Genomic DNA, 55,188 nt, shown 5'->3' with positions numbered 1-55,188 from the left:
AATTAGCTCCTCTCCAGGAAGCCCTGAGTGGTAGCAGAGGCCCAGTGTTGGCCAGGAGTGCACATCCCACTTGATCCACATAAGAACTGGTGTAGCAGGACAACCCTGCTGTTGGGCCACCAGGGAAAGAGAGTCCTCGGAAAGGCAGATCTTTTTAAGGTTCTGAGTTCATACAGACATTTTCAGTTTAGCTGTCCTCACTAAATCCTTTCTCATTTCATTCTAGTAATTTTTTTTTCTGTAACATTACCTACTTAAAATTTAATCACTTATTTACCAGATAGACAAAATGTGGAATATCCATACAATGGAATACTCTTCAGCAATAAAAAGGAATGAACTACTGCTACATACTGTATGGATTAACCTCAAAAACATGCTTAGTGAAAGCCAGGCCCAGAAGACGTCATGCTGTGTGAGCCCATTTATATGAAATGTCCAGAAAAGGTAACTGTAGCAGATCAGTGATCACCTGGACTACGGGAGGAGTAGGCAACTTTTTGGGATGATAGAAATGGATTGTGGCCAGGACTTGCACAACTCCATAAACTTAATAAAAAATCATTGAATGTATATATTTAAAATAAGTGAATTTGATAGGTATGTAAATTATATCAATACAATTGTTAAAAAATTAAACCCTTCTTCCAACTTCTATTTGTACCTTAATTGGATACATTGACCCAAGATGTTCCATTATATTGACTTTTTTAACTAAAAAAGAAAAAACTAAACCTATTTTCCATACCTTGTAGTTTTTATATCCCTCCTGGTCACAAATCTGCATGATTCTTTTTAATACCCATATCCTCATTTGGATCCCAAGTATAGCCAGACCAAGATAAATTATTGCTCATCTGTTTATTCCTACCATTTCCACACGGGCGCTTCATGTTTATGAAATATTTTGATCACTTTTCCCCTGGTGATTGAAGAAGAGATCAGCAGTTGCTATGATTGTGACTTCCTGCAGAGCTGTTATGAGGAGTGTGAAGCGTTGCTCGCTAGCTATTCCCAAAATATATAAATATCAATCCAGACCACTTCTGACCTTTGGGGGTGGAAGTCCACAAATGACACATTTTATTTCAAAATATTAGATTTAATAGAAAATATCACATTGTAAACAAGTCCATTGATTCATTAGCTTAAAACAGAATGACAGCACAATCGTGTATAAAAGCTAAAGACACAACACTGGTACCAAACAGCACTTAAAGAGAGGCCTGAGCCAGGCTCCAAAAGATCTTTCCCAGAAACAGAGGCAGCAGCAGCTTCCAACAGGCACAAAAATAGGGGGGAGGAGGCAGCATCCACTCCATGAAGGCTCAGGAGGGTAAAAGGCAGAGCAACAGACTCATCTCGTGAACAAGGGGTGAAGGATGAAGGGGCAAAAGGGCCGTATTTCCTGATGTTCTGGGAACATCAGAGCACGCCATGTGAACCTGAGAGGGTTAGAAGGCAGGGCACTTTAAGTGGGGAAGGGCATGAGGCAACTTCAGAAGCATTTGGTATGTTGTCTTGGCACTTAACTTGTCAGGCAGCAGGAGAACACATCTCTTGTGTGTTGTGACTAAACTCATAACTGAGCTGCCTGCCCTGGCCCCCATCACCTTGGCTGAACACAACACTGAAATCGTGGCAGTTGCCCCAGTGGGTCCTACTTGAGTATGTGCAACAGAGGAGCCACAGTGAGACCCTGCAACAAAAACACAGGGCTCTGGTGGGAAAAGGGTTTCCGCCTTCCTCCCAGTGCCAGAGGATCCCTGAGGGAGAGGAGTTTGATGTGGCAGGGCCCCAGAGGGGCTCAGCAAAAGCCTTCTCTCTAGCTCCACCCGCCCAAATCTTCCCCCAGGGAGTCCCGAGTTCATGGAAAGGTCAACTAGGAGCAGAAAAAACAACTGGAAAAAGAAAGTAAGGGACAGTTTTCTTTCCATGGCACTTGTTACTGACCAGAGGCACTGCTTCCCTTACATTGATTTTAGACATTGAGAGAGCTGGTTCCTTATTAGGAAAAGTGATTCTCAAATAAGGGGCAGGCCTGCTCAAGGTGGGGTTCTCAAGCCTCCAAAAAGGTTTTGTCCAAGGGCCACCAGGTGGCGCAGCAGTTAAGTTCTTGCGCTCTGCTTCAGCGGCCCAGGGTTCACCAGTTCAGATCCAGGTGCAGACCTATGCACCACTCATCAAGCCATGCTGTGGCAGGCGTCCCACATACAAAGTAGAGGAAGGTGGGCACGGATGTTCGCTCAGGGCCAGTCTTAGCAAAAAGAGGAGGGTTGATGGCAGATTTAGCTCAAGGCTAATCTTCCTCAAAAAAAAGGTTTGTCCAATATACACAAGCCCTTAACTCCTTCCCAATTGAGAATCAGTGCATGTAATGATAGAAATTCCTGATGGGAGTGTGTTGTACATGTGAACAGTGTCAGAGGCAGAACAAAAAGCTAAAAACCCCTAATCTCTGTGGGGCAGACATCCAAATTATGGAATGATTTTTGTTTTTTGTTTTTCTGATTAAGAGTAAGCCATTCTTCCTGTAGCTAAACTCTGTGACTAGGCTGCACGCTGCATAGCCAAGAACAGTAAGTACACCAGTTTATCTGGAGTAACCATACTGGATTAAAGAAATACAACTCTCTCCTCCTAAAGGCAATTTCCAGAAAGACACACCTGTCCCAATGAGGTACCTGACACTAGGATTAGCACAGGCTAATCACTGTATAGTTTCTTAGAAGACTGGCTTTTCTCTGTTTCTTTCTCTTTGATACTGTACAAGGGATCCACCAACTTGTTATGAACAAGCATTAAACCTACAAAAAATTAAAAAGTAGTTAATGCAGGTAGAGGCAGAGTTCCATGATTATCAACAGTAACATTCAGGAGCTCTCAGATTTTGTCCTAGAGCTGATACTCATCATCTTTTCTCTGTGGCCCCAAATGATAAACACCCTAAGTATAGAAAAAGAATTTGTTATTCCCAAGGAATGCTAGAATCCATGAGACTTTTGTAAAGTCAGTCTCTAGGAGAGTTGGCCATTACAAGGTTAATCTTTTCAGCAAAGAATAAATTCCAAATTTGCCTGCTCAGTAAGTGAGGATTTTCACGTAAGTTCACTTAAAGCAGTGTGTCCTTTTTAAGTAGAAGAAAAAAGATCCTCATGATGGTTCAGTGCCTTGCCCAGAGAGGAAAGGCCTGCCCGAGACCTGGAAAGAAAAAGTCTGGGGCTCAGGATCACTGTAAGATCACCACACAGCCACTGGACCACAACTCCTCACTTCATTTTCTCTCCTCTTCCTGAGAACAAACAGGTTTCTAGAAATGGAACCTTGCAGTCATGGATGGAAGAGAAATGACTGTGTGTTCCGAGACAGTAGGGTTTGATTTTATTAAAATGGCCAGAGCATGAAAGCTAGATCCACTCCTCACTAAGGCACACCCTGAACTCTGCCACCCACTCCCATTCCCACCCCTCCCTCACCTTTGAAATACTTGACAGTCTTCACTTTCAGCTCCAGGGTGGCATCCTCGTCACACACAAACACTGTGCGGGGATGCTGCTGGAAAGCAGACACGGTCCACATATGGTTCACTCCCTCCTCGATGGCCTTGTACAGAGCAAATGCCTTGTGAGCGCCTGTGATGAGGATCATCACCTGGGGATCAGAAACAAGCCCGTGATGGAGGGGAATGAGGGGCAGAACTGAGGGTGCAGACACTTGAATTCCAGTCTGGCCACCCCAAGACTGTAAGGACTATTGTTTTCATAAGCATTCTAAGTCATTAGCATGTGACACACTGTGCTCCGTGCTCCCTGTGCTTTCTCACACAAATAGCCTGAGGCAGTGAGCATGATTATCCCCATGTTCTATGATAAGGAAATGAGTGGTGTGGTGGGGTGGGGGTGGGGGTAGGGGGTGGTTAAGTAACTTGCTCCAGATTGTTTCTGACCCAAAGTCCATGCTCTTGACCACCACGTGATAGTGCCTCCCCGCACTTTTGATGATGACCGTGAAAGTGCCCTGTGAACAGACATGCCATATAAAGGCCCACACCTCTTATCCCAACAGTTCTGACACTGGGTCCCAGAGGGTCCTAGGCTGGGTGGGTTTTCACAATCACAATCTGAAAAAGAAGGGTCCCAATCTGCACCACCTACAAGGGGGCCTTGGAAGCAATGGTGAGAGTTAGCTGAGTGACCCCTAAGGTCAACCCCAACAAGGCTGCCCCATAATCTGGTCATTTGCAGTTCAGAATATTAAACCTACTAATATGACTTGGGGTAACACTTTTTTGTTTAAATAAAACAAAGGCACACCCTCCATTCAACAATTAAAATTATCAATAACATAATGTTGGAAAGTGATCATGAAGAACTCAGCTCTCAAGTTTTCCTTTCACTGTAATTCACTTGTACCATGGAGCTGTGAACAGGATTTACTGTTCTTTTCTTAAAAGATGAGAAAACAGGCATAGAGAGAATGTGACTCTTTGTTCAGGACCCCAGAACTCATTCTAGTAAAGAGAATTTCCTGATTTCGAGCCCAGGTCCTTTCCCAAATCATGACACCCTCATACGACTGGGAGGGCCCTCGAACCCTAGTGTTCCCAAGCTGCAAGGCCAGCGACAGCAGAGCAGCCTCCCTGGTCCTGATCCGAGGTTACCCAACAGAAAGCTGGTGCCGTCGCTCAGTTCACAAAGGTCACTGTAGAAGGGGAAGCTTTTTCACTGATTTAGACATTTGTTTACAGACCTGGGCAAAGAAACTTGAAGCTAAAATGTCTGTAGCTGCTTCCCATTAAATATACCCCAGAAAGGAAGAGGAAATGCTTCTAATGAAAGTAAGGAAATTGGAACCACAAAAAATTCTTATGATACCCAACTTTCTAGGGAAAACCTCACTAAATTCAGTCAAGAGACTTCTATTTAATTACACTTCTCCACATAGGTGTGTCCCTGAGCACAGGGCTAGAACCACAAGCATCCTGGGGCTGCAGGGGGAGCTTCCTTTCAAGCAGTGACCTCTACCAACTACAGGGCACCAGAGGGTCTCTCTCAGTACCTGGGCAGGTGCAAATTCACGTTCCAGCATTAGTGGTACTGGGCTCCTCTCTGCCTATGAGAAGCTCGAAAGCAGTACGTAAGCAGAGGCCAGGGAGCCCGTGGCCTCCTGGGCAGTCGGGGCTCAAAGGATTCATCTCACACTGGGGACAATGGTTACCTCAAAAGAGGAAGGAGGAATAGTGACGGGTCAGTTGGGATTTTAGCCTTATTTATAGTGTTTTCATTTTTAATAAAAATGTATTCAGGTGGTACCTGTATAGTTAAAATTAACAACAAAAAGAAAAGTCCAAGCTCCCACCAAAGGCGTTTGGACCCCTTGTGCCCTTACCTCTCTAGCATCCATGACAGTGCCCACACCCACCGTCAGGGCCATGGTGGGCACCTTGGCGAGATCTCCATTGAAGAACCTGGCATTGGCCAGGATGGTGTCCATGGCCAGCGTCTTCACACGGGTCCTGGACACCAGACTGGAGCCCGGCTCGTTGAAGGCAATGTGTCCGTCAGGGCCGATGCCTGCCCAGGAAAGCCAGCCAGGACAGCCCTGTCAGTCCCAGGGGTCCAAGACTTCAAGAATGGACAATCTCTCCTTCCCCACCTGGATCTGAAGAATCCTTGAAAACTGTGCCTCTTTTCTCACTCACCCCTGGGTGGGTACACTTTGAGCATATGATCTTCCCATCTCTCCCGCACCTGCCCATTTCTATGTGAGGCACACAGACCCATTGCTAACTTGCTGCCACCCTGCAAAAGCTAAGTAAGGAGTCCACCAAATAGCTTCTGCCTTCCCAGGTCATCTAAGTCTAACTTCTCTCTCTCCTGCCTGGATCCGGGTCCTGCTGCTGCGATAGAGTTGCAGCAAGGAACACACACACACACGGCCTGGACGGGTCTACTAAGTTCCTAAAACCTCAGACCACGAGCGCTCTGAGCTGCCGCCTCTCCACCTTGAAGTAGGAAGAGTTAAATCTAGAGCAGTAAAAGGGAGTCCAACCTCACCTCCTCTGAGTGACTCCAGAGGGGGTGACAGATGGAAACATAAGAGGGCAGACCAGGTAGGAATAAGAGCACAAATCCAAGAGGGGACACCTAAGTCCCTGCCCTCTCTCCACTGCTCCAGCCTGCTGACCTTAGGCAAGTCGCAAAACTTCTCTGGGGTCCAACTGGCTATCTACAGTGTGCAGGGGGTGAGTGTGGAATCTTCTGGAACTATGTGAGTCTGTGATTTTAAGTTCCACAATGATCCCTGAAACCTTAAGACTGGGGAACAGAGAGAACCTCGGAGTCCAAATCCCGTCCTCTCAATTTATAGACAAGACATCAAAGTGCAGGAAGAGAAGATGTGCAAGGCCACGCAGTTACTGAGCAACAGAGGCAGAGCGGGGAGCTAGGGTTCTCACTTTCTGCCTTTCCAGGGTAATAAATGGCCACCACAGTCATAGCACAGAGAGAGGAAGTGGTTTGAAGACAGACATGGGTCTCGTCCTGCTTCCCATGTGTTCTGACCACCCCAGGTCTGGCCTGGACACGAGCTGCAGTGTCAAGCTCACCTCCAACAAACAGCTCAATCCCGCCTGCAGCCTTGATCTTCTCTTCAAAGGCGTCACACTCAGCCTGCAGGTCAGCTGCATTCCCATCCAGAATGTGGGTGTTTTCTGGATGAATGTCAATGTGCTTGAAGAAGTTGTTCCACATGAAGGAGTGGTAACTCTCCGGGTGGTCTCGAGGAAGGCCTGTGGGCCATGGCCACACTCAGTCGTGCCCAGGCTGAGCCGGGGTCTTCCTTCCAACAGGATGCCAGGATAGCCACAGACCCCCAGAGACATTCTCAGGAGAATGCTCATCAGGGAGGCTTGGGCACCAGCCCTCTGACTCCCAGCCACTCAGGACAGGCTAAGCTGATGTCCCTAAGTATCTATCCACCACCAATACCTATGACCATGGGACTGGGGCAGAGAGCTTCAAACCAGGGGCCCGAGGAATCCCCTCATTCTGATCTCCTTTTCACAAGGGAATAACCCATAAGCTGGAGGCCGAGGTCACTCTAGGCCTCCACAGGTGGCCTAGCCACCTGAGGGTGGGGCTGGGCCCATCTGGGGAAGGGAGCAAGCATACCCCTCACCCTGTGCCTCTCACTCCACCATTCACCTCCAGTTATACCCCCGCTCAGCCTGAACCCAAACTTGAACACCAGGTGGTTGGAGAGAATTATCTCAGGGCTTCCCAAAATGGATCTTTTTCAGCCAAGAAGAAAAAGAATGTTTAAAGTGAATGTTTAATGTTAAACGTTAAGAATGTTTAATGTCAGCCTTAAAAAGGAAGGAAATTCTGACACATGCTACAACATGGATGAATCTTGAGGACATTCTGTTAAGTGAAATAAGCCAGTCACAAGAAGACAAATACTGTATGATTCTACTCATATGAGGCATCCAAAAGTATCAAATTCATAAAAACAGAAAGTAAAATAGTGGTTTCCGGGGGTGGGGGGCTGGTGTTAATGCGTAGAGAATTTCAGTTTTGCAAGATGAATTCTAGAGACTGGTCACACAAGAATGTGAGGGTATTTAAAACTGCTGAACTGTACACGTAAAAAGGGTTAAGATGGTAAATTTTATGTGTATTTTACCACAATTTTTTTACAAAAAGAAAGTTTAAAGTGAAGCCATTACCAAATGACGGTGGGAGGGGGGAGGTGACAAGAAGACCCAGGTGTCGATTTTCAGCAGTGGAAAGGACACCAGCCTCAGCACCCCTCCCAGTGCACCTGGCAGAAAGGGGCACTGGAGGATGAGCACTGGAGAGAAAGTCCAGACATGGACTGTGGGGGAGACACCCTAGCCATGATCCCATTTGCAATGGTTTGTTCCAGAAACTGCATGGAGCTGTGGGGGAGGCAGAGAAGGAGATACTCTAGTATTTATTAACCACTTGCTCTGCAGGAGAGGCTTCCACATCTGTTACATCAGGTAATGCTTACAACCTGTGAGGTCAGCTTCAGCAGCCCCAAGGCCTGGAAGAGACAGGCAATGCTAACTGCATATCACCAAGCATCCTGAGACATCCCCATGCCTCTCCAGGGCCGAGCCTATGAGGTGAGGAGTAGGACTTTTCTGGAATCACTCAAGGACCTTGAAAGAGAAAGACTCACCTACATACTCGTCCATGTTGAAGGTCTTCACGTATTTGAAGGACAGGTCTCCATTCTTATAGTACTCAATCAACTTCTTGTAGCAGCCAAGTGGGGTGCTCCCTGCAAGAGAGGCCACAGCCATGAATGCCCATCAGCCCCCAGCTCCTGGAAGCCCAGAGGGTGCCCAGGAATGAGGCAGGGCTGCTCCACAAGAAGAACCTGTCAGATCTGAGAGAAACACATCAGATCTGAAGTCCTACCCCAAAGCTGCAATCCTAACCACCAGCATTGCTTGTTTAAGCCTCTTTCCCCACCGACTGTAAGCTCCAGGAAGGCAGGCTGTTTGTCTCACTCACCGCTGAATGCCCAGCGCCAGCACACTGACAACTGAAAGGCCTGTGACTAGGACCTGAGTGACCGTCAGACTTAATTACTGACGTGATACTCCCTGACTAACTACTAGGTGGGAGGCACAGGGCCACGGGGTGTGGACACAGAGAAGAGGCAGAGCAGCCATCCTGGAAGAGCTCCCTGTCTAGGAGTGGCGACACGAAGCAGTAATGCTGACTGTGACCGGGGTAAGCTCAGGGTTCAGGGAAGACCCCACCACCACCGCAGGGCAGCACTCTCGAGCTGAGTGTCATTAAAAAGTCAACGTCATAACACAAAAAAGGCAGGAGGACCACTGGAGACTAAATGACTAAAGATGCATCAGGCCTGACAGGACACTGGATTAATTTTCTTTAAAAAGCTGTAAGAGAGAAATGTGGACAATTAGGGAAACATTTTTAATATAGCCTGTATATTAGATGATATTGTGGAATGAGTTTCAATTTTCTTAGGTGTGATAAGGGTATTGTGGTTATGTAAGAGAATGTCCTCACTCTGAGGAAATATGCACTGAAGGATTTAGTGTCAGGGCGTCTGGAACTCACTTTCAGGTGGTTCAGAAAAAAAAATGTTTGTGTGTGTGTGAGTGTATAGACAGAGAGAACATGAGCCAGAAGAGATGAAGACGAATGGTGCAAACTGTTACCAACTGGTGAATCTAGGTAAATGGCACTGTACCATTCTTTCAGCTTTTCTGAATATTTGAAATTTTTCAAAATAAAAACTTGGAAAGAAAAAAGACTCAATCAGATCAGATCACTCTTTTCACAACCCACCAATGGCTTCTCGTTTCACTCTGAGTAACAACCAGTCCTAACAAAGGCTCTGCATAACCTGGCCCCTGGCTTCCTCTCTCCCCTTTACTCATCCTGCTCCACGCAATTCGACCTCGGGGCTTTTGCACATACTGTTACCTTTGCCAGCAATGTTCTTACTTCAGGTATCTGCCTGGCTAACTCTCGCCTCTTTAGGCCTTTACTCAAAGGTCACTTCCTCAGAGAAACCTTCCCTGCCACGACATTCAACACTGCAACCCTCACCCCTGCCCAGACACTCCCTATCCCCCTTTAGTGCTTCATTTTCCTCCTCTCTTAGCACCCTCTAATATACTCCATATTTTGCTAGTTAATTATCTGTCTCTCCCACTACAATTAAATCTTCAGGAAGGTGAGAATTTGTGTCCTTTTTGTACATTGTTGCATCCCCAGCTCCTAGAAAAGCTTGGCACACAGCAGGCATTCAATAAATATCTGCTGAATGAATGACAGTGGCAGCACCCCCAAATAATCAGCTTGTCCCTGTGACTTGGCCTTCGCCATTCCCTGCCCCCTTGAGCTTCATCTTGTCCATCTTCCAAACTTCTAGCCTTCCCATCAATTCTGTGAGCGCCCGAGTATCTAGCCAATAGATTCCTTTTCTGCTTAAGTTAGGTGGAGTTGGTTTCTGTGGTTTCCACAGCAGACATGACTGGTGCTTCATCTCACAGAAGGAGTGTCCCAGGGAACCCAGATGGAAATGCTACGCCGGTTGAAATATGAGTCAGGAAGGGGCCAGCCTTAGAGGGCCCTGGATGCCACGCTGAGGAGCTTGGATCTGATTTTGCAGATGATGGGGAACGAGGGAGGGGTTTCAGCGGAAGCCCAGACTCTGACCCGGGGCTGCTCCACAGTTAGAAAGCAGGATGTGAGTACAGCCCCCATGCGGCCTGAGACAGTGGTGGTGGTGGTTTCACAGGTACGTGCAGATGCTGCCCCAGCAAACCTCTAGTGCACAGGCCCCAACCTCCACCTCACTGGCCACATGATCCTGTGGCCTGTGTTTGGACAGCTCATGAGTTAAGAACAGTTTTTATATTTCTTAAGTTTTTAAAAATCAAAAGACCATCATTTTGTCACATGTGCGAATTATACAAATTTAGACTTGTGTCCATAAATAAAGTTTACTGGCAGATGGCCATGCTCATTCATGTATGCACTGTCTGTGGCTGCTTTTGAGTTACAAGGGTGGCGTTAAATAGTTGCAACAGAGGCTGTATGGCCAGTGAAACGTAAAATATTGACTATTTGGCCATTTACAGAAAAGGTTTGAAGACCCCTGCTCTAGTGGACAGGCCATTGGGACAAATCCACCCACTTCTGAAAGAAATAATCAGGACATTTGCCTTGAGGAGCTGGGGTCAAAATATCCTCCTTCTAGGCAACATTCTGATTTTTCCCCAAAGAAACCGGGCCTGTTTTTCACTTCGGCCTGTGTTTAATTAAGCCTTACAGAAAATGCTTTGAGTAAGGACCTTTTCAATTCTCCCAAGGATGCTGCTTAGTGAAGAGCGCTCAAACGCACAGAAGAGAAATTCATTACATAAAATGTACCCTGTAAGGCATCAGGACTTCATTTTGTTACGGAACCCGGGCTGATAGGGCAGACTTAGGATGTAGCCTAAAAAGCAAGGTCTTCCTGCCTAACCAAGATCCCCTCTGCTCTAGGACTCCGCAGGAGCAGGCAGCAGCTAAACCAACCCATAACAAAGCCGGGTCCTCTGTTTTGTATGTCCTGGGGCAGAAGAGTTGTCCACACACAGTGCCCGTACCTCAGAGGCCTCCTTAAAGTCCCTTGGCTGAGTGGGCCCATCTAACAGACCCCTTAGACTAATGCCCACTCTCTCCCCCACCCATGGCACCCTCTCCATCCCAGAACGCACCAGTAGGGAGCCCCAAGGTGAAGTACTTGTCTGGCCCCGGGTTAAATTGGATGATGCGGTTCCGGATGTATTTGGCTGCCCACTCACTGGCCTGAGAATAGTGGTCCAGGATGATGAGCTTCATCTTGTCCTGCAGGGGGCCGGTGACAAAAGGAATCAGTGGTAAGGGCAGGGAGAAAGGGATGAAGATGGTTGGGAGAGAGGGAAGAAGCCCTTCTCACCCAGCAACACCCTCTCCCCTGGCTGGCTGAGCCCGGAAGCCGAAGACGAAAGCCCTAACTCAGCTCAGAGAGGAATTAACAGGCTGGGCCAGGCGTCTCCACCACCCACCAGGAGGCGCTGCTGGGGGACGAACGTGGCTTCTCATTTCGGTTCCTCCATTTACCAACTGCAGGACCTCGGCCGAAGGACCCAGGTTCTCTAGCCTGTTTTCTCCTTCGTGAAAAAGGGGGCAATAGTACCTACCTGACAAGCTTCACAATGGTGAATATTAAATGAGGGCATGCATGTAAACCACACAGTATTCAATATGTTGGCTATTATCTTGTAGCTCGACCCAGCCCTACCCGCCCCCCTATTCCCCACCCATGGACTCTTCCTCAGTAGAGGATCCTCAATGTGTGTGTGATCATCTTGGTCCACTAAAGCAGGTGGGGGCCATGGGCTTTGCCTGGAGAGGTGTGTGCTCTTTCAGTACTGCAGCGGGGTGCTCCCACAGGCCGGCCTTGCTTTGTGAATCCTCAGTTTCCCCAAAGCACAAGGGGTCACAGTATTCGCTCCAGAAGGAGGACGTTTGCTCCCCCCGCCCTCGCCAGTCAGAGTGGGAAGGCCCGAGGCGGAGGGGGCCAGATCGGCCGGCCGTGGGCTACAGCAGCGTTTCCCCCACGCCGATGGCGACCATCCCATCGCCCCGCCGGCCCCGCCTGGGGAGGGCGTTCGAGCGGCTCGCTGGGGTCCCGGCCCCAGGGAGCCGGAGGGGGGCGCAGACACCGGACCCCTGCCTGCGCCCGCCCGCAAGGAGGAACCCCTCCAGCCCCGCTCGACCCCCACTTACGCGGACACCTCCCGCGGCGGCTGCGGCGAAGGCGCTGGCGGCCCCGCCCCGCGCGCGTCACGTGGCCGCGGGTCACGCGGCGCCGCTCACCTCCCGCTGGGCCCCCTCCCCTGCCTGGGGCCACCTGCCGCTCATCTCTGCCGCGGGACGTGCCGGCTGGGAACAGCCCGTGGGAGGCGGGCTCGGGGGGCCCCGGGGCGCCCCGGGAACGCAGCCCGCAGGACCGGGCGCCGGGGGCGGGGAAGGAGGAGCAGAAAGGCTTCCTGAGTCGCCCAGGATTGGGCCTGGCCCTGCCTGCTTAGATGTCATTTATTTGCCTAGATATTACAACGTTTTGTTTTAAATATAATTGGATTTTTTATGCCTTTTTTAAAAGAAAGGTCAACCTTTCCAGCAGTATGTACTAGAGAAAAAGGTAGGTCCCTGGTCTCCCCAACTCCCTACCCCAAGATAACCATTGCTGACAGTTTAGATTACATTCTAAATTGTTCTTCCGTGCATGCACTTAGGTTATATTTTACAGCAATGGGAACACGCCACACCTGCCGTCCACAATCAGCTGGGCGGCTGCATTCTGCGGTTCCCGTGACTGGCTCACCTGTCCCCTTGGCCCACCTGTTGGCTAGAGGTGGGCTTAGTCTGGTGAGACCCTGATGAGGCAGACGACGGTGGTGGAGCTGATGCCTTCACAGTTGAGGGACTTGTTCTTTGGCCTCAGCATTGGTGTATTTTTTAAAAATTCAGTCAGAAATCTCACCTCAGCATGGGGATTGCAGGTGTTTCACGATAAAGTTAACAACCACAATCTCCAAACACATCAGGTGCTGTGGGCCTGGTCTGCAGCAGCTGCATTCGGATCTTTCCAGGAAGAGTGACTTCATTGACATTAATCGGGCCTGTTTCCCTCGCCAAGTTAACCATCCTGCGGGGAACCAGTGCAGGGCCTCCCTTAGGCCGGGGGCTCTGGAGTCAGGCAGGCAGCCTGGGGACTAATGAGACAGACCTGGGTCGACTTCTGGTCTAGCCAATCCTGGGTTCTCGAGTGAGTGACTCAAGCTAATGACTCAACTTCTCCGGCTCTCCATTTTCTTACCAGGAACATGGGAATGGACCAGAAAGTCAGTAATACTGACCTCCTGTGGCTGTTGCGAGTATTAGATGAACTGTTAGGCCAGCGTGATTACCCCTTTCCTCCGCCCTCCTTACAGCCCGCTCTATAAGCTGAAATGCTCTCTCCCCTAACCTCCTGCCCCCTCCTGCTCCTCCCGCTGCATCCTGGGTTTGAACTGGTACCACACCCATCCTCCCATCCTCTTGTTTTGGAAGTAAAATTGGCTAATTAAAAGAATTGTGGATTCATCCCGTGCAGTGCAGCTCTGGTGTGGACCCATGTTTTTGTACTCTTTAATATGCCCTTGCTTTGGGCAAACACCCTCTCCCCAAGCCCAAAAAATCCTGCTCAGTCCACGGGGTTCCTGTGGGTTTGGTGGAGCTGGCCCTACCCTTTGACCTCGGATCTAACCAATCAGAGACCTCCATGCCCCTGCCTATGATTGGTTCAGGGCTGGGCAGACATGGAAGATACTAACCCGACAGCCATTCACAGCCTCCCCTTTCCCTTGCTGCTTCCCATTGTGGCTGCTGGAAAGTCAACTACTCTCCCAGTTTCTCTGAGCTAGGGTGTGACCAGGTAGCCTAGTTCTGGCCAGTACAGCCTGACCTAACATCCCTGTCCATCTTCCTCTATTTTGTATGTGGGATGCCCGCCACAGCATGGCTTCCCAAGCGGTGCCATGTCCGCACCCGGGATCCAAACTGGCGAACCCTGGGCCACCGAAAGTGGAACGTGTGCACTTAACCACTGTGCCACCGGGCTGGCCCCTTAAAAATTTTTTAATTGTGGTAAAAAGCATGTAACATAAAGTTTACCATCTTAACCATTTTTAAGTGTACGGTTCAGAATTAAGTACATTCACATTGTTGTGCAGCCACTCCCCAGAACTTTTTCATCTTGCAAAACTGAAACTCTATACCCGTTAAACAAGAACCCCCATTTCCCCCTCCCCCCAGTCCCCAGCAACCACCATTCCACTTTCTGTCTCTGTGAATCTGATTCTCTAGATATCTCATATACATGGAATCATACAGTATCTGTCTTTTTGTGACTGGTGTATTTCACTTAGCATAATATGTCCTTGAAGTCCATCCATGTTGTGGCGTGTCAGGATTTCCTTCCTTTTAAAGGCTGAAAATTCTTCCCTTGTATATATACCACATTCTGTTTATCCACTCATCTGTCCATGGCCACTTGGGTTGCTTCTACCTCTTGGCTATTGCAGAATTCCTTTTAAAGGGGGAAACAACAGGGCTGGTCTGGCGGCAGAGTGGTTGGGTTCACATGTTCTGCTTCAGCTGCCTGGGATTCACTGGTTCCAATCCGGGGTGTGGACCTATACAGCGCTCATCAAGCCATGCTGTGGCAGGCATCCTACATACAAAAAATGGAGGAAGATTGGCACAGATGTTAGCTCAGGGCCAATCTTCCTCACCAAAGAAAAGGCGGGGAGGGGGGGATGAGAACAAATTTAGTAATTTTAGGCTCCTTCACAAGGGAAAAAATATAATAAACTGCATGATTGTGTGGTTCAAACAGTAAATGGGAAAGCAGATGAGAGCCCTGAGAGAGCCATGCAGAGTGGAGCTGGATGGACGTGGGCGGCATATCCAGAAACCGACGCCAGAACCACACTGTCTGGCTTTGAATCCCAGCTCTACCACTTACTGATCGGCTAACTTCTGGTAAGTCACTGCATTTCTTTGTGCCCTAATTGCTTAATCCATAAAATAGGAAAAATAATATTTTCCTTATAGTATGTACTATTATTACCAAGAATAGTTACCTCAGGGAGGAATAAATGATTTAATATACATGTCAGGCACTTACAACAGTGCCTGGCACACAGTTAGCCGTCACTAAAAGATTGTTATTGTTACTAGGGTTTTGAGATGGGCTTCGAAAGAGAATTAGGATTTGGTCATTGAAGAGAAGGAGGGAGGCATTACAGACAGGGATGATCAAGACATGGAGGCACAGAGGCCAGAGGAATAGAATTTCCAGATTTAAGAAATAAAAACACAGGACACCTAGTTAAATGAATTATTTCTAATAGCCTATGCATTTGTACTTTGAGATAAAAGAAAAATATTGCATGAGACATACTCTAAAAACATTTGTTGTTTATCTGAAATAAATTATAAATATCTAAATTAAAGACCTCTTTCATTATATTTCCCTGGTGATATTTCCTTTGGCTTTCCTTAATAGTTCCCTGTTTTGCAGAATTTGCTTATAAATTCCTTGAAGTTATATAGCCTATGTTCTATGTTCCATTTACATTTTGACATGATTTCTGCAGTGGTCATATCCAACTTATTTTGTTCTTGGCCATTGAACATTCATTAATGAGAAACTGTGCTCAGCATTAGCATTCTGAGCCAGTATATGGAACATGTACTGGCATAAAGTTCACAGCTCTGAGAACTGCTCTTTAGTTTGATCGGTTGAAGCACATAATGCCACCGTTCATAGCATCACTTCCTTTCCCAGTCTTCAGGATTACATTGCATCTCTTGATCAACAACTTTTTAAAATGTCCACTAGCAAAAAGGAGCATTGTTATCCATTTTTATTCCTTTTTTTCTACAATGCTACACATGATGAATTCCACTTGTTCCCATCCTGAAAGAGTATTTAGTAACATTCATGTAAAAGAATCGAATTTTTCAATGGATGAAATCCATTTCAAAAGATGGTCACAGCAAGTGCTGCAATAATTATCCAGTTTGGGACAAAATTTATTTTCCTGTTCGTTCATAATGTTGTCCCTTTTAAGAACAGCTTTGGTAATAAAGGGGATAAATTTTTCATCAATTCTTCTTTAACACATTTAACAAGTTCCTTTAAGCCACAGAGTACTTCAATAATTGTTTGCTCTTCTTTCAACTTGCATAATCCTATTGCTAAGTTGATACTGAAAATTATGAACAAAAAATAAGTGACTTCATTCAATGCATTATTTTAAAAGTCAACAAGAATTTTGGGGTCCTTTTCTTCAGAACTGAGGTATAATGTCAGTGCTTCAAATAAATGGGGGATGTTCTTAGTGGCATTTGTTAAAGAGAGCCAGTGGGTTTTATGAGAGAAAAGAAGACTACTGAATGCCAACAAAATCACCAAAAAAATCCTTAAATCACTCGGAACAGCATAAATGCTGAAGTAGGAGAACAATTTCACGACAGTTACTTCAATCTCAACAGAAAAGACAGCAGATACGACAGAGCAGCATCATGCAGAGTACGGGCAGGATAACCTACACCTTCCACAGACCTGCCCAGGCTTTGCTTCAACTTTGAAGAAACACCGTTGGTGCTTTTATGCAAACGTCTACCAAAAGTTGTATTTGTATTATCTCCAACAAAAGTAGCAAAAAATGTCTTATTAACTCTCTGTATATAAACAGTTATATATACACATTTAATCTGTACCATTTGGAGAGTTTGGATATATGCATACACCTATGAACCATCACCACAGTCAAGGTAATAGACACACCCATCACCTCCAAAAGTTTCCTGTGTCCCTTTGTTTTTGGTGTTTGTGTGTGTATATCATTAGCTCCACTCAGTCTCTGCAAAAATTTGTTACTGTTTCTACAGTTTCATCCGGAAGGGATTCCACCTGCAAGAGCCTTATAAGCAAAGCTTTTTTCACAGGAAAAATATTGCACAAAGAAAAAGTTTCCACGCTGTGATTGCTTGCATTCTGGCTATGCCATAAAAAGGTGAGACATTTAGATCTTTGATAATAAATGGAGCTATTACATTTTTATTATGGCAGATTTCATCTTGGAATTTCAAAATTTGCTTGCAATTTGGAAACCAGAAAGCACTTCTAGTAGTAGTACATTCAAACAGTTATTTGAGCTGAATGAATGATGATGATGTACAATGTGGATGGCCAGTACATTTCTGCTGCGATTATATCATCTTCTTCATTGGAATTTTGTTGTTGTTTTTTCGTGAGGAACATTGGCCCTCAGCTAACATCTATTGCCAATCCTCCTCTTTTTTTCTCCCCAAAGCCCCACTACACAATTGTGTGTCACTCTAGCTCTTCTGTGTGGCATGCGGCCACAGCATTGCTTGATGAGCAGCGTGTGGGTCCTCACCCAGGATCCAAACCAGCGAACCCTGGGCCCTGGAAGTGGAGCACGCAAACTTAACCACTTTGCCACAGGGCCGACCCCTTAATTTTTCTTAATCAAAAAAATTTGTTAGTTTATCACTTACCCTAGTGCTAGTTGAAGAAATCATACATCTCTTATGCTTAGCTGTTAATATATGTTGGTTTATGTCTGACATTCCACCATTTTCTATATTAAATGAAAAACTGCATACTGCAGAAAACTTCGAAAGGAATTTTTCCTCGTTTAATAAATATCCACTGCTCCAAAAGTTCAGCACAAAATTTATGCTTGCTTTTGGGTACTTGGCGTTTCAAACATACACAAATTTTAAAAAGACAAACTACTGCAAGAGTCAAAGAGATTGAATTTGATAGTTTCACAGCTGTGACTGTGCGTGTCACTCACAAGTCCAACTGACCACAAACAGAGGTCCAACTGTGAAAAGGGCTGCAAATTTTCGGACTAACGTTAAATCAAACTTGACATTTGATGCGATAAAAGGTGAATTTCCTGTTTGCCTGGAATTGAGAACTGTGCTTTCGAGGCAAAGTCTCTCAACAAAGCCAGAACGGCTTTTCCGGAAGGTTTCGGGGAGCCTGGCGCAGGGTCTGCCTGACCGTGCGAAGAGGAAGCTTTTAGGGATGGAACACGTCCGCCCGCGTTAGCGGCTCCCCGGAACAAGGCTGCCTCTGACTGGCTGACTTTCTGGCCGGTCGCTGGAGTGAGGGGCCTGCTGATTGGCTGTTGTCTAGGAGCCGGGGGCTGCCGCTGATTGGCGGACTTTCCGAAGCCTGGGGCTGTCAGAGTTTAGCTCGCTTTCAGAAGCATGGTTCCTGGGGTGAGAGGATTGCTGATTGGCTGATTTTCAGAACAAAATAGTAAGTTATCTCTTATTTACAGTGCTTACTGTTCATGACTAGGGACTTCCCTGAATATGAAAATAAGTGCTTTTAATTATCAATCTCGCCTTTAATGCGTCCCTCAGTCAAACCTGCAGGAGACCATAAGGAATTGTCCGGATCTTTATTTGTGGAGATATGCTTTTCAGTTAGTGTTGCCATTTAAGTGATTTAAGCACCAGTGATTGTGTAGGAAAAAGAGCTCTGAGGCGTTTTTGTAATTTATTGAAAAAAAGTTGAATACAACATTCAGGGTGTTCTGACAGCCAATACAGCACGCAGGACATAATACAGGACATGTCTTGTATATGCAGGCAACTCTTTGGGGAAAGTGCGAGGGGAAGAGGAGGAAACCCAACCCCCAACAGAAAGAAATCTAATTCTCATTTCGTTGTAGAAGGGCATTCATTGCAGCCCTGCTTGTTAAAGGAAAATATTGGAAACAACCTATATGTCCATCGGTCAGGACCTGGTTGGGTAAAGTTTTGAGCACCTATAAAATGGAACACAATGCAGCCATTAAAAAGGAGACACAGTTCTGTGAACTAACATGAAGACCACCACAATAGAGAGTTAAGTTTTAAAAAAGCAAGATGCAGAACTCCATGTATGGTATCATTTGTGCTAAAGTGTGCATGGGGGTCGTGGAAATAGGAATAAATATATGTCCCTATATGCATAGACTATCTCTCGAATGATGTTCAAGAAACAGTTGTGATGATGTCCTCAGGGGAGGGGAACTGAAAGGCTGAGAGGCTGAAGGGCAGAGAGCAGAAAGAGTCTTCCTTTTCATGGCATGTCCTTTTGGTACTCTGTGATTTCTTTAGCCTTTGTGAATGCATTACCTTTAGTAAACAATTTTAATTACTTTTAAAACAATGATTTTTAAAACATCCAATGTATGACCTGGGCATAAACAAGAGGCACAGGTTTCACATGTTTGGGATGGGGCAGGATGTTTTCTGAGCCTGGTGACCCTTCTGCACCAGGGTGGACTTCTGAGGCTGGCTGACCAGCTGTGTGGGATGTTTCCCATGTCTGCAAGTCTCCCCACATCACAGAGCACAGGAAATAGCCTGGGGCTGGGAGGGAAGTGATGTCATTCCACATAGTAAATGACAGAGAAACAGAGGTCACAGTAAATGCACTAAATTGCACAGGTGGCCAAAGGGAACAGGAACCCTCTAATCATTCTGTGTAGAGTTCATTTCCTGGGAGCTCTCTGCTGCTGATGGAAATAAAAACCAAGCAAGGTCCTTGGAATTTCATCGCTGGCTGGCTTCTCGTTTGGGAGTCAGTCTGCCTTGAGGATAATAGCTGCTTTCCTGGCAAAACCAGATCTCTGCCGCACAAAATGTATGACAGATAGTATGACGAAAACTTTTTCTTTTTGGTGAGGAAGATTGGCCCTGAGCTAACATCTGTTGCCAATCTTCCTCTGTTTTGTATGTGGGATGCTGCAACAGCACAGCTTGGTGAGTGGTGTGTGGGTCTGCACCCAGGATCCAAACCTGCAAACTCCAGGCTGCCAAAGTGGAGTGCACGAACTTAACCACTACGCCACTAGGCCAGCCTGAAAACATTTGAAAATAGAGGGATTGGGAGAAATGGAACCTACTGTGGCAGATAATCACCATCATCATTTCAGCTAATATTTACTGAGCATTTGTTATGTCCTAGGGACTGTTTTGTATGCATTATAATCTTGTGTAGTCCTTCGAACAACCCTATGAGGTAGGCACAATTATTCCAGTTTTACTGATGAGAAAACTATACAGAGGTTTAGAAATTGACCCAAGGTCACATAAGTGGCTGATCTGATTTGAATCCAGGCCGTCTGTACTCCTAGCCATTCGATCATACTGCCTCCAAAAGAGGGCTTCTTCAGCACAGCCAAAACACCAATTAAAAGCATCAAGCATTCGTTGAGTGCCTACTGTATGCCTGGGGCTGAGAAAGGTGCCATGGGAAACATTTGGTGTTCCTGAGTACCAGCATAGCTCCTGGAACGTGATTTTTTAAATTGAGGTGAAATTCACATAACATAAAATTAACCATCTTAAAGTGAACAATTCAGTGGCATTTAGTACACTCACAATGATGTATAACCATCACTTCTATTTAGCTCCAATACTTTCATCACCCCGAAAAGAAACCCCCTACCCATTCAGCAGTGTCTCTCCATTTTCCCCTCCCCTCACCCCTGATAACCACCAAATCTGTATTCCACCTCTGTGGATTTACCTATTCTGGATATTTCATATAAAAGGAATCATTTCCATTTTGTGTCTGGCTTCTTTCACTTAACATAATGTTTTTGAGGTTTACCCATGCTGTAACATGTATCAGTACTTCATTCCTTTTTTTTTTTTTTTGAGGAAGATTGGCGCTGAGTTAACATCTGTGCCCATCTTCCTCTATTTTATATGTGGGACGCCTGCCGTGGCATGGCGTGACAAGCGGTAGGTAGGTCTGTACCCAGAATCTGAACCAGCGAACCCCAGGCCACCAAAGCAAAGCGCTAATGTAAATGCTACACCCGGCACCTGCCGGTCCCTTCATTCCTTTTTCTGGTTAATAATGTTCCATTTTATGCATATACCACAATTTGTTTATCCATTCATTCAGTGATGGAGCTGTGGGCTGTTTCTGCCTTTTGGCCGTTGCAGATAGTGCTGCTGTGAACATGTGTGTACTTGTGTACACGTTTGAGTACCTGTTTTCAGGTCTGCCTGTCTTCAGTATACCTAGGAGTGAAATTTCTGGGTCATATGATAATTCTGTGTTTAACTTTTTAAGGAACCGCCAAATCAGAATGTGATATTTTGATATTAGAGTCTTTCCTCGGTACCTTGACTTTCTCCTATCCAAGAAAAGCAGAGAGCTCCTTTCTAGGGTGAATAAGAGAAACAGCATGGTGTGGTGGAGAGAAGATGCAGCCTGACCTGGTTTTGAATCTCTGCTCTGTCATTTGTTGATAGCATGTGTTATAAGCCTCGTTAAAGTTCAGTTTCCTTATCTGTAGACATGGAGATGATCACACCATCCATCCATTCATTCAATGAATCTGTTGAGGGCTTGTGGGCCAGGCACTGGGGATAGAAGGAGCCACCATGGAGTTTACAGAAGGAGGAATAAGGAGAGAAAAGGAAGACCTAGGAGCAAATTATTTTTACAAGGGGAAGAATCTTCTTGTCATGAGAATAATCATTCCCTAATCACGAGTAGGCCGTGAATTCATCCAGGTGGGCCTGCATCTTATTCCTGTCCATCCCCAGCAGCCAACATGGACCTACAGAAAGAGATATGTCCTTGTGGGTTCCGGGATGGCAAGCAGCAGAAACTGAGCGGCTTGGTTTAACAAGGATTACTGGAAGAAGATTGAGAGAGCACCCAGAATGGATGAAAGAAAAACTGACAGCCAGTCCTCTGGGAGGCCAGGAAGAGGCCAGGCAGCGACATGCATCTCAGCACCAGCGGCTTGTGGCTCTGGCTCCCCTGGGGCTCTGCCTTCCATGACCCTGCTCCCACCTGAGAGCTCCCTGCTGAGCTCCCAAGGCCTCACTGCCCCAGCTCAGGGCGTGTGTGGCACGGTGCTGCTTGTAACTGAAGGTTGGGCTTTGCACAGCTCCAAAGGGTTCCTTCACGTCACAGTCATCAGAGGTTTGAATTCTCATTGTGACCATTTTCTAGCAAATAACAGTCAGGTGTTTTGAGGAAGAGTGTCTTTGTACAAAGTCACAGTTGGGGCTAAAAGAGCAAAACCTCGTTTGGGACTGAGTAAAAATCAGCTTAGACTGAAAAAGAAATAGCCGGCTGGGAGGACAGAGAAGATAAAGCCAGCTGCAAAGCCAACAGGAAAAAATGCTGCTCCCAGAGTCATGCAGCAGCTGTGAGGTGGCTAAAGGACTCCTCTTTGGGTCCCCTCCGGTTTCTGACCTACGATAAAAGGCAAAAGCAAGGCCTGCTTTGCTATTCTCATCTATTTCTGGGAATGCTCAACCGCTCAGCCACCCTGCCCCATGACCGCATTCCGTCCCTAGTTAATCTCTGCTTCTCTCAGTCCTGAGTCCGAAGAGCAACCAGTCAGAACTGATTCCTGCTTCCCTTTCACCCTCCTTGGAATCCTTGAGCTGAACCCAAAACTTACAAAGGGGCTGCCCTCCTTTCATGGGTCCTCTCGAATGCCACACCTCACTGCATCCACCTGCAGGCTCCTTCCTGGTGGCCTTGGGCTAATTAGGCTTTCAGGGGACTGTCAGGGGCTGGATTAGACAACTGTTATTGGCAGCCCCGCCAGGACCATGGGATGGAGGGGAGAAGGTCCCCCAAAGGAAAATGGAATGCTGTCATCACGAAAAGGTGAAAGTCTTGGCTATCCGGACCCAAGAGGTGGCTCCAGGAGTAGGTGCTCAATTAATGCTAATTATTATTAATGAGGTCATGTTTTTAGAGACACTGCAGCAAATATTTTATAAAATTATAGATGATAATAATACCTGGGGCTGACCCTAGTGTCACAGCAGTTAAGTTTGCACGTTCCAGTTCGGTGGCCCAGGGTTCGCCAGTTGTATCCAGGGTGCAGACATACGCACGACTTGTCAAGCCATGCTGTGGCAGGCATCCCACATATAAAAATAGAGGAAGATGGGCACGGATGTTAGCTCAGGGCCAATCTTCCTCAGCAAAAAAGAGGAGGATTGGTGGCAGATGTTAGCTCAGGGCTAATCTTCCTAAATAAAAAAAAAAAAAAAAGCCCAATAATGATTGTATATTTGCTGTGTGGCAGGCACTGTCTGTCTACAATCTCATTATTCTTTTTTGAATTACTCTGTTTCTTTTTTTTCAATTTTTCATTTATTCTTAAAGCGATATTTTATAGGTCTCTGCAGTTTCTAGGACATGCTCTCTGTGCAGAGAGAGTCATCTAGCGTAAATGCTGGACGCAGGTCGCTTCCAGCTCTGGGTGCTCCCTCAGCAATTACGCTGGCCTGGCAGCACCCCTGGATCCCTATGGATCTTCCTGGGGATGTGCAAAGTCAGAGGTGGCTACAGACTCAATTGGCCCTACTTCAGGACAGAGGGCTCACTCTACTCTGGCAGCAACGATAAGGAAAACGACCATGAAGGACACTCGTAAGCTGCTTTACTACGTGCCAGGGCCTATGCTAAGAGCTTTGCATGTTATTATCTCACTTACTCAGATCAGTCCTGTGAGGGACGTGCTTCCTCATTTGACAGATGAGGAAACTAAGGCCTGGAGACGTTTCTTACTAGGGTCACACAGCTGATGAACGACAGAGCAGGACTTGAACCTGAGGCTGTCTAGAGCTCCTGTGCTAAACCACAAGGCTACATGGCTTGACAGACCTGTGACCATCTGTAAATGCGGCCTCTGTTTATATTTTTGTCCTTGTTTATTTATGCGCTTGTTCCTATGTGAATATGCTTTTAATGAATTAATGAATAAAGCACAGGGCCTGGCTGATGAGACTCATGCGTCATTATTATTACAGTTACAAATGGATGTTTTCTTGACAAGTATATGAACCGAATCCTATTCTCTTTATAGGTTTGGCTTATGATTCTCATTTTGTCTTTATTGCTCAGTGGTGTTTGGTTTGCCGTGGCTCTTAAATGCTCTCCATCTCTCCCCTGAATGCCATCTGCCAAACTTTTCCCTCACACTCTTAATGTGGCAAACAAACACTTACGGGCAAGCGCCTAAAAAATAAAAGTGTCCCTTAGGAAATTCTTTTGGGAAGGGAAGAATCCTGTTCTCATGGAATAAATGAGTCATCACCCCCTAATTGTTCTGCTCATAATCTCAGGAGTCCCCGCCAGGACTGGGGGAAGGAAAGGGGAACAGAGACTGTGATGGCTGTACTGCAGACGGGGGAAAGCGCAGAGGAGTCTCTGCCGCTGAGAGTAGCCAGAGGGGCTGAAAGTGTGGGCTCCAGCCATTGACATCGTGTGGTGGGCAGCTGGGTGAAAATGCAGGTTCTGACCCCCACCCCAGGCCCGCCAAGGCCCTACCTCTGGATATGGTGCCCATGAGCCTGCATTTAGCATGTTTCCTGGTGAAGAGCTACAGTCTTACTTTAATATCAAGGGGAAAGAGGCTGGGGAAGGCTGGGGTCCCAGTCAGGGGAGCAAGTATGTTTAAATAGTGCCTCATGGATGGCTGCCTTTTTAGGAGTCTCCTGATTTTGCTCTCACATGTCTTCACAGCAGTTTTCATCATGCAGCGCTTGCCTTATGAACATCAACTTATTACACTGCTGTTCTAAGACTCCACGTCTGGAGAATGTGATGGGGGAGCAATCACTCTTCCTGCTTCTCTCCCCAGACACGTTTCTGCTCCTAGAAGGCTGCTTGCACAGACCCTAACACCTTTCCAGGTCCTCCCCTCTTTTTCGTATTTCTTCTGGTCTTTGCTATTGCTCTTCCATTGTTGGTGCTCCTAGAATGTGTGAAGACCCTATTCCCTTTGTGAAGTTCAGAGATGAAATTCATGTGAATCACTTCATGTTTGCAGTTGAGGCACAGACGGTTTGTACCTAATTTAGCATGGACTGGATTGAGAGAATTGGAGCTTGTGTGTTTATCCTCTTGCCTGGCCTTCCCCTCCCTCCTTTCTGCATTTGTTTCTCTCTTGTCTCTAGCTCCCATTGCAGATTTCATTTATCAGTCTGGTCTGCCTTGGTGATGCCGACATAGGAGGCAGGGCTGAGTCTGTGCCTGGCAGGCGGATTAAGAGGAGGCTTTAGGGGCGTTGTGGGAAGAAAGGAATAAATGCATGTAAAATACCTTGCTACAACTCAACAACAACAAAAACAAACAACTCAAATTTGAAAATGGGCAAAGGACTTGGATACACATTTCTCCAAGGAAGATATACAAAAGGCCAATAAGCACATGAAAAGATGCTCAACATTGCTAACCAGTAGGGAAATGCAAATCAAAACCACAAGGAGATCTCACTTTGCACATTAGGATGGCTATTATCAAAAACCAGAAAATAAGTGTTGGCAAGGATGTGGAGAAATGGGAACACTTGAGCACTACAGGTAGGAATGTAAAATGGTACATTGCTATGGGAAACAATATGGCATTTGCTCAAAAAATTAAAAATGGATTTATCATATGAACCTACAATTCCACTTCTAAGTATATACCCAAAAGAATTAAAAGCAGGGACTCAAAAAGATATTTGTATATGCATGTTCATAGCAGCATTGTTCACGATGGTCAAAAGGTAGAAACGACCCAAGTGTCCATTGACAGATGAATGCATACACAAATATGGTCTATACATATGATGGAATATTATTCAGCCTTTAAAAGCAAGGAAATTCTGACACATGCTGCAATATGGATGAACCTTGAGGACATTATGCCAAGTGAAATAAGCCAGTCACAAAAGGATAAATACTGTAAGATTCCATTTATCTTAGGTAGTTAGAGTAGTCAAATTCATAGAGACAGAAAATAGAATGGTGATTGCCAGGGGTTGGAGGAAGGGAAAAATGGAAAGTTGTTTTTAATGGATACCAAGTTTCAGTTTGGGAAGATGGAAAAAGTTCTGGAGATGGGCGGTTGTGATGGTTGCACAGCAATGTGAGGGTACTTACTGCCACTGACCTGTATACTTAAAAACAGTTAAAATACTTTAAAATGTGGTAAAATGTATATTTTACCACAATTTTAAAAAATGGAGGCCATAGAGTACCTACCTTAAGCGTTGTAAATAACAGCCAGTATTTACTGAGCCTTTACTGTGTGCTGGGCTCTGCTCTAAGAACTTTAACACGTATGTTTCATGTAATCCTCACACAAACTTTGAAGACAAATTTTTTCTTTTCTTCTTCTTCTTTTTTTTTTTTTCCATTTCATAGATGTAGAGACTGAGGCCCAGAGGGGCTAATGGCCAATCACCTAGTGAAAGGCAGACACAGGTTTGAAACCCAAACCTGGTCCAAGTGAAGCCTCAGGCGTGACTCCTTAGAGTAGGGACTTATCTTGGCACTGCTGTTTCCCAGTGCCTAGAACAGCACCTGGCACGTAGTAGGCTTTTAATAAAACATGCTGACTGAGTGAGTAACTCCGGAGCCTGTGCTCTCAACCTCTCTGCCAAATGAGATCATGCATGGAGAGCACCCAGCATCGTGCCTGGCACACAGTACATTGTCAATAAATAGCAACACTTCTCATTACCATTACGGCCCATCAATATGGTGGGGAGCTCTGAGGAGGGATATCAAATGCATCCCCCAAGGCTGTCCTGTGAGCCAGGGTGGGCCATCAGAGTGGCTTGTTCCTTCCGCAGCCCACCCCTAGCCTCCCCTCCCTCTTGGCTTCCTTTTGCCATTTTAGTGCTTTTGTTCCTCTGTTCCCGGTTGGACTAAGCTTCATTAAGAACAAGGAGGTGACGTTTTTGTGTCCCCGTCTACACCGGCCACACACCGGGCTCTGGGCTTAAAGGGCACTGGAGAAATAGTGGGGAAACTCCGTGTGCTTTCTGAACTCGGGGGCTTCTCTTCCCAGACGGCACAGTGGGCCCCAAGGAACTCACGCCCAGGCAAAGCCCTTACTTCCTGCTTCGTCTGCAAGACCCTGATGGTTAGCTGTGGTATCCGAAGGTAATTCTATGCAAGTTGGGAAGCATTCTGGTCAGAAACAGGAAAAAAGAAAAGAAAGGACTTGTGGAATATTGATAGGAAAGACAAATTCCCCAAATGATCTACTAATACACTTAAGAAAGAGGGCGGCCACTCAAAGTTAGGGTGCTGCTCCACATCTTTATTTGTTCCTCCAATGCAGTGTTCATGGGTGTGCACTTCCCCATGGCTTTCCTCTCTGTCCGTCCTTCAGCCTGTCAGATGGCCCCGCCTGTGCTCAGTCCTGTAGGCAGTCGTTTTGTCTTTGGCCTCACAAACAGGAAGTGCCCACATGGGGAGGTCTGCCAACCCGGGAAGTGCATGGCTCTGGGGTGTCCCCTGGGTGAGGAGTGGGGGCCTTTTCCCTTTGCCCCAGGAGAGCAAAGAAGAGTCTCTATTGTGACTACAATAGAAGCTCCTTTGGAGAGAACTGTACCGTTCGTTTTCTCTAAGGTCTTGGTTTTTTCAGCAAATAGATAATTTTTTTCCAACCAGCCAGTTTCTGATGCCTCTTGGAGAGATTCTAAACAAATTGCTGATCTTCTTTTTTTCCTATTTCACCCACGTGGATCAGTCCCTGGAGTACCTCCGCCTTCCCCACTCCAAAAAGCCTAGGTCTGCAGGATCATTTCACGGAGGGAGGGTGGTGTATAAACTACTGTTTTCTAACATTTAAAAATTTGCATACCACTGCATGATTTTTTGGTTGCTGTATCTATGTACCCTCTGTATTACTTACTTAATATTTTTCTTTACAGTCAGCTTTTAAACTTTGGCATTACCCTAATCAGTTATTATCTATGAAGTCATGGATTTTATGTTTCATTGTATACATACACATATTTACACACACACACTTTTAAATAAATAAACAGTAAAAAAAAATTACTGGTATACCACTAAAATCATCAGTTATATGTGCCTTACCTTGGGAGCCCCGGCCTAAACTACGGTACTAAAAGTAGATGTGGGAGGTGGGTCCTCTCAGGCTTGAAGGGAACAAGGATCAGCTGTGGCCAGGGGGGGATCTTCCTGGCCAGTGGGTTAGGATCTCACCTGCTTCTCTCCTGCATGAGACCCAGAGCATTCTCTTCAACTCTGGGGGCAAACAATTAGAAGGTGCTGTGTAGAAACACTCCTGGTAGCATTAAGGCATTCTCCCCAAGTTCCTGTTCTTCCTTCTTTTAATGGAGCTGCTTTCACCCTGCTCCACCACACCCTGGGTCCAGCCGCTGTTGGGCAGGCAAATCAGCTGACTTGAGGCCCTGCCTTGGAACTCTGAACAGTATCCTCCGTCCCAGAGGGGGCTGGTTAGCCACAGCTTTTCTTTGCTTGATGTGTCTCCTAACCCTCTTTTTTTAAAGGCTTATTTTTAAATTATTTATGTATTTTATTGAGGTATAACTTTTTAATCTTAAACAGCTTGATGAATTTTTATATAAGGATACAGCCATGAAGCCCCCACTTGGATGGAGATATAGTCTTGTGCTTTCAATGCTGTAGCTAGCAGCCACTGCGGCCGTGGGGCAGTTGAAGTGTGGCCAGTGGGAACTGAGATGTGCCACTTTTGACAACTTAGTACAAAAAAAGGGAACATATATCATTGAGAACTTTTACATAGTGATGAAATGTCCAAAGGACAATATTTTGTATAAAAATATATCATTAAAATTAATTTCACCTGTTTATTTTTAGCTTTTTTAATATGGCTAGTAGAAAATTTTAACTTACATATACAGCTTGCGTTATATTTTTTATGGACAGCACTGATATGGAACATTCCCAGCACCCTAGAAGGCTCCCTCATGTTCCCTTCCCATCAAGACCATCCTAAAGGTGACCCCTATTCTGATCTCTGTCATCATAGATTTGTTTGGCCTGTTCTTGACCTTTATGTCAATGGAATAATATGGTATGTACTTTTTAGTACCGGGCTTTTTTCACTCAACATTAAATCTGTGAAATTCATCCATGTTGTGTGTTAAAGTAGTATGTTCTTTTCACTGTTCTGTCGTGTTCTGTGGTAGAGTTGGCAGCAATTTATTTTACCCATTCTATTGCTGATGCACGTTGGTGGTGTCCCAGTACTGGGCTATTGTGTGTGGTTTTTTTTTTTAAGATTTTATTTTTCCTTTTTCTCCCCAAAGCCCCCTGGTACATAGTTGTATATTTTTAGTTGTGGGTCCTTCTAGTTGTGGCATGTGGGACACCGCCTCAGCATGGCTTGATGAGCGGTGCCACGTCCGCACCCAGGATCAGAACCTGCGAAACCCTGGGCCACCGAAGCAGAGCGCGTGAACTTAACCACTTGGCCACGGGCTATTGTTAATAAACGGGCTGGCCCTGGGCTATTGTTAATAAAGCTATAATGAATGATTCTGTACATGCACTTTGGTGTACATAAACACTCATTGCTATTGGTGTATAGCCAGGAAAGGAACTGGGCCATGGGGTAGATGTATATTTTGCTTTAGTAATACTCCCAAACAGTTTTCCAAAGTGTTTGTGACTATTTACATTCCCATCAGCCGTGGAGGAGAGTCCCAGTTGCTCCACATCCTCACCAATGCTTGGTAATGTCAGTCCTTTTGTTTTTAGCCAGTGTGGTAGAGAGGCAGTCGAGTTTTGATGTGAAAATAATTCTTACCATTTTATTCTCTTTGCAAGGTAATAACACCCACCTAGACAATGTGTAAAACATACACATAGGCAAAATGAAGACGATAAAAATACCCATCTTCTCAAATCAGCTACTGTTAACATTTGATATGTATCCATCCATACATTTATCAGTCTATATACTGATAAAAATGGCATCCTGCTACAATAATATTTTTTCTAACAATTTATCATGACCATCTGTCCATGTCTAAGAGTATTCATCTAGAGCAGTTTTCAAAAGCTAAATAATGTTCCATTTTATGGATGTGCTATGATTTAATCAACTCCCTTCTTGAGCATTTAGGCTATTGACAATTTTTCACTATTTAAACAATGTTATAATGAGCACTCTAGCCGTTAAATCTTTGCTTAGATCCTTACGATTTTTCTAGTGGTGGAGTTGCTAGTTAAAAGGATGATACGCATGATTTGAGGCTGCCAAGCTCTCCTGCTGAGCGGTTCCCTTCCCACCTTTGACAACAAAAACCTCTCTCTTATCAATGAATGCCGATTGGAAGCCAAGAGCGAAAGAGAGTTCTCTCTAGAACACAGAGTTGCTCCTTCCTAGATCTAAAGTGCAGGAGACACTAGCTCCATGAGAATGCTAGGTCATCTATAATCCAAAAGCACAGGCAGGTCATGTTCCTCTGGGGCAGAGGGGGAGCTGTTGGGTTTCCCAAGGAGATATTTAGAACAAGAAAGGGAAAAGTGTATCTGTGAGAGGGCAAGTGCTAACTGGATGAGCCAGAGAGACCAGAGGGGGCCTCAGGTGGGGTCTATAAAAAGGGATGGGGGAAGAGCAGAGCATTGTGACTTGGCTGGTATTAGTGCTGATAATCCATATCCCCAACAGCCCCACTGGTCTCCATCCATTGATGTGGGATATTTACTCTGTGAGAGGGTGAAGCAAGGACTGGAAGTAGACAGAAGGACTTGTGCCCCCTTCCCCTTCTTTGAACTGGACTTGAGCACTTTACAGAGAGGGGGGCTTATAGCAAGACGCTGATGGAACTATTCAAAATGGACTTCCCAAGATTCAGGGCAAATCAGAGCTGCCTGAGGGCCCAGGTGACCTGATATAGCTCAGAAGCAGCTATTCCACCCCCAGGAAACACTCTGCTCTGGGGCTAGGAAGAGCTACCGACCCCTCATGATGGTTCGCACAGAGACGATGCTCCTGCAAGGGGGTTCAGGGGTCAGACGCCTGAAGAAGTGGGGTCAAAGATTAAAAAGAAAGGTACTTTACTCACTAGAAGTTATGAAGGCCACTGGACACTCAAGGGGAGGGAAATCGAACTCCAACTTTTGAAGGGAAAAGTATCATGGATTTGCACATGTATTTGAAAACAACAAGCAAGTATACATCCTCCCAGTCGGGACCTCTATAAAACATTACTGGGAGTAAAGAGAATTAATAGTTAATAAGTGTTATTGATGTGTAAGTGATAACCGATTAACCATTTGGGAGAAAGACAGCAACAAAAACTTGGATCCCTACCTGACATTTTACACCACATTAAATAAATTCCAGATAGTTTAAATATTTAAGTGTACAAAAGTATTGGAAGAAAATTCAGATAAAGAAAATTGAAGTCAAGAAGGATATTGAGGGGCCGGCCCCCTGCCCAAGTGGTTAAGTTCGTATACTTCGCTTTGGCGGCCCAGGCTTTCACCAATTTGGATCCCGGGTGTGGACATGGCACCACTCATCAAGCAATGCTGAGGCGGCATCCCACATGCCATGACTAGAAGGACCCACAACTAAAAATATACAATGGTGTACCGGGGGGCTTTGGGGAGAGAAAGAAAAAATAAAATCTTTAAAAAAAAAAAAAAAGAAGGATATTGAATTATGACACCAAAGCTTAGGCAACACAAAAGAAATGATTGGGGCTGGCTCCATGGCTGGGTGGTTAAGTTTGTGCGCTCTGCTTTGGCGGCCCAGTGTTTCACTGGTTCGAATCCTGGGCGAGGACATGGCATCACTCGTTAGGCCATGCTGAGGTGGCGTCCCACATGCCACAACTAGAAAGACCCACAACTAAAAATACACAACTGTGTACCAGGGGGCTTTGGGAGAAAAAGGAAAATTAAAAAAAAAAAATCTTAAAAAGAAAAAGAAATGATTGATAGATATGATCACATATGAATATTGAATACTTCAGAAGAGGAAAACAAGTTAAAAGACAAATGAAAGCTAGAGAGAAATATTTTCAACTTGTAAGACAGACAAGAACTAAACTCTTATTATAAAGAGTTCTTACAAATGCATGCACACACACACACACACACACACATGCAAAATATGTCCCAGAAACGTGTCTCCTCTCCTGAGTGACTGGATTGTAAATGTTCAAGGTGAGGATTGTCCGAATCGTCTTTGTACTGCCCACAGAACATTATACATCGTCAGTGCTCAGATCACGTCTGTTGATTTCAGCTCTTTATTGCAGTTCCAAGAATGTCTGCACCTCTTTCTGTTCCTCACCCTCAAGTGCTCTTCTCTCTCACGCAGAGGAATCTCATTAAGATGCTTCCTGTGCAGTGTGTGACTCAGAGCTAGATTATGGCACAAGCACTGCTGATTTCAGCAAGAAATAGTCCCCAAGGCGTAGACTGCGTTCCTGCAGTGCCCGAAGAGTGAATTAAAACTAGAAAGTCCTTGCATCCGTTCAGCACCTCCTTCTTATGCCCTTAGTATGTATCTGGGGCCGTATTTCTTAAAGCTAAGTTTGTGCTCCTAAGGGAGAGTGCAGATAAGAAGAGGCGTGGTCAAGAAGAAAGGGCCTGGGCTGGGAGGTCTGGATTTAGTGCTAGCTCTGCTGCTTTTCATCTGCTGACCAGACACGCCCCTTCCCCCTCTGGGTTTAGTTTTTCCCTCTATAAAACCCGTCGGGGGCTAGGTGGTCCCCCCAGGGTCCTCCAGCTCTAACATCTGAGGATTCAGCTCACTTTTTCTTTTTAATGTGTGGGCTTTAATAGCCATTTAACCTTATTTGACAAGTTTTGGAAATCCTTTGAGAGTCCTTCTTGGATTTTGGAACCCACTGAGAGTAGAATAGAAAGTGCTTTCAATTACTGAAGTTGTTCCTCCATTTTCTAAAAAAGATTTCATTTCACTCACTTGGAAAAAGTAAAATTGCAACAGAGTGAAATGACTAAAGAGGCAGTAATCAGATTAGGTGACGGGGCTGCCCTGGTCTCCATGAGTGCTGTGGCGATGCATGTTGCCCTATAATTTGAAGAGTGCCAGTTGGGTTTCTAGGGACTCAGTATCCTCTGTTACCCCAGGGCACTATCCAGACCAGGGCTGGCTCCAGACACAGACAGAATAAGCTATGAGTTTGTTTCCAGGTCCTTCCTGCCCCACAATATCCTTCTATCTGTCTATGATATTGGAAATTTCTAACACTCGCATTTCCCCTTTGAATTAAGGTCTTTGGCAGCAATTCTTTCTGGTTACCCAGCATGTCCCTCCCACCACCTACCCTCATACATCTATCCCCCTTCTTCTGATCTGGCCACAGATGTGGGTGTGGGAGCCAGTGGGGGCCAAACATTAGACTTCATTTTCCTGGGCACATGATTGATCCAAGGATGGGCATGACATAATGATGCTGGGAGAGAGAGAGTCCCTGTCGCTACCTCTAAAACTATCCCGGGCCTCTACGCTGAGAGGATGTAAGTCTGAGCTGCTGGTGGCCATCATTCTTGCACGTGGAGAGAGCCTGATGTGGAATGGGGCCAAGCAGAGGCTATAGGGATAAGAGATGGAGACAGTATCATGGAAAGAGGGCACCAAAGCAACAAGAAACAAGAGGGAGATTCGGAAGGGTGGGGATGATAAGAGCTAGAAAGAGAGAGATTCACCTTGAAGCTGAAGCCTTGGTTCCTGTAACTCCCCCTTAGAGTCTGTAAGCTGTTCCGCTATCTTCTTGGCCACATAAGCAAATAAATCCTCTTTGTGCTTCAGTAAGTTTGAATTTGGATGTGTCCTAAATAATGTGTTATTATATCTCCAGGAAGCTCTTCTTAAATTGTGGATGTGTTATCCAGAGGGAAAACACATGAGATGAGGAATGTAGATTAGATTTTCAAGTAAGCTAACTGGTACATAGATCAGATAAATTTTGACAAGGAAGATAAAACAAGGGTATTGCTAGAGAAAGGAGGTATTGCTAGAAAGGGGCAAAACTCTTGTACGTGGCTGGTAGGAATATAAAATGGTGCAGCCACTGTGGAAAACAGTGACTTCCTCAAAAAAAAAGAACAGATGTTACCTTATGTCCCAGTAATCCTACTCCTAGGTGCATACCCAAGAGAACTGAAGACGTATATTCACACAGAAACCTGAAGATGAGTGTTCGTAGTAGCATTATTAATAGTAGCCACAAAGGAGAAACAACCCAATTTCAATTAACTAATGAATGGATAAACAAAATGTGATATGTCCATACAGTAGAATATTATTTAGCAATAAAAAGGAATGAAGTTCTGATACATGCTACAACATGGATGAACTTTGAAAATGTTATGCTAAGTGAAAGGAGCCAGTCACAAAGGCCACATATTGTATGATTCCGCTTCTATGAAATGTTCAGAACAGGCAAACCTATAAACACAGAAAGTAGGTTATTGGTCCCCAGGGGCTGGGGTAAAGTGACTTGTAAAAGGGTGAATTTTTGGTATGTAAATTACATTTCAATTTTAAAAAAGATTACTCTTGTTATTCTGGTCATTCCCATCATTAGATCACACCATCCAGAATACATTTTGTGGTTTGACTCTGATTCTCCCCCAGACATCCCTCCTCCAGCCTCCCATCCCATCCCAAATCCTCCTCAATATTTAGAGCCCTTGGGACACTGCCAGGGGTGAGTAGGAACAGGGGCCGACTCCCCTTTCCAAGGACCTAGACCCTTTTGTGCTTGCTTGGTTATTTTGCTGGGGGAAAGGACCAGTCTTATCAACTCAAAGGAGATAGGCAGCAGTGGACCAAAACTAATTTCCAATTTTGCTTAAATTTACTTGTCAAAGGCAGAAATATTCAATTTCATGGATACTCCCAATTCCCCACACTGGGAACAGATTTCCAGGAAGCAATTATGTAGAACAAAATGTAATGGGTAACAGGGGCTACCTTGTGAATTATTCATAATTTGATAATGGTTTTAACCCAATTTTTAACATGACCTGCTATTGGTGTTAACTTCTGGAAAGTTCCCAAAGTAAGCAACACAGAGGCTCCCTTTAGTTATGCTTATATAACCATAAACCTCCTGCCTTTCCCCAAACCACCTGAATCATTAACATCAAAAGAGGCCTGGGATCCTTTTTCCTCCTCAAGTCTACAAAGCAAAGGTCAGTGCTGCCTTGCAGACTTCTTCCCGCTTACCAGTCACTCCTCCTGACAGTTGGCTCAGGGAGGTTGGTGTGGCATAATGCCCAACAGAGTGCCTGGCTCCCAGAAGGGACACAGTACTTACTTGTTTCTGATTGTTTGAATGAATGAGTGAGTGAGTGAGTGAATTGTGGAAAGATGAGGTATAAGGAAGATGGGCTAAGTAGTTTTGCGACTTACCAGTTGTGTAATGTGGGCAAGTGTATTGCCCTCAGTTTCTTTATCTGTAATATGGAGACAATCATACCTGCCTTGCTGGGTTACTGGGAGAATCTGAGAACATAAGTGCTCAGTAAGCGATAGCTTTTATCATAGTCTTTCTTTCCAGTAGCAGCCCAATAACTTCCCCCAAATCTGGCAAACTATGAGTCAGCCAAAGCTTCCTTAGGGGCCAAAGGTTCCCCAAACCAAACCTGGCTGTGTATCAGAATCACCTGGGGAGATTTTTTAAAATATAACTTTCCAGATTCTACCTCTGGAGATTCTGATTCAGTAGCAATGAGAAGAGCCAGAGGACATACTTTTTAGTTTTGTTTTTTAAACTAAGGTAAAATTTATCTACAGTGAAATACACAGGTCTTCAGAGTGTAATTGTGTGACTTTTGACTAATTTATAGATATGGAACATCTCCATGGCCCCAGAAAGTTACGTCAACCCCCATCCTGCATAGACCACCACTGTTCGGATTTCCATCACCATAATGAACTTTGCCTGTTCTTGAATGTCCTGTCAATAGAATCACACAGGATTCACTTTTTTGTGTCTGGTTTCTTTTGCTTCTTGTAATGTTTTGAGCTTCATCCATGTTGTGGCACATATCATATCAGCAGTTCATTCCTTTTGATTGCTAAGTAGTATTCCACTGTTAACCTAAAAATAAAGAGCCAGTGCCGGCCCTGTGGCCGAGTGTTTAAGCCCACGCGCTGCACTTCAGTGGCCCAGAGTTTTGCCGGTTCAGATCCTGGGCGCGGACATGGCACCTCCCATCAGGCCATGCTGAGGCGGGTCCCACATAGCACAGCCAGAGGCACTCACAACTAGAATATACAACTATGTACTGGGGGGCTTTGGGAAGAAAAAAAAAAAGAAGATTGGCAACAGTTGTTAGCTCAGGTGCCAATCTTTAAAAATAAAATAAAATAAAATAAATAAAGAACCAAAATGAGAGGCAGAGAGGCGTTTAGTTTGAGGTCAAAGAATTGCAATTCGGGGAGCACAGACTCAGGTAGAAATCCAAATAGTGTCCTGATTACAGGAGAGGGGCTCAGGATTTTTATGGGAAAAAGGGAGGAAGATGAGGTAAATTGTATCAAAGAAGAGTTCATTGGTGCTAGATGAGGCAAGGCTGGGTTTATATTTCATTTGTTCGTTAGTGATTGAGTCACAGCAAAGTCCAATTTAATCAGTCCTTACAAACAGGACATTCTTGTCTTTACTGGCTTCTTGAATGTTGGCATTTCGGTCCAGTTTGGAAGATAAAGAAAACAAGAAGTGCAAAGCAATTCCTCTGAAATGGCTGCTCTGGCTCTGTTTTAATCTGGTTCCACTCACGTCATCTATCACACCACCATGTGGCTGTGCCTCAGTTTGTTTCTCTCTGCACATGTCAAGGGGCTTTTTAGGGTTGTTTTCCACTATGATGAATAAAGCTGCTATAAATATGTTTTCATTTATCACAAGGCAACACCTAGGAGTGGAATTGCTGTGTAATAACATAGGGATATGTTTAACTTTATTTTTTTAAATGCTTCAAATGATTCTGATAGTCAGGCAGATTTGGGAATCCCTGAGATAGCGAAAAACCAACCTTGATGATTCGACTGATGATTTGTTGAGTTTTTGTTTCATTGTGCAGGTGTCAGAGACGACTTCCTTCACCAGGGAAACATCTTCTGTCCCCTCTCTCTCAGCTGAGGAGCCCAACACTCCTCTCTCGCTTGTCAACTTCTTACCAGAGAAGAGAGTTCCCGGCCAAGGATCCCCATGAGTCTCTTGGATTATGTCATCCAGAGAGTTCCAGGAAGCAGTGGGGGGTGAAGGAACCAGATGAGGCTGCCAACCCAGCAACACTTGCTCTAACCTCGGAATTGCTTGCTTAGGATGAAAGGCCAACCCTCCAGTCACTGAGGTGGGTGGGGAGGGCTTAGCCCTTTCCCACTGGGCCACAGCAATCACACCCCCTGACACAGGCACAGGCGTGGTGTGGTTTGGGACTAAGGCCAACAGTAGAACACATGGAACTCTGGGGGAAGAGCAGTGGGCAGGGCCCCGTAGACTCCTCAGGGTCAGGAAATTGGAGTCAGAGTTGGGTTCTGTAATCTGTGAGGCAAGAAAAAAAGTTGTCAAAACACAATCATTTTTTGTTCTAAGGGTCGTGCTAGCTGTTGACTCAGGAATTATATATATATATATGTGTGTGTGTATATATATATGTATTATATTTATAATATAATATGCATATAATTTTTTTTTTTTTGGTGAGGAAGATTGGCCCTAAGCTAGCATCTGTTGCCAATCTTCCTGTTTTCGCTTGAGAAAGATTGTCACTGAGCTAACATCCATGCCAGTCTTCCTCTGTTTTGTATGTGGGATGCCGCCATAGCATGGCTTGATGAGCGATGTGTAGGTCCACACCTGGGATCCGAATCCGTGAACCCCTGGCTGCCAAAGTGGAGTGCATGAACTTAACCACTACACCATCAGGCCAGCTCCAGGAATTATATATTTTTTCTTTCTGAAATTGCTTTTCCTTTTTGAGATTATTAGAATTTCACAAAACGGGTGAAGATATTTGGGAGCTGAAGTGATGTTCTAATCTAGTGTTTCCCAAAGGGTGGTGCATGCGTATGGTACTCAGGATGGTCTCAGGGCTTACACAGATGAGTATAATTAAAAATAAGTATTTGTGGGGCTGGGCTCCGTGGCCGAGTGGTTAAGTTTGTATGCTCTGCTGCAGCCGCCCAGGGTTCGGATCCTGGGCGTGGACATGGCACTGCTTGTCAGGCCATGTTGAGGTGGCGTCCTACATCCCACAACTAGAAGGACCTGCAACTAAGATATACAACTGTGTACAGGGGGAGTTTTGGGAGATAAAGCAGAAAAAAAAAAAAAGATTGGCAACAGTTGAAAAAAAATATTTGTTTTAACACGTAGAAAAAATAAAACTAGCACATTAAATATGTGATTTCATGGATGTATTGCTCAGTAGGGAGCCAGTTTAAAAAGATAATCAATTTTCAGAAAAATATTAAGTATGTAATAGTACAGGTGATACGCAGGTGTGACAAAAGTTATGAAGGTGGAGATGAGTGACTGGGGTTTAGAAAACTGCCCCGTCAAACCATGCATTTAACAGATGAGGAAACCAAGGCCCCGAGACATGAGTCATTTCTTCAAAGTTAGACTTCACCAGAGCTAGGCCCAGATCCCCAGAGTTACCTGGTTCCTGGCCAGGGCTCATTCCACTCCACCTGTTACTTCCCTCTTGTAAGAAGGGGAAGGCATCTCAACAACCTTATAGCCTAGCCCCTAGATTCAAAGTCAAATGCATTTGCAGAAACAGCCTACAGTTTGCTCAGACCACAAAGTCAGGAGTCCATTAATAGGTCCAGACTCCAGGAAATCTGAGTTAATGAGAAGGAACCAGATAACCAAGATCTTGGTAACTCTCCTCATATGAAATAATTGGGGGAGAAGAGGACAGAAGTGGAATGGGCAGCTCGCCCTCCCATCCCTGCGTCTCCTCCCTCCAGAAGATTAAAAATGGCCTCTAAGACGAGGCACTAAAACTGTGCATGAGTGCCCTATGTGGGCAGTCTACTCCTGCAAAGGTTTTTCGAGGCCACAGAGAGGGCCCTGCTTGTTTACAGAAACAGCTTTAGGCAGCTGGAAACATGTAAGGGCTCAGCTTCCCAGATGGCTGTCATCTTTGAGTCTTCACAAATCCCACAGGGAGATGTACAGGAGGCAATTCAGTTAGAATTCTAGCATTTGCTGATCCCCGCAGCACTGAGAGTGAAAAGGGCAGGCATTGGAAATGCAACAGGCACTTGAACTTTTCCAGCTGGAAAACATAACTGACAGTGGGAGAGAGGGTCTGTGTTACTCTTTTTCTTCTCTGAATGGGACCTTATGTCCCTTGCTGAGACATCCCTGACCTCTACAATCTGGGAGCCCTTCATTCTTCCTCTGTGTCACCCTCAAAGTGTTGGGCTAGTGTGTGACATGCTGAGCCCATCCCTCAAAGGAAGTCTCAGGGATCTGAGCATGCAACCCCATCTAACCTCAAAGGAGACATAGTGGGATATACCACTACAGTGTTCCCAGCCAGCCCTACAGGAGCTCAGTATTGAAGTGGACAGCACTTTATCCTGGGGCCGAAATGGAGTCTGTATGTGAACCCTTCCACCCACACCTCCTGTCCTTGCTCTGCTTGGTGGGAGTTTGAACCCTAAGAATTTGACAGTGGATAAGTTAAACCAGTAACTACAGTTCCAAAGGTTCATCTGTCCTTTGTAGGGTCAGATTGAAGATTGTTTTGTTTAGCAATGCACCTTAATGTGTTTTTAGGATGTGCCAGGCTGGGCTCAGGAACGTGATTTCAGTCAAAACAGAAAGCTGAATACCTCTGCATTAAAAGTAACAAGGAATTTCAGGGTGCCTGCTGGGAGCTCTGGGGACAGCTCAGAGAGGGAGGGAGACAACGAGCCCTAAGGAAAGCAGACAATGAGGATCAATTCTGTGGGTAGAGCGGGAGTTGGTCTTGTTCTAAGCCGTGGGGTATTCCCTATCTCTCACCCCCAGACCTTTAGTAAAACCTGCCATACACCACAGCTGGTGTTGGTAGTGACTTGGGGTCATGCATGGAGTGGGTGTGACTCCACATGAGGGTGACACAGGTGAGGTAGACAGAGAAGCCCCTAGAGCAGAGGATGACCTTAAGAGTTGGGACTGAACTGGGGCAGAGGCGACAACGTTGCCTCTCAGGAACAGAAGATAGACCATAAAAGTAAGAAAGCGCAGGAGTAGACGTGGGGTGGGTGGGGTGAGGTAACGGTGAGGGAGTGGAGGGGCACACACCCAGATGGGTCTCACTTTGTGAGGCTGATCAGGACCCTGGGATTGTCTGCCTCCCCCAACCACAGAAGGCTATCTGGAACCAGGGAACCTCCCTGTTAGTGATCTGATCCCATCCTTGGCCTTTGCTGATAAGTCCAGGCCTGGGAACCTCTGACCAGGGCCAATGAGTCTCTTCCCTTGGAGTTTTGGTCGTAGAATGGGACAATGCTTGAGGTCAGGCTGTCTTCCGTGCCTGAGGCTGCGAAAAGTAAAACTCACAGGATCTGTCAGCAGCCACACTTCCTGTCTTGTGAGAAAAGCCACTGCAGGAGAAGTGGAGAAGGAAGCTGTCGGCCCAAGAGAGGGAAGAGACGGTGATGGAGTCCTGCTGACTTTCGGCCCCAGACTCCCAGCTGCATCACTGCCTAAAGAAGCCTTCTTCCTAAATTTGGTCTTTGCCACTTGCATCCCAAAGTGCCCACTGGACGCCAAGCACCATCTCCTCATCCCCTTCATCTGGTGTACCCTCCTCTGGAAGTGGGGAGCTTAGATGAGGACAGAGGAAAACGTCCGTCCTACGATTGGAGCTCCTCAGCTCCTTTATCTTCACCATATTTACCATTATCCAAAATTATATTTATTTGTCATTTACCTGTTGACTTTTATCACCCCTCTCCCCCAGGAAAGGGTAGAGTTCCATTCTGTCTGGTTTAACATGGTATCCCTTGTGCCAGGAACATAGTGGGTGCTCATGAATTGTTGAACGAATAAATGAATGAATGTAGAAAGCAGGCTTGAAATCAGGGCACTGCAGACCCTCTACAAGGTCACAACTGCAGCAGAAAGATCTCACTGCCAGACACTAAATCCAGGGTGTTTGAAATTTGTGTGTCCGAGCTATCTGCCCTTCGGAGTGCATGAGTCTGCTGAGGGCAAGGCTAGATACACAATCAGTGCTTCATAAATCACAGAAAAAGAGCCAGGGGCCCCGAGTGTGACAAATGGGCTGCTGGGAAGAGCAGTTCAATGCAGGTTCCTGTAGGACCCAGGAATTGAAAGGCAGCTGTAATTAGAAAGTGTAGGCATTCAAAGCAGCCTGGAGGTCAGAGGACTGGCAGGCTGGGGAGCTTGGTCAGGAAATGGACATGCACAGGCTCTGCAGCTCTGGGCTGACATAATTGGACAGAGATCGGCAACCCGTTGCCATGGTAGCAGCCAATCCGTGGGGCTGCTTGTGTGGCAAGGAGTCAAGGTTTCTAAAGAAGGGGCGAAAAAAGCTGCCTTTGTTCTTACTCTGAGGGAGTTGCTGTCAGATCTCTGCAGGGGTGATGCGGCTTGGGGCCAGAGCCAGCGACTGCTGGACACCGTGGCCAGGAGGCGGCCACGTGAGGACCCAAGGGGCTGGCTGGGGCCAGGGAAGCTAAAAGTGTCATTCCCTGTAACAGTTTATGCCTCCCAACATAGAGCAGTGGCCCAGGGCTTGAATTTCGGAGTCTGAGAGTACAAGGTTCAGATCGCAGCTTGGGCTCTCAGCAGCTGTGTGACCCCAGGAATGATAGAGCCTGTTTCCTCACATATGAGGAGGGACTACTGATACCTTTTAAGCAGGGCTGTCATAAGGATTGGGAGACGTGATCGTGTCACGCGTTCACTTCGTGAGTGGTAGATACTATGGTCATTGTTTTTGACAAATGACACAAACTACCTCACAGCAGCTTCCCCAAAGGGCTCTTAGCTTCTGGGGAGTAAAAGCCATGTTTTGCTTCTTGAGGGGGACCAAAAAGGCAGCCAACAGAGACTCAAAAACTCCAGGACGTCACTGGTTAGACTAACAAAGTGGTATTTAAAAAGAAAACATTCTTAAAGCTGTCCTGAGAGCTGTGAGCTATCAGAGAATCCTTCTCCTTTGTTCTTCTGGCCAATCTGTGGGCCTGGACAGGATACAAAGATGAGGCTGTCCCTCCCCTCTCCTTCCCCAGCGGGAGACAGAAAACAGAGGAGAAGACTCTGAAGGGAGTGCTTCCTCAGATTTTCAAGTGAGGAGGGGGGAGGGGAAGAGGAGGACGCTTTGCTTAGAGACCAGGACTGGCCAGAGGCAGACAGAGCAAGGCCACAATGTGGGCTGACCCCCTTTCTGCTCGCCCTCCCCAGAAGAAGTGCTGGGAGATGCAGACATCCCTATTTGGACTCTGGCAGTCCTGTTGCCATGGCAACTCGGAGGGCTCCGGTGGGTGGAGAAGGCAGTGGCTGCGTGGAAATCAGCATTGGGGCCAGCAGCTCTACCCTCTTGCTGCGGCAGTTGAGGCATTTCTCAGTGATGGGGAGACATTCCCTCTCCTGTCTCAGGAGGTCACAGGAGACCCCTGGGACTTCAGGGATGTCACTCCTGGCTCCCTCTCCCTCTGTCTCACCGGGAGGAGCCAGCCTCCTGTATGAAGAGGCAGCTCCCGTGGGATCCCTCCCTTGGAGTGTCTCCTCAGATCGCACCTTCCCTGGGAGGTTTCCTCTTCATTTTCCTCATTGATGGATTCATTCACTTATTTGTTCATTCATTCCACAAGGATATACTGTGCTCCTACTGTGCAAGGTGCTAGGAGCAGAAAAGGCAGCAAGATGGACAAGGCACCTGCCCGCATAGAGCTCACCATTTTGTGGGGAGCAGACAGTAAACAAATGAATAGACTCAGGTGATAAACAGGGAAGTATGATCCAGAGAAATTGGAGAGAGTGGGCCGATTTAGAGTGTCTGGTCAAGGAGGGTCTTTCTGTGCTGAAATTGGCAAGCTGAGAAGCAGCCATTGGAGTTGAGGGGGTGAGAAGGGTTCCAGGGAAGAGGCCATGCGAAGGCTGAAGACGGGCAGGGCATGGTGTTTAGAGGAGGGGAAAGGAGGCAGTTGTGAGGCCCACAGAGGTGGAGCTAGAGGGGCAGCAAGGGTCAGGCAGAGCCTTGTCAGCCTTGCCTTGGGGCCTGGGTTTTACTGTGAAGGCAACAGGAAGCACTGACAGGTTTTAAGCAGAAGAAGGAAGTGATCTGATTTCTCTTTTTATTTATTTATTATTATTGCCCCCCCACACCCTTGCCTTGACTAGTGATCGTTTGTGGGCTGCCCTGGGTTGAGGATGCAATCTTGGGTAAGACAGCTCCCTTTACCTAAGGACAACACCTGGGGAGGGCTCAGCAGAGAACGTCAGCAGTGGACGCTCTGGCAGCCGAATGAGTGTCCCAGTCCTGAATGGGGATTTGGGTGGTACACTCAGGTATCCAATACTTTATGATGTATGGTTTATGTTTTCAAATGACTCTGCCAACCAGGTTGACGATCGTAGGAAGCAAGTGTGGAAGCAGGGCGACCAGTGAGGAGATGGCTGCAGAGACCCAGCTGGGAGCTGATGCTGGCCTGGCCTGGAGTGGGGGCAAATAGAGAATTTACAGGTAACCCCACCAGGGCTTGCTGGGGATCTGAGGGTGGGGGGTAGGGAAAGATGGACTAAAGGATGACTCTCAAGCATCTGAGCTGAACCCCTGGCGGGTGGAGGTGCCATCCGTGAAGGGAGGGGTGTTAGCAGAGTGTGAAGGGGAGCGGTGGCACTGAATCTCGACCCTGTGGCCTGGATGAAGCCCATTCAAGTTGCCCCAGAGTCTCTTCGTATTCACCATGAAACCCCTGAGAACTAGAGCATTGCGTAAGTGGCGTTTCCAAGGCGTTAAGCTGAAAGGAAGCTTCCTTACAACACACTAAGGAGGAAGAAAATAATTATTTTAAAAGCCAACTGCTAGATGTCTTAGGGTGGTGGCAGAACTCACTTAGAGCAATAACTGCTCTTCTGAGAGGTAAACACCTCGATGGGTCATTTCCCAGCTTGAACAGTGATATCCTCATGGACATGATAGGAAAGAAGTTACCAGGCATTGCACTAAATGCTTTAAATACATTCTAATGTAACCCCTGCTTCATATGAAGAAACTGGAGCTGAGAAAGGCCAAGTATCTTGCTGAAGGTCACATAGGAGGCAAGTAGCAGAGCCTGGATTTGAATAGAGGGAGCCTGATAACCACTCTGCAAGGCCAAGGGAGCTCATTGCGGGGCCGAATAAGAGTAAAGTGGTAAGAATTGGAGAGCTGTTCCCTGGACCGTGGAATTGTATGAGATTTGGGGAGATGGCAGAGGGCCCTTGGAGGATGGGAGGTGACCTGACAAGTTGCCATGAGGCCAGGGCCTGAGAAGGTCAGCCAGCAGCTCCTCCCAGGGTACAGTGATCAAGGAATTTTCCAGAAGAGTCATGCCTGGTATCTGCTGTAATGTGTTTCCTGTTCAGCACTGGGCTGTGACCCATCTCCTTTATCCACAGACCTCAATAAAGTCATCAGTCTTTGGGAGAATAAAGAAGGAATAGTGGTGATGATGGGCATGGCAGAGAGGTGAGGACAGAGAGGCCGACAGCACACTCAAGAGCAGGACAGGGACAGGAAGTGACCGGAAAAACATCAGCAACCCCGGACTCCGCAAAAGTCCTGGGGAGGGAGCTGGCCTTGCCATAGGTTGTGAAATAGAGAGGGAAGCCATTTTATTTGGATACTGAAGCAAAGGGTAATGCCTGCAGGTTGGAGGACTTGGGGAAATCAGACTGCCCGTGATTTTATTACATCCCAAACCTAGGAGCAGAGCATTTCCAGAAAGAGGCCCAGTGGAATGAAAACTTCCATCTGGGTCCGTACAATTGGCCACCAGCAGTTTGCTCAAGGGTCTGTCAGTGGCCGCCTCCTGAGGTCTGGGTTAGAGCGGATCTCCATTTTTGCTCCACATCGCTCTGTCTGAAGCCCTGCTCTCCCCCTTGGATGTTTCCATGTTGCTTTATTAAACCAGAGAGCAGAAGGGAAGAGTGAGGAGGGCGCTGCTCCCCTGACAAGTCCTTTATGCTCGCTATTCTCTGCTCCCAATCCTTGGTGACAGTGCGAACGGTGCTGTACTTATTGTGTAGGGTTTCCGCTATCCTGTGGGTTTGCATGCCTCTTTTTCCTTGTGAACACTGCATCCATTTCAGATCACAACTTCCAAGGGTAAACATCAGTCCTGTACAACTTACCATGTCACTGCCAGGGCAAACCCCTGCACCTCCTTTGGGAAGGGTCACTTGGGAGCATCTGTTAACATTTTAAATGTGCATACCCCTTACCTCAGAAATTCCTCTTCTCTATTTTAGAGAAATTATTTTTACCTGTGCATAGTTTTCACATAAGCATTGGGTTACTAACAAAAAATTAGGAACAACCCAGATGTCCATTGGGAGGACAATTCTTACATACTATGGTATGCCCATACGATGGAATCGTGATGCGGTGGGTACAAAGCGTGAAGTGGATCTACATGCCCTGAAATGGAAATAAGGCCAAGACAAAATGTTACATGAGAAAAGCACGTTGTAGAGTACACATGCAGGAAAACAGAACAAAAACAACCTTCCCCACAAAACAAGAGGCTCAAAACACACAAAATAACAAATTGGCTGCAACGGATACTTCCGGGGAGAGAGTGGACTTGGGTTTGGCGTCTAAGGGGCTTTTACTTCTACTGTATTGTTTGACCTTTTTTCCAGCAGGAATACATTCATATATTTCCCGTGTAATTTAAAATGATTAAAAAGGTCCCTCAATGATGTGCAGAGGAAGGCTGGTGCCGACTGTCTGACTCCAGGTCAGCCCTCACTGCCCTGTGGCCCCGGAGCTGCCCTTCTCCAGATGATGAGCTCCAGGGTCATTCTGAGTAAGTATGGGCCAAACTCCCCAGCCCTGAGTTGGACAGTTTCAGTTTCACTGGAACCAAATCCCTCATGCCCGTGAAGAATCCCAAACACACAGGTCTATCACAGTTTATACAGTCCCATGTACTGAAGGCTGGGCCTCAAGATGAATTGTTGAGTGAGAAGCCAAGGTGGGGAAAAAAAACAGGCATGGGACATTTAAGTAGACTCCTGCTCTTGGAATGAAAATAAGAACTGCCGGGGCTGGCCCCATGGCCGAGTGGTTATGTTTGTGCACTCTGAGTCAGTGGCCCAGGGTTTCACCGGTTTGGATCCTGGGCGCAGACCTAGCACCACTCATCAGGCCATGCTGAGGTGGTGTCCCACATAGCACAACCAGGGGCACTCACAACTAGAAATATACAACTATGTGCTGGGGTGGCTTTGGGGAAAAGAATAAAAAAGAAGATTGGCAACAGATGTTAGCTCAGGTGCCAATCTTAAAAAAAAAAGAACTGTGAACATGCAGGCTGAGACATGTATGCATAGACTATTCTAGAAACTAGTAACAGTGATTGCTTCCGGAAAGGGCAACAGCGTGGCTGAAAGACAGGTGGGAAGGAACCTTTATTATAGGCACTCTTGTACCTTTGGAATTTTGAAATGTTGTATGTTGCCTAATTTAAAATACGTACAATTTTTTAAATAAAAAAAATCTTGGGCCACCAAGGAAACACTATCAGAAAGGGCTCTCTTCTAAATTGTGAGGACATGGTTGGAAGAAGGCCCCTTGGCTTAGGGACTTGGGGGCCACTGCTAAGATGATATTAACACGCATGTCTTGGGTAATGACTCAGTTTCTCCTAATGTGCCTCGGAATGCCCTTTCGGTGATCCAGAAATCATCCTGCAATGCTGTGACGGAGAACCACTGCAGGCATCTCATCCCTTAGTTTCCTTTCAGCGTTTTTAGGACAATAAAGTGCAATTTATTATTATTTTACACTGTAGTTGGTTCATACCACAGGATTGAAGTTCCTAAAACATAGCTGAGAAAGCTTCCTGTCTTTGCCTGCCCAGGAAACATTATATACCCAGCCACTCCAATTCCTTTGTGGAATGAGGCAGGACCTAAATAAATATACATGAATAAATAAATATACCCTGCTGTGTATCAAATGGAGCCTATACTAATGTCATGTTGCAGTGTAAATATCATAAACCACCCTCCTTTGCGAGAGTGTACGTGCACACATGCACACACACACACACATACTTTCTCACAAGTAACTGCTCTTCCCGCTGGGTACTGTGAACAACGGGAAGCTGTTGAAGGGTTTTAAGCAGAAGAGTGACCCAATCAGATTTGCATTATTAAAAGATCTCTGCCTGCAGTGTGCAAAATGGAAGGGATTGTGGTGAGGCCAGAGTAGATGAGGGGAGAAGAGCGGGGAGAAGAGGCTGCCACAGGGGTCCAGGCTAGAAGGGAGGGTAGTGATGATGTGCGTGGTGAGCTTGGTGACAATAAAAGTGCTTTGTAATTTGTAGAACGCCTTACGTGGGGACTCACTGTGACCACCCTGTATCGGCCCTTTGCAGCTCCACCCCAGGCTCCAGCCCCGGCAGAGATGACAGGCTCTCCTGAGAAGTACCAGCTGATGAAAGAGGAGGCGGGGGCATGCTCAGGTTGCCGCAGCTTCTGCAAGTTGCAGGAAGTGAGGAAACTTGAGTCTGCTGGAGCCACAAGCTGCTCAGGATGCAGGCCTCTAAGGTGTCACTGACAAAGGGGCTTGTGGAAGTGATATGTTGGTGAAGGCAGAGTGAGGCAGAACTTCAGACAGAGGGGCAGGGCTACCCGCTTTTTGTCCTTGCGTTTATTTCAACTCAGCCTAGCTCTCTTCTTTGGAAGTCCCTGCTGTTCAGCCCATGACAAGCTCAGATGGGGCTGCAGAGCTAGAGACATGGGACGCCCCGGCCCAAGAAGGAGGGAGGAGGCCTGGCTTCTAGCTCTTGACTTCATCACTGACCATCTGTCATGAGCCTGGGGCTTATCACTTAACCTCTTTGGACCTCAGTTTCTGCATCTGTAAAATGGTGATTGTCATCCCTCTAGGGGAATTTAATATGAACAAATTATTAACTGCTGTTTTTCTTGTAATGTGGAAAACAGCAGTGTCATAAAGCATTGACTTTTCAGGCTGTGCTCTGGGTACCAATATGATGAGTAAGGAAGAGGGTGAGTAGGTGGGACTCTAGACTTCTCACTTTCCTGTTTCTTTTTCTTTTCTTTTTTCTTTTTTTGGTGAGGAAGATTGTCCCTGAGCTAACATCTGTGCCAATGTTCCTCTGTTTTGTATGTGAGACGTCACCACAGCATGGCTTGATTAGTGGTGTGTAGATCCCTGCCTGGGATCTAGGCCCACAAACCTGGGCTGCTGAAGTAAAGCCCACAAACTTAACCACTACACCACCAGGCAGGCCCCTTCACTTTCCTGTTTCAATGAGGATAGCTCATTCTTTAAAATTTAGGAATGTTGAGTAAGATTTCATTTGAACAAAGGGTTCTGCTGCTAAGACAGTTTAAAAACCTCTATGACAGAGCAATCTTCACTGGGCAATTCAGATATTTGACTGGAACCCAGGGATGGCAAATAAATCAACCCCACATCTGCATCCTGTGCCTGTGGCAGACATCACTAATCCATCATGGGCCATTTCCTACCAAAACTTTAATAAAGCCTCAGAATTGCAACACTTCTAGCAGCCTGTTCCTCAGTACGCCTGTGAGGTGAAACCGATTTTCCACTCTTTTGACTTTTCATTGTAGGTTGACCTTGAGTGTTCAGTTAAATTGAGGGCAATATCTGCTCTAAAACTTCATTTGGACAAAGAAGTTTTAAAGCAAGGCTGAAGTCTTGGCTCTTGTCTTAGTTCAGGCTGCTATAACAAATGCCACAGACGGGGAGGCTTAAACAACAAGCATTTATTTCTCACAGTTCTGGAGGCTGCAAGTCTGAGATGAGGGTGGCGCCATGGTCAGCTTCCTCTAAGAGCCCTCTTCTTGGTTTACCTTCTTATGTGTCCTCACATGGCAGAGAGAGATGTGTCTCTCAGACTCTTCTTATAAGGGCACTAATCCCATCGCCAGGGCTCCACCCTCATGACCTAATTACTTCCCAAAGCCCCTACCACCAAATACCATCTCACTGGGGATTCAAGCTTGCTTCAGCATATGAATTTGGGGGAGACACGGTCAGTCCATAGCAGCTTTTATAGCCTTGTTTTACCAACATGTATATTAGAAAATAAGATGTTACTTTTGATCAGTTACAGACCATCCTTCATCCTGGTATGCCCCGCCCTCCTCTCATTTTACACCTGTGAATCATGCTCATCCTTTAAATCCTAATTCATACACCACCCAGTTACCTCCTCTGTAAAGCTGAGTTTTCTTCTCTGAATTTTCACAGCATTCTATCTGCTTTGCTCATGGCATTTAATGCCTTGTAGTATTGGTTTTTCTTTTTCTTTCTTTTTTTTTTTTGTGAAGAAGATTGGCCCTGAGCTAACATCTATGCCAATCTTCCTCTTTTTTTTTTTTTTTCTTTTTAATATGTGGAATGCCACTGCAGCATGGCTTGACAAGCAGTGTGTAGGTCTACATTCAGGATCTGAACCTGCAAACTCCAGGCCGCAGAAGCAGAGCGCACGAACCCAACCACTGTGCCACCAGGCCGGCCCCTTGTTTTTTCTATAAGTGCTTTATATTTCTGTCTAGACAGTGAGCTTTGTGAAAGCATAGTCCCCATCTTCATACTCATTTGTATTGCTCCAGAGAAGCCCAGTAGTTGCTCAGTAAATATTTGCTGAAAGAATGAATCAACACAAGAAGATCCGAGTACTAGCCCGAAAAGCTATTTCATTTTGTTAAACTACAAACTGGAGGGTTCTATTGGGGAACTGAAAGCAGTTGCTAAAATGTGACTTCTAGGAGGACAGGTAATCTCTGTTTTTGTTTTTGTTTTGTTTTTAAAGATCTTTTTTTTCTTTTTTCTCCCCAAAGCCCCCCGGTACATAGTTGTGTATTTTTAGTTGTGGGTCCTTCTAGTTGTGGCATGTGGGATGCCACCCCAGCGTGGCCAGACGAGCAGTGCTGTGTCTGCAGCCAGGATTCAAACCGGAGAAACCCCAGGCTGTTGAAGCAGAGTGCGCAAACAACCACTCAGCCACGGGGCCGGCCCAGGTAGTCTCTGTTTTGTTCCTGCTTCCTGATGCTAGAACAGTGCCTGGTGTACAGTAATCCCTCAATTTATTTTATTTGAATAAATAAAAGAATGAATGAATAAATTATAGCTTGAGAAAATACTGTAGCTCGGCAATGGCTTTTCTTGTGTTTATCTCACATGGAGTAAGTGTTAAATAATGAACAGGGTCTAGCCATTTTTGAAGCCAGTTGGACAATTTCTGGTTATTTCTATGAAAACTTGTACATTTCACATTTTTCCACACAGTTCAGAGTTGGGGGGGGAGAAGGGGCGGTTATGGACTTTCAGTTCTAACTGGGAATTTCCTTCCTCTTGCCTTGTGGAAATCTGAGTAGATGTGGGCCTTTAAGGATGAACATGGTCTGCATATTTTTCCATTTATGTTTGTTATCAAAATAGCTCCTGAAGAAAAAAATAGCTCCTGAAAATTCTGTTATTTATGCTGTGTTTGGCAAATGAAGATTTCTGTCTTTCACGGCCATCCTGCCAAAAAAGCTACTGTCGGATTTTCAGTTGCTCTTTGCTAGGAGAAACTGATAGTTTGCTCTCCAGCAGGATTGTCCGATAGTTTGGTCGTTCGCTTTACTGCTGGCTGTGCGCTCACTGGTGGAGAAAGCCACATTCAGAGTGATGTGGTAACATTCCTCATCTCCAGGCAGAAGGTTGACATCGGAGAGATGGCTTTTTAAAGCCTGACATTTGTAATCCACTGTCTGGCACATAGTAGGTGCTTGAGTAAACATCAAATTCTTGCATTTCATCATTCAACAAATGTTTATCCAATGCCTGCCTCCCACCTGAAGTTACTAACATTAAATTCAGGTTCTAAGGACATTACTGGTGTTGTCTCTCACAGTCAAGTTGGCTCTTTGTGTGGGCATGCTATTATTTTCTTGTCTGGCCTAGTACTGCCAAATGGCCCAATTAAGGCAATAAAACTGAAGAGGGCTTGATCTCCCTTTAACATTTATCATCAACAGGGGCTCAGTGCTGTACTAAAAAGACCTGGGTAGAGATTTTATTGGGCTCTTTGCCTATTCAAACTAGTATATAACCATTAACTAGTTAATTCAAATAGGCCCTCAGGGAGGCCTGGCAGAGCCATTATCTTTACATTACTGAAAGCCAGGTGGCTTGTTCGAGGCTGCTGAGTAAGGTCAGAGCTCCTTTACGATGGTGGCACACTGGGATCCAGCCCTTCTTTGCCAAGATTGTCAACTGCCTCCTCCCCAGGGGTGTGCACATCTGTCCTTATTTCTACCCTATGAGAAGAGCTCCATTTTGCCGCCTTCCAGACCTGCCCACTGGAGACCTCATTCCGACTGTCCCCTCTTCTTAGACACTCTGCCCCAAGAAGCCCTCTGGTAAAAGTGCTGGCCCCTGGAAGGGACTTAATGGCCCTCTATTTCAGAAATTGTCCAAAATTGTTTTGCAGACCTCAGCAACTAAAGCTTTGGAGTCAGGCAACTTGGGTTCAAATCTTGGTTTTATTGCCTAGTAATGGCATGACCTCGGGCAAGTCACTTAATCTTTCTCAAACCTCAGTTTCCTCTTCTGTAAGATGGGAGTGTTAATAATAGTACTTACCTATGGCGTTGTTGCAAATATTAAATGTCATAATGTCTGTAAGCGCTTAACATGTTGACTAGCACATAATAAGAGCTTGATGGGCAGTGGCTATCAAATTATTAGACGGCCATTACAAATTGCCTCCAGACAGAAAAATAAGAGACTTCTAAACCAGTCTCATCTGGTCTTTTCAACTACACTCATCTGAAAATTCTATAGCCAGAATAGAAACCAGCCTCTCAAAGTGAGATGGAGCAGATCTGACCTGTATACATCTATGTTGGCTAAAACTCGAGGGAAAATGTATATGTACTGAAAAAGGAATATGCCTTGTAGAACTTATTTACCTGGCTGCAGCAAATTGAAGAGAAAGCAGACACACTTTGGAGAGAGGCATTTATTACCTTTGGGAGGCTGAGCTGAAGTGCAGCTGAGCAGCCAGGATTTTGACATTTATCTGTTTTCCCGATGCTTTATGGGCTCTATATAAAACCAGTCTAATGACCTTCCTACCGAGGCTGAACGATTTGCTGATGGAACGGCAGGTTTCTGTGGGCCTTTTGTGTGTGTGTGTGTGTGAGTGGCTTTAATTTCATTTCTGGAATAAAGGAAGTACAAAGACATTAACTCTGAATCCATCAAAGAAAGAACTCTGTAATTGCAGTTTGGCAGTAAATGTACTGGTGCTGTGTGCACTCTGAAAGCCAGTAATGATGGATCCTGCACATTTATTTGAGCCCAAGAACAGACACACAATAATGACCAGCATCAAGAAAGAGACCATTGTGTTTGATCACTGCAGACTTGGGCCAGCTGCAACGGACATGTGGAGCAGCATCAACCAGATCTCAGCCAAGAAGTCTGACCTGCATGGTCCACTATGATAGCCACTAGCCACATGTGGCTAGTCCCAACTGAGATGTGCCGGAAGTGTAAAACACACGCTGGATTTCAAAGGCTCAGTATGTAAAGAAGAACGTAAAATATTTTTGTATTGAGTACATCTTAAAGTAATAATATTTTGAATATGTTGGGTTAAATAAAATATTAAAATTAACTTCATTTGTTTATTTATACTTCTTAAAGTGTCTGTTAGAAAATTTTAAATGATGTATGTGGTTTCCATTTGTGCCTTGCATTATATTTCTATTGGACAGGGCTGCTCTACTGTCAGAGACAAACAGGGGAGGCACACTCCTCTTGGGTTTGCTCCCTGGCTCACAATGATTCCTCTTTTTCAGGTCACTACTGCCTTTGTCTCGATCTCAGGGTTGAGTGGCCTCCCAGTTGTCATGGTGCTGTTTTTTGACCCAAGGATGGAGACTTGACTCAAGCCTATCAATCAGAGTGCTTCCCTGGGAAGTTGGACCAGGAACTGATGATTGGAGCTCTAACATGGAACCTGTACCATGGGTGGCCATGGTGTTCTGCTCTGTGGGTCAGAAAAGCAGATGGAGCTGATCTGCAAAGCGAAAGATAAGAACGAAGCACATGTGTAGGCTTAGAGAAGAAGAGCTGAAACACGGAGAGTCCTGCTGGGGTTTGAGTTTCTGGTTGCAATACATATTTGCCCCAGTTAAAGTCCCGTCCTTGGGTCCTGTGAGATATCCTGGATCCTTATCATAAATGTCAACTTTTTTCACTCCATCTAACTCAAATGTGTTTCTGACTACCAAAAGAGTCTGAATAATTTGTACTTCAAATCTACTTCTATCACCTCAGGTCTAAGCAGAAATAGATTTTCCATGAAGTTCATGAAGCTTAAGTTTCAGAGTTTCTCACTCACAAAGGCCCCTTCCAAAGCCCCATTTTGTATTTGTACTTTTTTTGTTTTAAGATTGGCCCTGAGCTAACATCTGTTGCTAATCTTCCTCTTTTTTTTTCCTCCCCAAAGCCCCAGTACATAGTTGTACATCCTAGTTGTAAGTGATTCTAGTTCTTCTATGTGGGACACTGCCTCAGCCTGGCTTGATGAGCAGTACTAGGTCTGTGCCAGGGATCCAAACTGGTGAACCCCTGGGCTGCCAACGTAGAGCATGCAAACTTAACCACTTGGCCATGGGGCTGGCCCCAGTACTTTTGTTTTCTTTTTCTTAAAGAGGGTGCCCCAAATTGTATAAGTTTCAGACCACATAAAATGTGGATTTGCCCTGTGTATGCTTTCCTCTCTGTAGTTGCAAAGGTTGGGTGATTTCAGGAAGGCTCGTCCTCCATAACACCAAACTCACGGCAACGTTAGGGCCTTTGGCGAGTCTCCTCTGCCTGCAAGGTTTCTCCCCCAGACCTTTGCAGAGTTGGCTCCTTCTTAGGGATCAGGTCTTACCTTCAGTGTCATTGCCTCCAAGAGGCCTTCCCTGTATACTCAGTCTAAGGAGTTCTGGGGTCTCTATCACACCATCCTCTTTAATTTTCATGACAATTTCTCATTTATTCATTTATTTCCTTTTTGTCCATCTCCTCCTGCTCTTTCTAAAATGAAAGTACTGTAAGAGCAGGAACCCTGTCTTCTTTACTACTGTATTCCCAAGCATCTAGAAGAGCGCCTGGCACATTGTAGGCCTTCAGTAAACATGTGTTAGGATTATATTTATTTATCAGATAGTAAAGTGCTTGTGTGCTGGGCATGATTCTAAGAACTTTACAATGAATGAATAAATAAAGTTTCTAACATTGTTGTTACAGTCCATGCTCTGTTACAGATTTTCAATTCCTAATTCCCTCTCACTAGGAAGAAAATTGGAACTCATCAACAAATATTTATTAAGTTATGCCTCTGTTCCAGGCACTGGGCTATGTACCTGACATACATTATCTTGTCTGAATCCTCACAGGAACCCTGTACAGTAGTGTATTCACTCAGGACTGCATCGGCTGCGTGTGACTGCATCCTGACAACAGTGGTGTAACCTACTAAGGTTTATTTTCCTCATGTAATATAAAGTCTAGAGTATGTGGTTCAGGGGTTGTACAGCATCTCCATGAAGTCATCAAGAACCTGGTTTCTTCTGCTTTCCTGCTTTGTCATTCTTAGTGGGTGTCTCTTATACTCATAGTTGCAAAGATGGCTACTGCCCCTCTAAGCATCATTTTCTTGCTGAAGACAGAGCATATGTCAGCCAGAAATCTCCCTTCTGGTCAGGGATACAACAATTTTCTTGGGAGCCCCTTGTAATAAATGAGAATACTGCTTATGTCTCACTGGTCAAACTGGGACAGAAGGCCACCCTGAACTGCAAGGAAGGCTGGGAGGTATTTTTAATTGGGTGCATTGCTGACCTGCATAAAAAGCCAAGTTCTGTTGGTAAAGAGAAAGGGAAGGACAGATATGGTGCAGGGCATCAGCTGTGTTGGCCACGAC

The 55,188-nt window shown here is 45.7% G+C and overlaps 1 protein-coding gene and 1 long non-coding RNA gene across 3 annotated transcripts; one reads left to right on the top strand and one right to left on the bottom strand.

Moving 5' to 3' along the window:
* Positions 1 to 1,068: 1,068 nt before the first annotated feature.
* On the bottom strand, positions 1,069 to 12,450 carry GNPDA1 (glucosamine-6-phosphate deaminase 1). Its single transcript, XM_046665834.1, has 7 exons — positions 12,333 to 12,450; positions 11,279 to 11,408; positions 8,209 to 8,310; positions 6,608 to 6,790; positions 5,389 to 5,573; positions 3,477 to 3,651; positions 1,069 to 2,807 (listed from the first exon to the last, which is right to left on the bottom strand). The coding sequence occupies exons 2-7, from the start codon at positions 11,400 to 11,402 to the stop codon at positions 2,707 to 2,709; spliced, it is 870 nt and encodes a 289-aa protein (XP_046521790.1). The 5' UTR covers positions 11,403 to 11,408; positions 12,333 to 12,450; the 3' UTR covers positions 1,069 to 2,706.
* Positions 12,451 to 12,610: 160 nt separating this feature from the next.
* Positions 12,611 to 48,251, top strand: LOC124241760 (uncharacterized). 2 transcript variants are annotated; one of them, XR_006889318.1, is made up of 7 exons: positions 12,611 to 12,747; positions 14,986 to 15,131; positions 17,049 to 17,173; positions 37,056 to 37,328; positions 43,572 to 43,691; positions 45,857 to 46,020; positions 47,596 to 48,251. It is a non-coding gene; the product is annotated as an uncharacterized LOC124241760 (long non-coding RNA). The 2 variants fall into 2 exon arrangements; XR_006889317.1 differs by having other exon boundaries at positions 45,854 to 46,020.
* Positions 48,252 to 55,188: the final 6,937 nt, after the last annotated feature.

The sequence above is a fragment of the Equus quagga genome, chromosome 7 (assembly GCF_021613505.1).
Source record: "Equus quagga isolate Etosha38 chromosome 7, UCLA_HA_Equagga_1.0, whole genome shotgun sequence".
Taxonomy (NCBI): domain Eukaryota; kingdom Metazoa; phylum Chordata; class Mammalia; order Perissodactyla; family Equidae; genus Equus; species Equus quagga.
This window is presented reverse-complemented; position numbering and strand designations above follow the sequence as displayed.

Excerpts from the sequence above, each read along its gene's own strand:
- GNPDA1 (XM_046665834.1), bottom strand. The coding sequence starts at position 11,402 with ATGAAGCTCATCATCCTGGACCACTATTCTCAGGCCAGTGAGTGGGCA. Across the intron at positions 8,311-11,278 it reads CACCTTGGGGCTCCCTACTG|GGAGCACCCCACTTGGCTGC; the intron begins GTGCGTTCTGGG and ends CCTCTCTTGCAG. Across the intron at positions 6,791-8,208 it reads CAACATGGACGAGTATGTAG|GCCTTCCTCGAGACCACCCG; the intron begins GTGAGTCTTTCT and ends CATGGCCCACAG.